This window comes from Peromyscus leucopus, chromosome 9, assembly GCF_004664715.2.
Source record: "Peromyscus leucopus breed LL Stock chromosome 9, UCI_PerLeu_2.1, whole genome shotgun sequence".
Classification (NCBI taxonomy): domain Eukaryota; kingdom Metazoa; phylum Chordata; class Mammalia; order Rodentia; family Cricetidae; genus Peromyscus; species Peromyscus leucopus.
In genome coordinates, this window is record NC_051070.1 from 61450753 (window position 1) to 61522841 (window position 72089).

Below are 72089 nucleotides of genomic sequence, written 5' to 3' on the forward strand. Positions count from 1 at the left end.
AAGACCTTAGTATAGAACTCTAAAACTATAAGAGAAAAAAAAGTAGGTGAATACCTCAACTGGTAGAAATTTCTGAACAGAGTTCCAGTTGCTCAGAGGAGAATGCCGGCAATCAATAAATAAGACCTCATGAATTCAAAAGCTTCTAGACAACAAATGAAACAGTTAAACAAGTGAAAGGCAATCTACAGAAAACCCTTGCCAACTACACATACAACAGAGAATTAGTATCAACAATATACAAAGAACTCAAAACTAAACATCAAGAAACAAACAACCCAGTCCAGAAAAGAAAAAAAAAAATGAGCCAATGAAATGAATAGACAGTTCTCAAAAGATGAAATACAAATACCAAAGATGAAAAAATGCAGGATAGGCGAGAATGTGTTCAAGGAGCAATATATATAAAAGATGGAGCAATGTGTATGAAAAAAATAAAAATAGCTGTAAGTTCATACAGATAAATAAATAAGTCTGACACATGTGTTCTTTTCCCTGAGAAAAGGCACAATTCTTTACAAACGTTCACTCACAAGCCCTCAGAGAAATGCGAGTCAGAGCTGTATGACTCCATGAGGGCACTAGGCAAAATAATTCCAAATTTTCAGCTTGTCCTGGAGTTCTATATTTTACACAGTTCTATAATTATAACTTACACTTTCGGAGCTACCCATTGTTTGTCAAGCTTTGAAGTCCACAATTGCTATCTATAAAAAATATTGACTTACACTACATCCAAATCAATTTAATAAAATCACTTTATAGCAGGGGACTGGGGAGAAAGCAATGATAACAAATGCTGGAGAGGGTGTAGACAAAAGGAAAATCTTATACATTGCTGATGGGGATGTAAATCAGAAGCCGTTATGGAAGTTTCTCAAGAAAGTAAAAAGACCATATGACCCAGCTCCAGCAGCATTTCTGGGTACCAAGGGCTCCAAGTGAGCACATCACAGAGATACTTTCACATCAGTGTTTATTGCTACACTACTCTTAATAGTTACGTTAGGGAACTAACTAAGGTGTACATCAACAAAAGAATGGATAAAGAAAATGTTCCACATGTACATATAGAATGAGAGAGAATTTTTCAACCATAAGGATGAAATTCTATCTTTTGCAAAAAAAAAATGTATACAATTGAATATTAAGCTAAATAAATCAGTCTCAAAAAGACAAGTACAGTATGGTTCTCTCATTTATCTTTTCTAGATTTTTATATTGATATATGTAATCGTGTGTGTGTGTGTGTGTGTGTGTGTGTGTGTGTGTGACTTAGAAACTGAAACTGTCTAGAATGACAAAGGAGACTGATGGAGGGGGTAAAAAGGGAAGATGGAAATATGTTCAACAAACAATGCACACTTGTATGAAATTTTTGAAGTTATAATTTAAAACTAATAAATACATAATTATGCTCCTTAGGTCCTTCCTCTGGTTGGGGATGGTGTAACTATCTCCCTAGTGCTCCATTCTACATGTCTCCTGGTGCTGGGTTTGTTTGTACTCATCACTGTTGGGCACAGGTGCTCCTCCTTGCTCAAGCTCCAACTTCCATTTTTCTTTTGAAAATAAGACTTACAGGGCATCACATTGACCGTGAGGTGTAGAGACCAAGATGAATCACAGAAGCAGGCAGATGGCATGAACACAATTGTGTCTTACACCCACAGGAATCTTCCCCCAGGGCCTTTCTTCCCAGCATCCCTTTCCTTGATTCTCGTTACCCAAAGGACAATGAGAATATTCAGGAGCTAGAGACAGCTAACTAAAAGGAAGAATATAGCACACAACAATTCTTCTAGATATACCATGTGCACATGCGCGCGCGCGCGCGCGCGCGCGCGCACACACACACACACAGAGGATTATGGACAGTAATATACTCAGCCTAAGTATGGTGGTGATTTAATTCATATCCCTTTCCCCCAGCTACCAGGAGTGTTGACTTCTTGATGACTCCACTGAGTTTCTTTCTAGGTTATGTGTGGAGGAAGCAGGAGACACTTTTCCAAGGTTCTCCCTCTTCCCAGGACAGATGATATCCAAAAGATTACCTGACCCATGTTAGGAGTTCCAAGTTTGATCTCTACCTAAACTCACAGAGAGTCTGAATGGCCAAAGTACAACCTGCTCTCCCCGTGGTGCTGGGGAAGACCTTTGTTTAGATTGCATCATGGCTAGACTTCTGTCCAGCCCCTCATATAGCTTACATCCAAAAGTGATCAAACTAAGAATGCACACACGTGCGCGTACAGACACACACACACAAAACAAAAAAAAGAAAGAAAGAAAAAAGAAAAACAATGGGTGAAAGTTATGACGTATGTGGACTCTACTCCATGTTCCTGTGAATCTAAAAACTATCCTAAAAGTGAAATGTATTACTAAAAATGAATAAATTATAAAATAACTATTTTAAAGGCATTCAAAATTTGAGTCTAGATTTCTTTATTATTGCAGTTGGCCAACCCTGCATTCTTCTAACAAACTGCTCACCCTCACTTCCTAGCCCTGCATCTCCTCCAACCTGGTAAGTGGCTCTGAGCGTGATGACCACATTTGAACAGCTCTGTGTTTGGCTCAGTTTCCTTTTTAACAAACAAGCATCAGAATACAAGGCTAGTTCTCCATCCCTTCACAAGGAATCTCTAGGATCATGTCATCATGTCTAGGTCAGCAAATGAATCTCCCAAGGAAGGGGAAACTATATAGTTATGGAAAGCCAGGGTGATGGGACTGGAATGGGAGGATTAATGGAGAGGGGGAGGAAAGGGATGAGGAAGGAAATAAAGGGAAGGACATCTAACACTAAGGATCATTTCAGAATTCGTATGTAAACCTACTACTGTAGAACCTTTTAAAATTACACACACACACACACACACACACACACACACACGGACACGGACACGGACACGGACACGGACATGAACACGGACAAAATCTAAATGGAATCACACACATACAAAACACACACACACACACAAAAAAAAAAAAAAAAAACAGAGAAGACAAAGTCCCGGCTAGCTGTCTCACACCAAGTGAAACCTCCAGTGCCAGAAATGGGTCACATCTAACTGAGTTGTTGGCCAAAGGGGCCCCCTGGAAACTCTCAAGCAAATCAGGCTATTGTCAAGGCTATCAGTGGTTCTATACAAACTGATGGTGAGGCCCTGTTGTTGAAGACAACACCTACATATGTCATTGAACATAGAGAAGTCAAGATGGTGCCTATCTAGAGTCTTCACCCCTACTGACTAGTGTTCATGGTACTGGAAGGTACTCTGCACACTACCAGAGGAGAAAGGTAAGTGCTAATACAGCTACAGACTCTTTAATAGACAATAGTGACATGCCTGTGTGATACACTTGTGCAACAGAGGCACAAACATTGTGAGAAGTAACCAACCACTCTCAAGACCTATTCCATGAGATAGAACCCATGCCTGACACTGATCAGGTGGCCAAGAACCTGAGACTAGATAAGCCAGGGGTCTAGAGTAAAATCAAATGTTATTGTTCCGCTATAGAAATATAGCAGTATAATGACTCCTAACAACATTCTGCTGTACCCATAGATTAGATCTTACTCAGCCATCTCAGAGAAGCTCCCCCATGCAGTAGATGGAAACAAATACCGAGACCCACAACTGTAAAATGTTCAGAGTGAGAAACTTTGGACCACTCAGTCGTAACTGGAACGCCTCCATCAAATCCTTCCCCTCAAGATTCAGGGAACTCCATGAAAAGGAGGCAGAAAGAGTGTAAGATTCTGAGGAAATGAATGACACCAAGAAAGACATAACGCAAATAGGGAAGTTGGTGAAATGATTAGAAGGCAAACCCCCCAGACTCATAAGTAAAAGAAAAGTAGTAGCTGAAACCAAACAGAGCCAACCTGCCTATCAGCTTGGTTTGTAAGATGTGAGTGCTTGACTTCAAAATAACCCAGAGATGCAGTTACACAGTTAAGAGGCCAGAAATGACTCAATTTCTTGTGGGTCTTGGAAATCCTAGAGCAGAAGGTCACCGCTGAAACCCCAGAAAACAGGAAGTACAGCAAAGGCCAAGAGGGAATGTGAAGCAACAATACCCACTACCATAAGTGAGACAGACATTATTAGGAGAGAACTGAAACTCAGGCCACTATTCAAGAGCTCTTCATATATTATATCACACTAACTTTGTTTATATTGTTTAAACTTTTCCAGGAACTCTGCAATCTCCTCCCATGAAGAGAATCAGTCAATATATTTGGCCCATATTTTTAAAATTCCCAGACGTGAGATGTGTTGGCAAAAGTTACATTCAGTAAGAGACTTGTCATGGTGTGCTTATTCTATAATAAATAGCCTCAAGTCCCAAATATCAGGAATTAACACCTCAAATATGCTTAATACATGTAGGCAAACAGGACTTTGATGTAGGCGATCATTCAGGAACCAGGATCCTCCCACAATCTCGCTCCTCCACCTTAAATGAAAGCTCACAGGCTCCTCCCATAATGTGGTTCCTCATGTAAACTCACAGATAGGGCAGGGAATAGAGCATGGAGGAAGCCCACCCACTCTTACCTGACTTCAGCCTAGAAATGGCCAGATGCTTTTGCTCACATTCTCTTGGAAAGAACCAGTCGCATGACTTTGCTACAGACAAGGAGCTGGGGAACAGCTTGTGTGCCCAGGAGGAGCATGCGCTAGGTTGGGTGATTATTAAGACTGTCAGAAGTAATTACCAGAGAAACACAAAAGCTGCCCAAACATGTTGGAGTTCTATGGTTTCATACTCAGAAAACAAGGCTGTCTAGACAACTTTCTCTTAACACTTGGGTCAGCGCCACACTGGATAGTGTTTATTCATAGGAAGCATAAACGGCCTTCATCCAAATTTGGATTCAGCTACTTGCCTCTTCTGAGACCAGCCTGAAATAAGTTAACTGTCCTCTTTGTAGCTCTGTTTTGGCATTTGTGAATTAAGGATATTGGCACTTGCTTCAAAAGGGCCATAAAGTTAAAGTGGTAACTTTTACCTGGAAAAGACCCCTCGGGGTAATGTTCAGCACAGGGGGCCCTAATGGCTTTACATTAACAAATAACAACTAACAATGTCTAGGATACACACCAAGCAGGAACCATTTCTCTCCATATTCTAGAAAGAAAAGTAGATCCTGGTGGTTAGCCACTCCAAAGCTGTACAGCTAGTCAGCACAAGGTAAGTACTGGTACCCCGAGAGTTCTAGCTTTGGAAATCAATCTCTATATTATCTACACCGCCATTTCCTGACTCTCAGTAGGTATTCCATGCTGTTATTGCTACTAAGCAATTTTACTAAGGTATAATTGACATATAATACAGCACATACTTTACAGCTCTCTCTCCGTGTGTGTGTGTGTGTGTGTGTGTGTGTGTGTGTGTGTGTGTCCGTCCATCACCATAATCTCTTCTGGTAGTGGCAGAGATGAAAGAGTTCTTCATATGTTCTAAAAGCAAGCCTATAATCAGAAAGTGCTTTGAAAATATTTCCTTCCAGAACATAGCTGAGCTATCTCACCAGGCCCCAGTTACATCCATTTTCCTGAAAACAATGTAACTTCACTTTCTTTATGTACATCTGATTTTCCTCACCCATGACAATGTTGTTGAACACCAAATTTGTTCCTTCATGTACTGAAGACAGTGCTGTAATCAATACCAACATGCAAGAATCTATTTAATGTACTGATTTCTTTGGAATGGTATAGTTTGACACATCAAGTTGAGCCAGAACCAACCTCCTTCCTCCCCCTGCATCAAGGCTGAGAGAGATATCCCAGTGTGGGGAATAGGTTCCTGGGAGTTTCCCTGGCACCAAATTTCTCCCTGGCCTCCAAAAGGCCCCCTAGAGATATCTCTTTCATTACATTCCCTCTCCATCCAGCCCCCAACACAACTAACCTGACCCCCCATCTTGTCCCCTCCACCACCACCACCCCACTCTCAGTTTACCCAAATCTCATCCATGTCCCTTTCCCAGGGAAATCCATGTGTCCCTCTTAGGGTCCTCCTTATTACCTAGCTTCTCTGAGGCTGTGGACTGTAGCCTGATTACCCTTTGCTTTATATCTAATACCATGTTCGTCTTTCTGGGTCTGACTTACCTCACTCAGGATGAATTTTTCTAGTTCCATCCATTTGCCTGCAAATTTCATGATGTCATTGTTTTTTTTACCACTGAGTAGTACTCCATTGTGTAAATGTACCAAATTTTATTCATTCTTCCATTGATGGGCATCTAAGTTATCTAGGTTGTTTCCAGGTTCTAGCTATTACAAATAATGCTGCTATGAACATAGTTGAGCAGGTGTCCTTGTGGTATGATTGAGCATCCTTTGGGTATATGCCCAAGAGTGGTATCAGTGGGTCTTGGAGGTAGATTGATTGCAAATTTTCTGAGAAACCTCCATACTGATTTCCAAAGTGGCTGTACACATTTTCACTCCCACCAGCAGTGGAAGGACTCTTCCCCTTACTCCACATCCTTTCCAGCATAGGCTGTCATTAGCATTTTTGATCTTAGCCATTCTGACAGGTGTAAGATGGTATCTCAGAGTCATTTTGATTTCCATTTCACTAATAGATAAGGATGTTGATTCTTTAAGTGTTTATCAGTCATTTGAGATTCTTCTGTTGAGAATTTTCTGTTTAAATTTGTACTTCATTTTTAATAAGATTATTTTGGCATTTTGATATCTAGTTTCTTGAGTTCCTGAGTTTTTGAGATCAGCCCTCTGTCAGATGTAGAGTTGATGAAGATCTTTTCCCATTCTGTAGGCTGAGTTTTTTGTCTTACTGACAGTGCCATTTGCCTTACAGAAGCTTCTCAGTTTCAGGAGGTCTCATTTATTAACTGTCAATCTCAGTGTCTATGCTACTGGTGTTACGTTCAGGAAGTAGGAAGTAGTCTCCTGTGCCAATGTGTTCAAGGCTGCTTCCTACTTTCTCTTCTATCAGGTTCAGCATAACTGGATTTATGTTAAGGTCTTTGATCCACTTGGATTTGAGTTTTGTGAGGGGTGATAGATATAGATCTATTTGTTCTTCTACATTCAAACATCCAGTTATATCAGCACCATTTGTTGAAATGTTTCTTTTTTCCATTGTATAATTTTCACTTCTTTGTCAAAAATCAGGTGTTTGTAGGTGTGTGGATTTACATCAGGGTCTTCAATTTGATCCCATTGATCTACCTGTCTGTTTTTAAGACAGTATCATGCTATATTTATTATTATAGCTCTATAGTGGAGCTTGAAGTCAGGGATGGTGATACCTCTGGAAGTTCTTTCATTGTACAGGATTTTTTTAGCTATAGTGGATTTTTTGTTTTTCCATATGAAGTTGGGTATTATTCTTTCCAGGTCTGTGAAGAACTGTGTTGGTATTTTGATGGGGATTGCACTGAATCTGTAGATTGTTTTGGCAAGATTGCCATTTTCACTATGTTAATCCTACTGATCCATGAGCATGGGAGATCTTTCCATTTTCTGATATCTTCTTCAGTTTCTTTCTTCAAAGACTTAAAGTTCTTTTTATACAGGTCTTTCACTTGTTTGGTTAGAATTACCCCAAGATATTTTATATTATTTGTGGCTATTGTAAAGGGTGTCCTTTCTCTGATTTCTTTCTCAGCCCATTTATCATTTGTATATAGAAGGGTTACTGATTTTTTTTTTTAGTTAGCCTTGTATTCTGCCATATTACTGAAGGTATTTATCAAGTGTAAGAGTTCCCTGGTAGAATTCTTGGGGTCATTTATGTATATTATCATATCTTTTGCAAATAGCAGAAGTTTGACTTCTTCCTTTCCAATTAGTGTCCCCTTGATCTCCTTTTGCTGCCTTCTTGGTCCAGCTAGAACTTTGAGTACTATATTGAATAGATATGCAAAGAGTGGACAGCCTTGTCTTATTCCTGATGTGAGTGGAATCACTTTGAGTTTCTCTCCATTTGATTTGATGCTGGCTGTCAGCTTGCTGTGCATTTAGGTATGGTCCTTGTGTCTCTGACTTCTCCAGAATCTTTATCATGAAGGGGTGTTAGATTTTGTCAAAGGCTTTTTCAGCATCTAATGAGATGATCATGTGGGTTTTTTTTTTCTTTCAGTTTGTTTATATGGTAGATTATGTTGACAGATTTTTCCATGTTAAACCATCCCTGCATCTCTGGGATGAAGCCTACTTGTTTATGATGGGTGTTTGTTTGTTTGTTTAATGGTTCTTGGATTCATTTGCCAGTATTTTATTGAGTATTTTTGTATCAGTTTCATGAGGGATATTGGTCTGTAATTCTTTCTTTGTCACATCTTTGTGTGATTTGGGTATCAGGGTAACTGTGGCCTCATAAAAAGAGTTTGGCAATGTTCCTTCTGTTTCTATTGTGTGGAACAATTTGAGGAGTACTGTATTAGCTCTTCCTTGAAATTCTGCACTAAAACCATCTGGTCCTGGGCTTTTTATTTTTATTTTTTGGTTTGGAGACTTTTAATGACTGTTTCTATTTTCTTAAGGGTTATAGGTCTATTTAAATTGTTTACTTGGTCTTGATTTAACTTTGGTATATGGTACCTATCCATAAAATTGTCCATTTCTTTTAGATTTTCCAATTTTGTGGAGTACATGTTTTTGAAGTATGACCTAATGATTCTCTAGATTTCCTTGTTGTCTGTTATTATGTTCCCCTTTTCATTTCTGATTTTGTTAATTTGGATTTCTCTCTCTGCCTTTTGGTTAGTTTGGATAAGGGTTTGTCTATCTTGATTTTATCAAAAAAACCAACTCTGTTTCATTGATTCCTTGTATTGTTCTCTTTTTTTCTGTTTTAGTGATTTCAGCCTGGAGTTTGACTATTTCTTGTCATCTACTCCTCCTAGGTAAGTCTGCTTCTTTTTGTTCTAGAGCTTTCAGGTATGCTGTTAAGTCACTAGTGTGAGATTTCTCCAAATTCTTTATGAAGGCACTTAATGCTATAAAATTTCCTCTCAGTACTACTTTCATAGTGTCTCATAGGTTTGCATACGTTGTACATTCATTTTCATTGAATTCTAGGAAGTCTTTAATTTCTTTCTATATTCTTCCTTGATCCAGTGGTGATCCAGTTGAGAGTTGTTCAGTTTCCATGAATTTGTAGGCTTTCTGTAGTTTGTTTTGTTGTTGAACTCTAACACATGGTGATCTGATAAGATATAGGGTATTATTACAATTTTTGTGTCTGTTGAGATTTGTTTTATGACTGAGTATGTAGTCAGCTTTAGAGAAGGTCCCATGAGGTGCTGAGAAGATGGTATATTCTTTTGTGTTTGAGTGAAATGTTCTGTAGATGTCTAGTAAGTTCATTTGAGTCCTAACATCTGCTAGTACCCTTGTTTCTCTGTTAAGTTTCTGTCTGGCAGACCTGTCTGTTGGTGAGAGTAGAATGTTGAAGTCTCCCACTATTAGTGTGTGGGGTTTGATGTGTAATTTAAGCTTTAGTAATGTTTCTTTTACAAATGTGGGTACTCTTGTATTTGAGGCATAGATGTTCAGAATTGAGACTTCATCTTGATTGATTTTTCCTTAGATTAACATGAAATGTTCTTCTCTATTGCTTTTGATTAATTTTAGTTTGAAGTCTATTTTGTCAGGTATTAGGATAGTTCACCAGCTTGCTTCTTAGGTCCATTTGGTGGGAAGATCTTTTCTCAACCCTTTACTCTGAGGTAATGTCTGTCTTTGAAGTTAAAGTGTGTTTCTTGTATGCAGTGGAAGGAAGGGTCCTGTTTTTGTATCCATTCTGTTAGCCTGTGTCTTTTTATCAGTGAATTAAGTCCATTAGTATTAAAAGATGTTAATGACTAGTGATTGTTAATTCCTATTTTTTGTTTGTTTGTTTGCTTCTTTGTTTGTTTTGGTGGTGGTGGTGATAGTGTGTGTGTTTCCTTCCTTGGATTTTGTTGGTGTGAGATTATCTGTTGCCTGTGTTTTCATGGATGTATCTAACTTCCTTGGGTTGAAGTCTTCCTTCTAGTACCTTCTGTAGGGCTGGATTTGTGGGTAGATATTGTTTAAATCTGGTTTTGTCATGAAATATCTTGTTTTCTCTGTCTATGGTGATTGAAAGTTTTGCTGGGCATAGTAGTCTAGTCTAGCATTCATGGTCCCTTAGTGTCTACAAAATGTCTGTTCAGGCTTTTAGAGTCTCAGTTGAGAAGCTGTTTGTAATTCTGATAGGTCTGCCTTTAAATGTTACTTGGCTTTTTTCCTATGCAGCTCCTAAATTCTTTCTTTATTCTGTATGTTTAGTGTTTTGATTATTATGCGGTGAGAGAACTTTTTGGTTAAGTCTATTTGGCATTCTGTAAACTTCTTGTATCTTCATAGACATGTCCTTCTTTAGGCTGGGAAAGTTTTCTTCTATGATTTTGTTGAATATATTTTCTGTGCCTTTGAGCTGGAATTCTTCTCTGTCTTCTATCCCTATTATTCTTAGGTTTGGTCTTTTCATGGTGTCTCAGATTTCCTGGATGTTTTGTGTTATGAATTTATTGGATTTACCATTGTCGTTGACTGATGAATGGGGAGTCATTCATTCAAGACCAAGTCTTCAATGCCTGAGATTCTCTCTTCCATCTCTTGGATTCTGCTGGAGCTGCTTGCATCTGTAGTTCCTGTTTGCTTCCCCAGATTTTCCATTTCCAAAATTCCCTCAGTTTGTGTTTTCTTTATTGTTTCTATTTCAATTTCAAGTCTTGAACCATTTCCTTCACCTGTCTGTGTAGACAACAGTCTTATTAAATAAGAAACACAGAAACAATGTAAAAAAGAAAGCCGAGAGGTCAGAGCTCAGAGCTAAAATCTCACCCTTCCTCCTGCTGTCCCAGCTTCCCGAAAGAGAGCTATTTCCTGTGTGTAAGTCGTTTTTCTAGTCATTCTGCCTTCTCATTGGTTGTAAACCCAAACACATGACTGCCTCGTCACTGTCTGAATGTACAGCCCCCTAGGTCTTAAAGGCATATGTCTCCAATGCTGGCTGTATCCCTGAACACACAGAGATCTATGGGATTAAAGGCGTGTGCCACCACTGCCACACTCTGTCTATGGCTCTAATAGCTCTGACCCCCAGGCAACTTTATTTATTAACATACAATCAAAATCACATTTCATTACAATTAGAATACCACCACATGTCTGATTCTTTTTTCTTGGCTTTCTTTAAGGGATTTCTTGATTTCTTCCAATTTTTTATTTCTCTTTTCCTCTATTTAAGGGAATTTTTTCATTTTCTCCTTAAGGGACTCTATCATCTTCACAAAGTTATTTCTAAGGTCATTTTCTTGTGTTTCAGCTGCATTGGAATGTTCAGGTCTTGCTGTTGTAGGATCACTGGGTTCTGGTGGTGCCATATTGCTCTTTTGGTTTTTTAATGTGTTCTTACACGGTGCTTACTCATCTGTTCTTCCAACTGGGGTGGGTTGTGTCTATGCCTGTTCGTAGTTTACTGGGGTTGGAGGGGAATGCTGGCCACGAGAAGGACATTTAGGTGTGTGGGTTTGGGCGGCAGAGCGGGTCTTGGAGGGAAAGTCCAGTGGGTAGGGGGTGGTGGTGGTACATCCTGGAGACAGGAGACAGGTCTCTCACCTCCTTGCCAGCTGGTGGGGACTGCTATAGCTGGATCTTAAGATAGATCTATTCCCAGTTTCCTAAGGAACCACCACACCAATTTCCATAGGCACTGTAAAACTTTGCACTCCCACCAGCAATGTATAAGTCTTCCCCCCTTAACCCACATCCTCACCACCGTGAACTGTCATTCGTTTTATTGATTTTGGCCATTCTGACTCAGCTAAGATGAAATCTCAAAGTAGTTTTGATTTGCATTTCCTTGATGCTAAGGATGTTGAACGTTTCTTTAAATGTTTCTCAGTCATTTGTATGTCATCTTTTGAGAACTTTCAGTTTGGATCTGTAACCCATTTTTTCAGTTGGGTTGTTTTCTTGATGTCCACGGTTTTTTTTTTTTTTTTTTTTTTAGTTCTTTATATATTTGGGCACTTGCCCTCTATGGGACGTATATTTGGTAAGGATTTTTTCCCATTTTGTAGGCTGCTGCTTTATCCAAATGATGGTGTCCTTGGCCCCACAAAAGCTTTCCAGTTTCATGAGGTCCCACTTATTCATTGTTATTAGTGCCTGTGTTATTGGTGTTCTGTTCAGGAAGTCTTTTCCTGTACCAACAAGTATATGACTATTATCCAGTTTGTCTTCTATCAGGTCGGCGTATGATCAAAGACTATTATGTTGAGGTCTTTGATCCATTTGGAGTTGAGTTTTGTGCAGAGTGATAAGTATGGATCTATTTGTATTCTTCTACAGGCAGCCATCCATTTTGACCAGTGCTACTGATTGAAGAGGCCATCTTTTTTCCAGTGTGTATCTCTGGCTTCCCTATCAGTTATTCATAGGTGTGTGAACTTGCGTCTGGATTTTCAGTTTGACTCCATTGATCAACATATCTGTTATTGTGCCAGTACCCTGCTACTTTTATTCCTATGGCTCTGTAGTAAAATTTGAGATTGGGGATGGTGATACCTCCAGCAGTCCTTTTATTATTCAGGACTGTTTTTGCTATTCTGAGTTTTTTGTGTTTCCATATAAAGCTGGAAACTGTCCTTTCCAATTCTGTTAAGTACTGTGTTGGAATTTTTATGGAAATTGCATTGAATTCTATAGATTGCTTTTGAATAGGATTGTCATTTTCACTATATTAACACTACTAGTCCATGACCACGGGAAATATTCCCATCCTCTGATATCTTATTTAATTTCTTTCTTTAATGTCTTAAAGTTTTTACTACACAAAACTTCCACTTGCTTGGTTATAATAAGCCCAAGATTCTTTTTTTAAGGCTATTGTGAAAAGTGTTGTTTCCTGCTTGTCTGTTTGTCAATCCATTAGTCATTCACATACAGGGAGGCTACCGATTTTCATGAGTTAGCTTTGTGCCCTGCTGCTTTCCCAAAAGTGTTTATCAATTGTAAATGTTTCCTTGTGGATGTTTTAGGATCGTTTATGTATACAATCACATCATCTGCAAATAAAGATATATTGACTTCTTCCTTTCCAGCTGATAACCCCTTGATCTCCTTCAGTTGTCTGATTGCTCTAGCTAAGACTTCAAGTCCTATATGGAATAGATATGGAGAGAGCGGATGAACCTTGTCTTGTTCCTGATTTTAGTGGAAATGATTTTAGTGGTACTGAGGGGTACACTCAGGACAGCCCCAGTTCCAGTGGGTAAGGATCAGATGCTAGCGCCTGGTGATGTCATTAAGCTCGGAGGTTGCCTGGTACTGGTGGAAATAGAAGCACTGGAGGTGGTCCACCAGATGAGGTTGGCCAGTACTCCACACCACAGAAGTAAAGGGGAGTGAGCAGGCTGCCCAGGACCCCTGCCACCTGGGCCACAGTCTGCTGGGCCTAGTTCTCTGCCAGAGTTCACAGGGATGAAAGTCTGAGGACTGGGGCAGGGCCAGTGGGTGGAGGGGAGAGGGCGGAGCCCAAGAGTAGCCACCTGCAAGATGGAAGAAGGGAATTATGGATGGAGACAGAATAGTGGGAGTCCAGAAGCTCCTACCCATGCCCAGGTTATTCCCAACTGACCTTAGGGGTCCTCCATCCTCCCCAGTCTGCAGGCCAGCCCACACTACTACCTGCTGGTCCCGCCTCCACTCCTCTCTGTCATTAGGTCTTGTCCTCACACTCTACAGGCCAACAGTCTGTGCCCCTGCCCAAGCCCTGCCCACACTTCTATCTGCTGGCCCCAGGCCCTTACCAGGCCACACCCAACTTCTGCCTGCTGGCCCTGTCCTTGCTCAGACCCCAACCCCACCTTTTATCTAAAGCCCAACCCTTATCACACTTGTCCCCACCCTCTATCTAGTGGCCCCGCCCTCTTTTCCCGCTAGCCCAATACCCAGAGTCTTGAGAAGCTGAGGGCAGAGTGAGGATGGGCTGTAGTCAGGTAAGACAGGCTCGCCATGTTTGTGTATCAGTGGACACGGAACCCCTATGGGGGGAGGCAGTGGAGGCTGCAGAGGCGATGGTCTTCCCAAAGCAGGGACCCCATGACCAGGCCCCCTCAACCATGGGACTATCCCACCTAGGGTGCATACGCACTGCTGGATCTCGCGAGCCTCATTGCTGCTGGCCTTTATGCGCAGCTTCTCCACACATTGACCAAACACAGGTAAGCCTGCAGGTGCCGCTGGGTCACCGCCAGCTGCAGTAGGCACAACTCCACCAGCACAGAGGTACAAGGAGTTGAAGGCCCCGTCGGATGGCCTGCAATAAGAGCCAAGCAGGAAGAAAGTGTGGGTGAGCCCTCTTTCCCAGTCTCAGATGCCCCAGGCCCCATGGTGCCCTCACACAGGCACAGAAAGAAAAGACACATTCCCCATGGGTACCTGGTACAGGAAGTCCCAGGTGACAGGTTTTGTCCAGAGCCACATGGAGGACAGAAAGCTAGTGTGCAGGAGCAGCCTGAGGACGATCACCACGGTAGGGCCAGGCTCCTAATCCCAAGCCTCCATAGCAGTCTCCATCCCATCCCAGGAGGCCAGGCTAACTGCAGCCGTGAGCCTGTCTGCAGACAGGGTCAGTGCATCCAGAGCTAGTTCATTTGGCCCAGGAAAAACAAGGAAGATGCCCAGGAAGGGGCCTAGCACAGCCATCCCAAGGTGGACGGCCAGCTTGACCACGGGGAGTGTGGGGAGAAGAGAAGTTTTCAGGGAACCCACGATTGGTCATAGTTCAGCTTGGGGACCTCTGGTTGCTCCCCTCTACCTGCATCATCCCCCTAAGATCCAGTCCCCAGGACTCATGCCCAGTCCCCACCCTGCTTCTTCAAAACAGGCTTTAGGTTCTGGGTCATGCTGGCCAGGCCTGGAGAAAGGAGAGGACCAAGTGTGTGGATTGCTAGGGCTTCCGGGGTTAGACTGGCTGGCTGTAGTGATTTGAAAGAAAATGGTCCCCAAAGGGAGGTCATTAGGAGGTATGGCTTTGTTGGAGTGGGTGTGGTGTTGTCAGAGGAAGTGCACATCACTGTGGAGGTGGGCTTTGTGCTCAAGCCATACCCAATGTCTCAGACTACTTCCTGTTGCCTGCACAAGATGTAGAAGTCTCAGCTTCTCTCCAGCACCATGTCTGCCAGCATGCCACCATGTCCCACCATGATGATAATGAACTAAATCTCTGAAACTGTAAGCCACCCAATTAAATGTTTCCCTTTGCTTCTATGAGCAAGGGGCATCAAGATCATGATGGGGAAACCTACAGATACAACCAAAGCAAACTAGTGAGAACTTAGAAAATTTAGACCCACATTTGTGGAGCCTCCACAGGACTGGACTAGGCCCTCTGCATAAGCAAGACAGCTATGTAGCTTGATCTGCTCAAGGGGCCCCCTGGCAGCAGGATCAGGATCCATCCCTGGTGCATGAACTGGCTTTTTGGAGCCCACTAGCTATAGTGGGACACTTTGCACAGCCTTGAGGTAGGGGTGGAAGTGGAGGTGGTTGGGGAAGGGGGAGAGGGTGGGAGAATGGAGAGGTTTTGGCTGCCTCTACCAAATGGGCCAGGCTCTGCTGACTCCCCATGGGAGGCCTTACCTTCTTGTAGGAGGGTATGGGTGGGGGGGGAGACTGGAAGGGTAGGAGAAGGGAAGAGGGGGAATCTGTGATTGGTATGTAAAATGAATAAAAAAATTTCTTAATTAAAAAAAAAGAGTTGCCATGGTCATGGTGCCTCTTCACAGCAACAGAAACCCTAACTAACACAGAAGTATACAGAGAGAAGGCCAGAGTGAGCAGGCACCATAACACTAAGCTATGTTGGTCTCCTGGGCTGGGCCCAACATAAAAGGCCTCTGTGAAGAGGTACACATCAACGGAGCACATGGAAAAGTTCACTGAGTGCAAGGCAAAGTCTACAAACCATTCATAGTCCACAAAGAATTGCAGGACCAAAAGGACAGGAGCTCAGCTGCAGACTCCAGGCTCACCTGACTCACAGCCTCCCCGGGCGGGATGACCACAGCAGCTGGGGAGGGCATCCACAGAAGTGAGGGGACAGGTCTCCAGCTGGAAAGGGGCATCTCAAGGCACCTTAGACAACGGCTTCTCATCATGAAGGCCATCTACCCAGCCTGGCACATGGGGACAGTGAGAGGTGAGTTAGAGCAATCTCCTCTGGGCTTCACAGAAAGCCCAGATGGTACTGACTTGGGAAAGAAGCGACATTAGGTGTGGGGGAAGCCTAGGCGCAGGGACAGCTCAGAGCAAATAACAACAAATAACCAGAAATACAAGGTACTAACTACAGCCAACAACACAGCATGGGCCGGCAGACCATGTCTCCCAGCCTGGAACCTGTGGACAGGAGGGCAGAGCCCTGCCTGGGCCCTGTGGGGTCAAAGTAGGAACCGATCACCATTCCTTCTTGCCTCTGGGCCTCGGTTTCCCTGCCAGAGCCACGATTCCTCCTGACAGGTGTTTGTATCAGAACAGACTGAGGGTGAAGAAAAGTCAGGAAAGGCTGTCCCCGGAGTGTGAGGCAAAGAACATGAATCTGGTTTTGAGAATAATCTTTTTCTGTGTTCTTGGATTCTATTTGCAAGTATTTTGTTGAGAATTTTTGCATGTTCACAAGGGAAATTGGTCAATAACTCTCTTTTGTTGTTGGATCTTTATGTGGTTTGGGTATCAGGGTAACTGAGGCCTCACAAAAAGAATTGGACATTGTTCCTTCTATTTCTGTTGTGTGGAATAATTTGAGCAGTATTGGAGTTAACTGTTCTTTGAAAGTCTTGTAGAATTCTGGGCTAAATCCACCTGTCTCTGGGCATTTTTTAGTTATGAGACTTAATTACTGCTTCTATTTCACTATGGGGTTATAGGTGTGTTTAAACTACTTATGTACTACTACTTACTTGATGTAACTTTAGTGGGTGGTCTATATTGAGAAAATTATCCATTTCTTTTAGACTTTCCAATTTAATGGAGTACAGGTTTTTAAAGCACATCCTTACGACTCTCTGGATTTTCTCCATGTCTGTTATTATGTCCCTCTTTTTGTCTTCAATTTTATTCACTTGAATCTTCTCTCTCCACCTTTTAGTTAATTTTCATATGGGTTTGTCAACCTTATTGAGTTTCTCAAAGAACCAACTCTTTGTTTCACTGATTCTTTATATTTTTTGTTTGTTGATTTTCATTTTATTGATTTTAGCACCGAGTTTGATTATTCCCATCTGCTTCTTCTGGGTGTGACTTCTTTTTGTTCTAGAACTTTCAGGTGTGCTGTTAAGTTGTTTTTGTTTTATTTGTTTTTATGTAGGCACTTGGTGCTATGAACTAGTCTTTTAGAACTGCTTTTATTATGCCCCATTATTTTGGGTATGACATGTTTTCATCTTCATTCAATTCTAGGAAGTCTTTAGTTTTCTAGTTTCTGTCTTGACCCATTTTTCATTCAGTAGTGAGTTGTTCAGTTGCCATGATTTTGTAGGTTTTCTGTTGTTTCTGTTGTTGTTGTTGTTGAAATCCAGCTTTAATCTGTGGAGGTCTGATAGTGCAGAAGAATTTCTAAAATGGTCTTATTAAATAAAAAACATGGAGCCAAATATAGGGGTGAAAGCCTTAGATTAGGGAAATAGGGAAAGCTGCCAGCCAACGTTACCTCACCAACTCTGTAGCTTCCAAATGCGAGTTACTTCCTATCTACCCAAGCCTTTATTGCCTTGCTGTTCTGCCCTTTCATTGGCTCTCTTAGCCCAGCTACCTCACTTCCTCTTCCTACACAGTTCTGTTACTTTCTGTCTGTTTGTACAGACCTCCAGGTCTCTATGGTTGATACTGGGATTAAAGGTGTGTGTTACCAAGCTTGGTTCTGTTCCTTAATCCTCCTAAGGGATTAAGGGCATGTGCTGCCTGACTTTTGTTTATTTAAAATGTCTGGCCTTTCCCCCCAACTCCCATCTCCAAGTAAGCTTTATTTATTAACACACAAATAAAATATCACCACATTTCCCCTTTTTTGTCTAATAAAATTTTTTTGAAGTTATAAAGTAATTTTAGATACTAGTATCTGATCTTGTGTTTGTTGGGTGGATGCCTGGTGTCCTCTGTATGAGCACACAACAGAGGTATATGCATGTCAGTGCCACGATACATGTCATAGCGGAGTTATCTAGCCTTGGAGTTAATTTCTGAGCAGTTCCTGCTGCCAGGACCACTGGTCCTTTCTTTGGATTCTGACTTAGTTCTTAAGCTTTTTTCTTTTAACTCATACTTTAATTCCTTTTTCTTATATGTCCTTTATTTTCCTCTTCATTCTTTTAGTAGAACAAACCACCACCAACAATTAAAACAACAGGGGATTCACCCTGGGATTAGTAGTTATGTGCAATATTAAGCATTTCACCTGCAGTTTTGTGCCCAGCTCTGTGAAATAACTGTTTTTATTCACTCTTTAAAGATAAATAAATGGAAGCATAGCAACACAGGAAGAAAGATGTAATTCTCTTAGGTAAATCTAGATTTGGAAATTATATGAATATGAAAGACATTATTAAAATAGAAACTTCTGTATGCTATATATCACTAAAGGCTGCTAAGAGCCATCAAAGGTTTGGAGCACCTGAATGATTGGATTGGAAAGAATTTATATTATTCTTATATTAATTCCTTATGAATATACATATATATAAATTCTAATTTATATCACAGCAGCCACTTTTTGTTTTGTTTTATTTTTGTAGCAATTGAAAATCTGATTTATACAGAAAAATTAAAAAGTTTTAAAGTATCCAAAACAACTTCTAAAAAAAACAAACCGAGAAAGATCATGCTATCTAATTCTGACTAATTAGAAAGTGATGGTGGTGTGAAGAGGGGCAAATATACTCAGAGATATGAAGGGAAAAGAAATCCATGTCTGTATGGTCAGGAGATTTTTGGCAAAATTTTAAAAGCAATTCACTAAAAATATAGTCATTTTAGTAAATATATTCAGAGATATGAAGGGAAAAGAAATCCATATGTGTATGGTAGGAGATTTTTGGCAAAAGTTTAAAAGCAATTCACTAAAAATATAGTCATTTTAGCAATTGGTGGTAGAACTACTGGATATCCATAGGTGAAAGAGATAAAAGAAAGAATAAAAAAAAAAACCTTGGTTTAAAGTCTAGTAACACATAGAAGCCTAAGTGGATCATAGACCTAGGTGCAAAAATCTAATAATAAAACTTTCTAGAAGGAAATCTAACAAGATTTTTGTGGCATTGTATGAGGCAAGCATTCATAAATATCACACCCAATGCATACTTCATAAAAGAGAAATTTCCAAGGCATGCAGCAAAAAAAGCTGCCATGGTGTAGCTGCTGTACTCGGGAACTCACTGGCCATGTGCTTATCTGCACAAGATCTTCCTAGGATTGGGCCCCTCAACATTCTATCATGGATGCTGGGGGAGGAGGGGCATGAGGCCATCCTTTTATGAAAAAGTATTGGGAGTTAATGATTGTTGGAGGTGGGTGTCATTTTATTTGGTGGTACAACTGCAGATAATCTGTCCTTGCTCCCACAAATAACCTCCCCACTTCTGCTTAGACAGAAAACCTCTAATTGAACTCAGTAGAGTGACCACACACAAAAAAAGGCATGGAAGTATGAGGGAGACATGTTGAGAAGAAAACTTACAACAGAAGAGGGGGATGGGGGAGAAGGAACTAGACTTGTCCTGACTGGTCCAGACCAGAACTGAAGAGTTTGTCCCAGACTTGACTGGTTTGGAGCAGGCCAAACTATGCTAGACTGGTTTGGACTGGTTTTGACCAGACTTGAATGGACTTGGCTGGTTTTTTTGTTTTTGTTTTGTTTTGTTTTTTGTTTTTGTTTATGTTTTTTGTTTTGTTTTGGTTTGGGGTGTGTGTGTGTGTGTGTGTGTGTGTGTGTGTGTGTGTGTGTGTGTGTGTGTGTGTGTGTGGTTTTGCTGGACAGGACTAGACTTGATCAGTTCAAACTAGGCTTGACTGGTTTGAACCAGACTTGATCTGTTTGGACTTAAGCATTTTGCCCACTGATGTATCTCCTCAGCCTAGCATGCTTTTCTCCCCCTCCCTCTCCCTCCAGGAAAGAAAAGCTAGTATGTTACCCACCTAAGAAAATCCGTATGTTCATCTTGACGTGTATTTTACAATTTATCTCAAATCCTCAGTGTTTATAACTGCTGTCAGAAACACAGTGGTTTACTCAGGCTAAGACCACCTGCCTGGAAGCCACATGAAATGCAGAATCCTCCTGGCTGTGAATCCCCACCATCCCCATCACCTCCCTTTCCCAAAAATGATAGGAGTCTATTCTTCTTCATGGTGGAATCATACTCTAACACTGAGCAGACACTTGTCAAAAGCACAAATGGCCAATGAATGTAGGGGGGGGGGGAACCTCAGCATCTTCAGCCAGCAAACAACAGAGATCAGAGCTACACAGATCCTGTCACACCCAAGCCACAGTAGCTATCACCAAGAATTCAAAACATAATAAGTCCTGGTAAGAAGGCAGGGGAAGGGGCCCTTCTGCAGCCTTGGTAGGGACGAGAGTTAGTGAAGCCACTACTGAAATCAGTAGACAGGCTCCTTGAAGACTGGGAGTAGAAACAACACATGATCCAGCTCTAGCACTAATTTCTTGTATTAATAGTTTTCACAAGAAGATTCAGAGAGGCCAGAGGATGTCAGGGAACTTGAGGTGAAGAGTGAGGTGAAAATGCAGAAGGGTGGAGTCTCCAAAGACAACTTCAGTTTGCACTGGACCAAGTTCGAGAAAGCCAAAGGGGCTCTGCTTAACATAGGACAGACAGAGCCGCGTGACTGTGCTAGGTAGCGGCTATTTGTCCCAAAGTCTTCACTTACCCTCTGCCCTAGAGATGAGCATTCCTCTCCAAGTGCACAGCTTCACTAGGCTTCCCTTTGGAGTCAACCAATGGGGTGCTCCTGCAGAAGACTGGGAGCTTCCCCCAAGACCTCTCCGGGATACGTTTATGGGAGTTTGTTGAATTCCTCCACCAAAGGCCTCTCCCAAAACTTTCCCTAGGCTCTGTCCAACATCCCCTCAACTCCCTCCTGTCCTCTGGCTTAGCACTGCTAAGGGCTCCCAGGTCATGTACCACACCGTCCCCAGTCGCCTTTCCTAAATTCTCAGCATGCTTTGTAAAGGTTATTTATTAAATTCTTTACAGCATAAGTGAACCATCTATTTACTTCCAAGATCCTAAAAGACCAAACACTAGAGGAAAGAACTGTAGCAGTTCCTTAGAAATAAAGGATGGCATAGAACCAGGCACCATCCAGAAAAGAACAATTGAAGAACCTCTGTGAAAACAACAGCTCACACACCCCGTCCACATGTCTGCCCAGAGCAGTGCTTACAACACCAACTGAGCATGTGTCGATGCCAACTCCACTGTGGAGGCAAGAACCCTGAGATTCTGAAGTCATGGAACACCACAGAGGTCTCTCCGTCTTTGAGCTATCAATCCTCTGACCTTCCCTCCCCAGCCTGACCTGACCCTCTCAGACCATACACGCTTGAGATACATTCTGGGGCATCCAGAGTGTTTTTAAGGTCCTTGAAGCTGGGAAGGGAGTGATAATGCCAGCTTCCCTCTTGGTTAGATTCCAGGGCTAGAGAAGTTGTCCCTGGCCAACTTAGCTGGTTTGGAGATCTTTGCTGTCCGGTGACTACTCCTGCATTTATCTTAAGGAAAGAATGTTGAAGAAACTACAATACAAACTAGGAGTGGTTGAATGTATAGATCAGTTAAATATCCCTTAAATGTCATCCCATGATGCCTCAGTGAGTTCCACATTTCAGCTTGTGAAACTCATGATACAGAATGAGGGCTGGAGGACTCGGGCCCTAGGGACCGAGCTGAGCTTCTGGAAGAAGGAGTTGTTCATAGTGGCCTTAGGCAAGCTGAGTTAAGTTTTCCTCCATTTACTCATTGGTACAGTAGGCTTACTAGAGGTGGATAAGCCATAAATAAGCCAGTACATTTTAGTGACTTGGCACAGAGCCTGAGTCACCATGATCACCCAATGAAATGTAGCTAATATTAATACCCAGACTTACATTCACAGCAAAGGTTCACCTTGATGTACATGGTATATAAATATTTAAAATCTTCAAAATCTCCTTTAGACAACCAATTACAATTTTACAAAGAAGTGGAAACAACTAATCCCTAAGTGTGTCCCACAAAGCTCCCATTTAGACACATGGACAAAATAGGAGAGACAATGAATGAGGACATCCAGGACTGGACTTGTAGCTCAGGGACAAAGTACTTGGCCTAGCATCCGTGAGGCCCCAGGTTCAATTCCCAATACAAAGAAAACAAAACAAACAAACAAACAAACAAAAAACATTCCAGAAGTTTCTGGCCATCCAAATAAACCACGACATTTCATAAACTAGACCCCACACCACTGAGTATAAATCATGACAGAAGCTCTGTGTTCAGCACATAGGACTGTACAGCTGTCCTCACACATGGCTCTGGCCTTGCTACCCTATGTGAGCTCCTTCTGCAGATGAAATTGCTCTCACACAAAATTTTGCATCCAGAATTCATGGAAGGCATTCTATAAATATTTGTGGATTGACTGATTTTTGCCAGAGATGGAAATAGCTCAGTAGTATTTGGTCGCCTTCTACACACACATCAGAGATTCTTCCTTTCAAAGGCTGTTTAATCTTTTAACTATTTTATCTAGAAATCCTATTAATTCTTTGGAGGACTTACCCTAGGGACATCAAAGTCAAGATCTCTGAGTTTCTCTGAAAAAAAAAATAAGAATTATGTCACCATGGTTGGGGTTTTATGCATATGGTCTCGCAAATGGACCTATGGCCCCAAACCTAAGATTCAGTACACTTGTGACAAATATTACCAGTCATAAAAAGTCATAATCTAAACCACAATGATTTCAGGCATCCCAGGGCTCACATCAAATAAGCTTTGATGGATCTGAGAAGAAAGCACTGGGTTTTCCTTTCAAGTGTTAAAGAGCCTGAGTGTGGTGTGGTACACAGGAGTAATCTGAGAACTTGTGAATCTGAGGCAGGAGAATGAGGAGAGTTCTCACAAAACAAAGTCAAAAGAACTTCAATGACCCTGAAGACAGATCTTTGATCTTTCCTTCATGGTACCAATCCTGGCGGTACCAGTATGTACATCCCTAACTACTTGACAAACTATCTTTACAAATACATTTTCAGTCCCCCAACAGCACATGACTGAGGCTGGATGGCCTTGGGTACTCCCACTGGTCTGAGGCATTGGTACAAAAAAGGCAGCATCTGTGTGGTGCTGCCTCAGACCCTGTGAACCTCTGGCCTGGGTGCCAGCAAGTCTAGCATCATGCAGACAATTGGAAAGCAGGCCATGATTGAAAAACCTGCCTACCACTGTCTAGGCTTCAGCAGCTAGAACTCACATGAAGAGTCAGTCTCCTGCTGTAGTGTCACTCAGCAGACACACCCCTGGCCCTCGTCTGTCCCGGCCACTGAGGAAGAGCAGGTGGGCTCCAGCTCTCGTTCAGTCAGTCACTGCTTCGTGAACTTGTACCCTGCCACTGGAGGTTGGAAATATCCAAACTTTGTAGCAACGGTAAGGAAGGCAGAAGCCGCAGATCCCCGGGGCTGAAGGAAAGGTCACAGGAAGACCTTTCTGTCACCAGTCTCCCTGTGCTTTCTTAGGCCCAGCAAATTTAAAGCCTGTCTCTCTCCGGCTGAAGTTCTCAGGAGAACAGTGGGTAGGCAGCTTCCCAGGAGACTAGAGAGCTTACTGCATAAGATGCATGGCAGTGAGTCCAAGGAAAGGACAGGAAACCCTCAGAAGAAGGTGTGTAATATTTTTGTTGATATCAAGCCATGATTTTGTAAGCGGGAAGAAAGACACACATAAAAGTCCATTTAATGCTTGGCAAGAGGAAAGAGGAGGAGAAAAAAAAAGAAAAAAACCACAATTTCTGTGTTCAGTGCAAACTCACTTCAAGGAGGCTATAGATCACATTACCAGCCCGTGACATGTGGAGATTGGCCTAGCATCAGGCTAAGGCAGTAACTAAGATTCCAATGCTGCTGGACCAAGATGGAGCCCAATAAACCACACAGAAAGTGATCCTGTTTGCTGAGTTTTTCGGTTGCAACAGCTGCTGATACAACTAGGAGAATTTTAATATGTATACACAGGCCTGCTGTGTAACCACTTCAGATACTGTGGGACGGGGGGTGGGGGGTCCCCCCTTCCTTAAATCCTTTTAGGAGAAACTGGGAGAATGGGTGTGGTGTGTGTACAAGGGAGTATCACACAAGCCCCAGAGCTGGAACCTTGGAGGAGGGCTCATAGGAGGAAGGAAATGTCTAATATATGATCAATTAATGATGCACTTTCATAATTTAAGAAGAATGGGCTTTTCAAAAGTATAGGTAACCATCTATTCCCGGCACTGCAAGATAAACAACCACCATAAAACATATGATCATGACAACTCTGGTTTTCAGATGAATTTGACATTATCCAATGTGTGTGCAGTTTCCAAAGAAGAGAATATAGGAGTGGGCTTATGATGTCCAGAAGACAAGACTTGTTGGCTTGTGCCCTTTGTAGTAAATAAGATCTAAGGTATGCTGGTACAAGGATTGTCACCACCCAGGAGTCCAGACAAGGACATATCTTTGGGCTGCAACAGGGTGTGAAAACATCTGAGTTGAGCCTGTGAATGGGAAATGCATCTTTCTGCTGTCACATGAACCACCACAGTCCATCAGCTTTACTCCATCTCACTTTACTCCCAATTCAAACAGTCCAGTCACTGGCTTGATCCTGTAAGGCCAGTTAGTTCCTGATACCTGATATCCAACTCTATCTCTTCCAGTTCTGATCGAGAAGTCAGAAGTAAGGATAATGGTGGGTGAGAGTGCAGGATATGATGAGGAAGACAAGGAGAACTAATGGCCTACCACAGTCAGTAAGCAGGATTCTAGTGGTCCTTTGGTTTATTGCTGTTACCATAACAAATCACCACAGACAAGGTGGCTTCAACCACAAAAACGTCCTTTCTCACAGTTGGGCAGTCTGGAATTCTGAGACCAAGGTGTCAGCAGAGTTAATGTCTCCCAAGTCCTCCCTCTCTGGCTTGCACATGGCCATCGTCCCCTTGTCCTCACATGACCTTTCCTCTGTGTGAATTTGTGTCTTAGTCTCATACTTTTGTAAGCATGACAGTCATATTCGATTAGGGCCTACCATATGAGCCAATGTACCTTTATCCCTCCCACAAAGGCCTTATCTCTAAATATAGTTACATTCTGAGGTGGTGGGGACATAGTTACATAGTTCAGTCCACACACACAAAAAGAGATATCTGATTAAAATATATATGTATAGTACTGGCCCACAAAACCTGTCTTCCTACAAAACTAGACACACACACATAGAAACTATCATATCATGATATCATGTGTGTGTGGGATTACATTTATGTTCACATTTATGTATTTAATATTGCCTCACTAAACTTTTTCCATATAAAAACTTCTTTAGTCAGGCTTCATGTATATATACTGACCATGTAGGATTTTTCTTCTTATTCTTTAAACAGTCTGGCAATTATTTCCATAGCATTTACACCTTATGAAGTATTAAAGTCTGCTCTGGATGGTGGCTGGCCAAGAGAGGAACAGCCACAGCATTTACAGTGTATGAAGTATTAAAGTCTGCTCTGGATGGTGGTTGACCAAAAGAAACAGAAGTCAGGTATTGACTATCAGATGGATGTTGGAAGCCATGTACATAATTTTTTTAAATAAACCCTGAGAAAATATAGAATGTGATTATAATAACTAAAACTATTACATTGAAAGCATAGAAAATATTGCCAGATCTCATGACACCAACCTATCATCCTTGCTAAATGGGAGGCTAACTCAGAAGGACCAGAGTCAAGGACAGCCTGGGTAAGTCAGGGAAACCCTGTCTCAAAAAAAAATATTTTTTTTTAATTTAGCAGGGTTGGGGTGGTTGCATACAGTTCAGTAGTTAGAGCCCTTGCCTGGAGGCCTGAGAAAGCCCTGATTTTAATCTCCAGCATAAAAATAACAACAAAAATCATGCAAGGAATGAGAGACAGCTCCATCTAGTTAAGTGGTTAGGAGCACTGGCTGCTCTTCCAGAGAACTTGTGTTCGGTTCCAGGACCCATATGGTGGCTCACAACCATTTGTAACTCCAATCCCAGAAGTTCTAACGTCCTCTTCTGGCTTCTTCAGGTACTACACATATGTAGTATACATATATACATGCAGGCAAAGCGCCCATACACATAAAATAAAGATTGAAAAAAACATACACACACGTAAAACACATACTAATATAAATAAGCACCATGGTTTGAAGAAAAGCCTAAAACATAACAATCAATTTGCTGCTGGTTTTGTCATCTGTATTTGGGTTTGTTTTTATTCCTTTTTATTTATTTATTTTTTTATGCTTGGTTTCTGACATCTACCATAAAAAAACTTTGAACTTAAAGGAAAGCTGAAGGACAGTGATGCCTAGGTGTTGCCCCTTTATATCCAGAATCTGTTGGCGGCATCTTCCTGAATCAACTACCCCCATGCCCTCACACTGGGCTTAGAGATGAATAACAGTCATGTTCTGGTCCTGCTTGAGAAGGTGGATAATTATCCCAACCATATTCACATTTTTCCAGTTGTCTGAAGGACACCTTTGATGTCTGTGTTTTGTTCCGTTTTAGAACCAGCCCCTAATCACGGCTGGAAAGTGGCTTGCAATGAATGACCTTCAGTCTCCTCTAACCCCAGTCAGCTATGCTCCATCTTCCCGTCCTGCCCCTGTGACACTGGCTCTTTCCTAGGCTTGGATGGATGTGTTTCCTGTGCTATTATTTAGTTTTTCTCTATTTCCTGCATGGATGTTTTAAATTAAACCTGAGGCAGTGTGAAAAAAAAGTCATCATTAAATGTTATCAAGCAAACAAAATGAAAAAGAGAAGAACTGAATGTTGTTTCACATGGTAACACATTGGCATCTCTGCACTCAATGGGCTAAGGAAAGTCAGAGGGTCTTAGTGAGTTTCAGGTGCAAGAAAAAAACATTAAGGTGGGAAATTTAGGATTTATGTGGAAGGGAGAGGCAGGAGGATTCAGGCCAGCCTAGGTTACAGAGCAAACACCTGTCTTCAAAGTATCAGGAATATAAAATAATGAGAGTAAACTCTCATAGAAAGAAGAGCTGAGTTGGAGCCATGCTCTCAGGAGCCATTGGCAGAGTGTGAGGGGGCTTTGCCTGTGAGCAGAAAAGCATCCCAGACGATGCAAGAGTACATGTCCCCAAGGCTGCTGCATGGGGGATGAGACCACAATGTCAAACCCTAGACCTCCTAAAGCTGGGCTCCAGGTCCAGCCCAGCTCCCCAGAGTGTCAGCCAGGCTCATCTGTAAGGCAGAGAGTCACACACAGTTTTGAAGATGCTTTCCCATTCCAGGAGTCAGGAAGTGGCCTTGTGTTTGGGTTTTATCGCTGGGTATTGCTTTTTTTCTCTTCTTTCCACTTAATTACCTAGTGTTCCTCACTGTCTCATTCAGTCAGGCTCAAATGTGAAATTGTGTGACTTCCTGCACCCTGCTTCATTCAGAGGATAGCTTCTCTGTTCCCCATCTACATGTATCTTAAAACCAACAAGGAGAAATGTCTCCACAGCCCCAGTTTTGAAAGAGAAGCCAAAGCAAAGTCCCTGACCAGCAAAAATGCCTCCATCAAACCTTCCAATATTGTCACTCAAGAGAGGGAGATGGGGCAGACATCCTGGAAAAGCCACCAGGCAGGTGCTGACAGGCAAGTGAGGGTCTAGGTTTTTTGCACCATTGCAGACACAACCCTGCTGGCAAGTGACAGCATCCGTCTTAACCAGAGTGCCTCGCCATGTGAACATTCTAGAAAAGATAGAGGCTGGGCCACAAACCCTGCCATTCTTGACCCAGGACAAACTGCAGCCCCTCAAAAAGAAGAAAAATACATGCTCACTGGAGTGACTATTCACCATCCTTCAGAAGAAACAGGATTTGCAAGTGTGAGACCTTTAGCTTTCTGAGCCGTTTCGAGGTGTGTCTACTACTAGCAAAAGAAAGTCTCCAAGCAGAGCCTTCAGAAATGCTTTCAAACAAAGACACGCCATTATCCCCTCTTCTCATACACGAGATCATCTGTCTCTAGCAACAGGCTCACCCCTCCCAAGCTGTCAACACTCCTATAGCTCTTACAGTCTTAGCTCTCTTCTTGCCCATTGCTAACCTGTTAGGAAAGAAAAATCACAGAATAAAACCTTTGGGGACCAATTCAAATACTTGCAAGCCCAGCCATTTGTTTAAAAAAGAAAAGGGAAAAAAAAATCAACCTGAAATGAATGTGTCCTGGGTTGACGTCTCCCTAGATGCTTTTTTCCAGACATGGCGGTTACCTGATCACAACACTTTCTGGAGAAGGAATGTGAACCAGCTGAAATGCTAGCAGCCCCGTGGTGGTTGCTGTCACCAATCAGAACAGACCTAGGAAGGCAAGAGAGCTTCGGGAAAGTCACGAGAAGCAGAGGTTTCCGAAGCACGCGCTGGCTCTGCAGCTGGAAAAGCTTGCAAGCCCTGTGGGCGGGGCTCCTGCACAGCATGTCATTTGAACATGTGGTTTGTGGTGCTTCCCTGAGTTTCCATGTCTCTACCTGGAAGAAAGGGCTCCAAGGGCCTGCTGAGCTGCCAAACACTGGAGTCCAGACAGAATCCTGGTTCTTCATTTACTAAACCACACGCTATGGTTTATTTTGCTGTCCATGCTAGCTCTCTTGGATTTAAAAGATCAAGCAGCCACCGTTGTAAGCAATGTAGAACTATAATTTTTTTTTTAAATTAAGAGCGCTCAAGTTGGAAAGCAATTTGTTCAAAGGCCATCTTTCACCTACCTGTTTTTGCTCAGCGCTTGTCATGTAGTAATTCGTAAGTAGCTGTAACTCTCCTGATGCTACAAGACAAGAGATGTTTGATTTGATGACCAAGAGGAGAGGGGTGAACTCTAGAAATGTATCAAGAGGGAAAGGGGCACTGTGAGGTCATAAGAGAAAAGGTCACCAGAATGGCTGACTGAGATCTCCCTGTGCCGCTCTCGCTGAGCTACACGTTTAGGTCAAGAAAACTCCACTTTCCACAAAACCAGTCACACCTAGATTTGAAGAATCGTGTTGTCCATGGGATTAGACTTTGCCAACTGCTTGCTTGCCTGTTGTACACCTTTCTTCTTACGTCTCATATGTTCCTTCAACATTTCCCATAATCCTGAAGTGCATTCTTAGGAAGTTTCTTTAGTGAGGAGCATAGGGAAGTAAAGCTGCCCAGCTTTTGTGCTCGGGATTGTCTTTAACTTTCATATTGTGAAGATAGGTTTCCTGGGTGCAGAGACCTCTGATTGACAGTTTTGTTCAGTGTTTGTCTCCTTACAGGAGTGGATATTTAGAGTATGTTGTTTTGTTTTGGAGAAAGCATCTTTTTCTGCATGTAAAGACCTTTTAGGTTAAAAAAAAAAAGTGGGGGTGGAGTCAGGCTTCATATGCTCAGACTGATGTTACTAGGGCAAATCCAAAAGAGGTGAGTCTCCCTCATAGGAAAATGGGGGAATTCCACATTTCCAAGAGTTAACTAGATAAGAAATACTATACATTGACAAATGAGATTAAAGGGGTTAAGATGAACAGAGAACTTCTGAAAACGTGATAGAATATGAAATGGAGGATCCTGTCAAAATTGGCCTATATGATTCTTGAAATATTTAATTATTTCATTGCATAGAAAACAGTTAACTTTAGCCAAAAGAGCAGCCTGACCTTTGGCCTCTGCTGTGAGTTAGTAATGTCTCAGATCCCGACATGTCCACCTGAGAGGGACTTGTTGGTCTAGATTTATAGAGCCCCTTGCCTTGAGTCACTCCATTTTGGAAACAAATACTGAGGGAGAATGATTCCACATTTTGACTCTTCATGTGAACAGCCAGCATCTGCTCAGCGGGATAAGTGACCTCTGACCTCTTTATGCTTAATAAAAAATAAATAAAACATCACCTGAGAGCTGACAGACATTCTAGAACAACAAATGATACAGTCCCTCACCCAGGACACATAAAAGGAGAGACATCTAGACGGTAGGACAGCACAGGCACACTTGGTCACAGGGCCATGATATGGTATGTGTCACGGCCTCTGCCCTGGAGATCACCAAGTAAGTGACTCTCAGGGGCTCAGCTCATAGTGTGACTCTCTCTGTCTCAGGTGCTGCCTACTCTGAAGCCCCCTTCTGGACCCCTTGCCTCCAACGTCACCACCGTTCTTTACCTCGGTGTCGGACTGCGTGCTCTGACTCTGCATTTGTATTGACTCTTTGCAGTGCATTCTTAAATCCCATGACCCCTTTGTCCTCTTTCAGCATCTCTGTAGCCTGTGTTTGATCATGTGAAGTGCAATATGAATGTTAACCAATATTTGGAATTAAGATGGAGCTGGAATAAAAATCTTGAGATTGCTGCGGTCGCAACCCCAGGGGGAAGCCGTTGGACTTCAGAGAGAGAACGTGGGTGAAGCTGACACAGTGGAAACCCGCTGCTGCTGCTCAGAAAACCTGGACGCTGCAGCCACAGATGTGCCAGTCAGTGCTAATGGTGGTCTCACTCACCAACGTCTGCCCAGGGGGGTTGGCCTCCAGAGTCCAGTAGCGTGGTTACAATGCTATACCAGTTCCCACTGCAGAGAAACTGGAGATGAAAGGTCTTGGCCCAAACCTCAGGGAAATGCTCAAAAAAATCAGCCACACATAGTACATCATCCAGCCCTAATAAAACTCTAGACACCAATGTCTCAGTAAACTCGTTTGGTTAATAACATCCTGCCTGCTGTCAAACAATTTGGTCAGGAGAGGATAATGCCATTCCTGGATCCATGGGACAAGAGTAGCTGGTAGTGTAATGGCTGGGGCTAGATCCCCAGGCCCTCTCCCTGGACGGCTTTTTCTTTGCTGTTATCAAACTGTATCCAAATCTGTGCCCAAATGTTAGTGTGCCTTTTGGGCATTTAATGACGTTCCCAGCAAATTACCAATCTGAAGGAAGTATAGGAGACCACTTTTCTGAAGTGAGGACCACCCGTGTAGATTACTCCCTCAGTCCCTGGAGTTGGACAAACTCTACTATGATTTCTTCACATGGGCCAAAATCCCTCCAAAAATGAGTTTCACATCTTCATTCCTAGTACTCTGAGGAGATGAAGGGAAAGAGGCGACACCCAGCACAAGAGAAAGTATCCCACAAAATAAACTTCTTTGAAATCCTAGTGCACTGATCTCTTGGTCACACATGTGAATGCAACTCACGTCTTCTTACTTGAAGAGAAATGCCTCAGTTCTCCTGCTCTACTCTATATAACTCAAGAAGACTCAGAGGCTGTCTGGAGAGAGATACCAGTGAGGCAATCAGCTGCTAAACTACAGAAGGTTCTGTAGGAGACAGAGGAAAGCCTTGGAAAGAAGCCATGCAAAGAAGGTTTGTCCTTTTGTCTATAAGGAACAGTTAGAGCAGTGTATTAATTAGGTCTAACATTGTGAAGGAAATTTCCCGTAAGTAACAAAGTGAATGGTGAATACCCTAACTGTCATCATAGAGTCTTCATCCAGTAACTGGTGGAAGCAGATGAGAGGTCCACAATCATGCACCAGGCCGAGCTCCAGGAGTCCAGTTGAAGAGAGGGAAGAGGGATTACATGAGCAAGGGATTACAAGATCATGATGGGGAAATCTACAGAGACAACTGAACCAAATTCATAGGAACTCACAAACTTTAGACCGACAGCTGTGAAACCTGCATGGGACCGGACTAGACCCTCTGCATATGGGAGACAGTTGTGTAGCTGGGTCTGTTTGAGGGGCCCTGGCAGTGGGATCAGGATCTATCCCTGATGCATGAGCTGGCTTTTTAGAGCCAATTACCCATGGTCGGATGCCTTGCTCACCCTTGATGCAGCGAGGAGGGGCTCGGTCCTGCCTCGACTGAATGTACCAGATTTAGCTGTCAGCCCTCCCATGGGAGAACTTAGCCTGTAAGGAGGGGATGGGGGAAGGTAGGTCGGGGGAGGGGAGCAGGAGGAGGGATGAGAAGGGGATCTATGGTTGGTATGTAAAATGAATAAAAAAAATTAAAATAAAAAAACCCTGCATACACTTTTATCCAGTAATTTCCTCCTTTAGGGCTTAATCCTGAGAGATTATTACAGGTTTGTGGAAAAATTTACCTCCAACTTATTATATGCTGATAGCAAAATAAATAAATAAATAAATAAATAACCAAAATGTCCAGTACTGGAAATGGATTAGACACATAATAACATGATGTAATTACTAAATATGCTGTGATAACAAGGAAAAGACATTTACAATAGTTAAAAGAAAAAAATACAAGACAGCTTATATTTCATGCTCCATACTCACATCCACAATTATACAGATAGACAAGCATATCCACACAAATACATGGAAAAATTTACATGGTTTTCTAGATATTTTTATTGTTTGATTTGTACTCAACTAGACTTTTGAAATTTTTCTATGTATTAATTTTTCACTAAGGAGAAAAAGTTATTTTTTTAAAAGAAAAAAATTGAGACTTAACCAGAAGCATTCATTAGACTTTACAGATCTGTGATACCAAGTTACCAGGTTATTTCAGATGATAATGGAATCTTTTGGAAGGATACATTGGGTCATAAGAGAATTTTAATGAAAAGTCTCCATAGCAAGATGAGGAATGTCTCAGAATGTGCTCAGCTGGGCATGGCAAAGGTCAACTGGAAGATTCCAGGCAGTGTTAATCTAGGAGAGTTTGCCAGTAACCATGATGGAGCACTTGACCTCCCCCATGGTGACCCGTGTCCTCCGTCTCTGTCCGCAGTATAACACATGCCTTGTCAGCCTCCTTGCTCTTCCTTCTGTTCACCCTGCCTCATATACTCCCAGGCCTACACTTGACTGATACGCTCTAGGGCCCTCTGGCTTCAAGAGGTCTCTGAGGCTTTCTAACTACCTGGCCAGTCCATGTTTCTCAGTTCTAGCCAGTCCATGACTTTGGTCATCCTGGGATCAGGTGCCCACTTCTCCTCTTAATAGCCAACAAGGAGGAAGGGAGAAAGTACAAATAAGTTTGTCCATGAGCACATTAATTTCATAGTTTTCCTGAAAGAAAACCATGTCAAGACAACTGGCCTTCTAAGAGAGCAGCAGTGGTTCACATGTTGATGTCCCATGAGATAATACATTTATTGACAAGAGGAAGATTTTCCGTGTTCCAATAGTCTTGGGAGTTCCCTTAAACTCATATCCTTGTTGGAGATTCATAATGCAAATTAGCATAGTACGAGGTAGGAAGGACTCTCTACTAATGAAATGTTCTTGATTTTGCTCAAAGCCAAGTTTCACAAGCTAGTTTAAGCAGGAAATGATTTTGCATTTTCCCAAACACCTATGAGCCATGGTACTTGCTTTAAAGATGTCTGCTGCAGAGCAAACTGCCTTCATAGAAGAGCAATCAGCAGTGAAATTCGTCTACTTTCTCTCCTTTCTTTCATTGTTAAAATGGGTCTCACTAGGTAGCCTAGGCTGGCCTTGAACCAAGAGCAATCCTCCTGCCTCAGCCTTTCAAATGCTGCTATATTGCATGTGATGAATGTAACCAGTCTTTTTTCCTTCCTTTCTTCCTTCCTTTCTTCCTTCTTTCCTTCCTTCTTTTACTTTACTTTCCTTCTTCCTCTGAATGTCAGACAGAACTTGCTAATCAAAGAAACAGATGTTTAAATTTGTAAATGGATGTAAACAGGCTATGAAAAGATGAAATTTGTTGGCATCCTCCTGTAGAAATGTTTTTCCTCCAGTGGGTGGCTTATAACACTAAGAAGCCGGTATCTGAACAGTTGAAATTTTGAAGAAAAAAAAAAAAAAAAATATATATATATATAGATAGATAGATAGATAGATAGATAGATAGATAGATAGATAGATAGACAAGGGGGGGAAGGCAAAGATTTGGAGTGCCCTCAGAGTGTCTGAGGAGTCAAGGAGGGACAAGGAACAGCACAGGAAGTCTGCTGACGTATGAGCCACTGGCTGCTTTGAGGTTTTTGTGTTTTTCTTTATGTTGTGCTGTGTCTGGGTTTTCTCTGTACCACTTTACCATGACTTTGGCCTGGACCCCATGCTGGGACAACTGAAGCCTGTGACTCAGTCCAGGCTGTAGGCTCCTGGATTCCCAGTCATGAGAGTCACTGTGGTTTAGAACACAGGGCTGCTGAGAAGAGACGCCTGCACACTGTACGGTGCGGAAGAGGCCGGCTTCTCTGCTCACCATTTTTGTGTCAGCTTTGGATTTTTAAATTTTCTTTTTAAAGAAAAAATCCTTCGACACAAAAGAAGAAAAAGAGCCCATCCAGTAACTAACCCAGGTTCAAGCTGAGCACTCGTGTGACTTTTTAATGTGCTGGGACTGTTTATGGTCAAATTTCTCCATGAGGAAGAGAGGGAAGGAAAATTCAAATAAAAGATGTGGGAAAGGGAGCTAGTTCCGGTGAATCTGGGTTCTTATCGTAACGTTATGGTTATCATCATAGCTTACTATTTTCAGTAACGAAAGTCTGTGGCTAGAGAGGTACTAAGCAGGTAAGAATGCTTGCCGTACATGTGTGAGTTTGATTCCAGTGCATTCATGAACAGCTGGGCAAGATCAGGCACGTGTCTGCAAGGCCAGTGCTGGGTAGATGGAGACAGGCCATCACTGAGGCTTACTGGCTGCCAACTTAGATCCCAGTTCAGTAAGACATCCTGTCCCAAGGGGAAAAGGCATCAATGGGTAGTGTATGACATTGGACATCTTCGGCTGGCCTTCCTGCATATGAATAGTTGTAAGTGCCTGCCACACCCCACCCACCCACACACACAAAGTAAAAGAAAAACCCATAATAATAATTGCCACTGTTATTGCTAATATACAATATGTCAGTACCGAGCACAACCTTATTGGTTATACAGCATGTTATTCTTCCTCTGCTGCTCTGAGGTTCCGATGAGTGTGTAATCCCTCATCTGGGCCTCCAGCCCAGATGCAGGTTTCACAGTGTAACAAGTATTCACTCTACCACGTGTCTAAAATATTGAGAATCCTAAATTCTGAAACTCATGTTGCTTCCTGGAGTTTTGGAGATGGGTGTTTCTTCTATTGTATGGACAGCTATGGAAACTGAGGCTGGCTTTATTGTTGCTATAACCCTAATCATTCCATCTGTGTCTTTGAGGCATCCCTCTGGGGATGGCTGAATTTTTCTTTCTACATATAATTTAGTTCACTTCTTCACTGATGAGATTTTAGCAAGTTCTCTTCGGGAAAGGTTTTGAAAAGGCATCGTTTTCCCACAGATGGAAAGTGCTGGCTTCTCACAGCTCTTCCTTGACCTTGGGTGAACTCCTCTGTGTCCACGCACCCTCCCTTCACTCTCGAATTACTCAGTGTGTTTAATGCCATCCTTCCTCAATTGCACCCAGAGCTTACACTGCCATATTAAACAGCGGGTAAGGGCCTGGCTAGAAGTCGGCAGAGGCCTGAGACATTGCTAAATGCTTTGACATCTGTGGTGAGAGTCAGTCTCCAACATTCCCATCACAGACTCAGAGTGAGTGGTGGTCAGTGTGGTGGACACACTGACAGACACAGCAATTCAGCGGGCACTGCATTTTATAAGCAATGATTTGATACATTGAGGAAACCATAAATATTATTTATCTTACTGTAGGCCTTGGAAGGTCCAAGCACCACAGCTAATTATGGCTCAATGATTAGATGCATTAAGCCGAAGCCTGTTTTTCTGGTTTATCATAACAAGTACAGCAGTGGCCGTTACTTTCCAATTTGCAAACATTTGGTCTGAAGGCTGAGCAGAGTGGAAAGTATGCAGGATGGCTTGTCCTATAGGAGTCCTCGCCACCTTCTGAAGTCAGCACTAAGCTACATCTGTTGCCATTTAGGGTTCTTTTTCCATTTGTAGAAGCACATGATTTGCTATAACCAAAACATATATTCCTATACAGATGAGGCTTTTGCTAAGAGATAGCTAGTGTTTTCCAACTAGCAGAATGACAGACTTGGTCAAAGGAAGCTGATGAGAGCTTTCTTGTTTGATGAGCATTTCCCTGGCAGCTGGCTTCTGTGATTACAGCTCACGTGCTACCCGTCGAAATGTGATGCTGTGAAGCAAAGTGCGCTCAGGCGTGCCGCCATTCCAGAAAGGACAGGTCGAAGCTCTTTAACCAGGACCTTCTAAACCAGTAGGAGTAGATAATTATTTGCTGTCCTGTAGCGTGTGAGCAGCGTCCCTGGTACACTAGCATCCTGGTGACTACTTATAGCACTAAAATGCATTCAGACACCACCAGTGTTCCCCAGGAAGGCTTGGAGGTGAGTTTCTAACATTTGTAATCCTGTTTGTAAGCAGACTCCTTTGTGTGGAATTTTACCTATTTATCAAATGTAATATTTATCTAAAACACTGCTGGGATGAGCTTGTCTTCCGCGTTTCCATGATCTCAAAGCTTCTTCCCTTCACTTCATAAATATCTAACTATTGTAATGGTGGCCTGAAACCTTCTGGAGTGGATTGCCATAATTATTCGTGAAAGCCCTCTACTAAAGAACATGTAGTTTGTTTCCAAGTTGTTGATATTTCATCTATGATCTTGTATACAAATCATGAAAGCATCCTCCCAAATATACAAATTACTGATAAACGCAATATTCCAAATGGATCTGCAGAGAATCGGGTAGAGTGAAATGGTGAATTCCAAAAGGTTTCACATTATATGGTGTCATATTTGTAAAGATTCTTGTCATGACAAGTCACAGAACGGAGAAGGGGTTAGTGTTCCGAAGAAGCCAGAGATGGGAGAACTGGGTGGAAGGAAGGCAGGTGTGATCATAAAAGGTAACTTGAAAGCCTTGTGGGGACAGAGGTGGTCTGCATCCTGGCTGTGATGGCGCATGGATGAATCCACACTTGCACTGCGCTGCACTGAAGAATATACATACCAGCAGTGAAACTGGGAGATTTGAACAAGATCAGTGGGTTGTGTCAATGTCATGGTTATAACATTATCTAAAGCCTTACAATGGTAACTTGCAATGCTTGTATAGTTCTCACTCTATTATTTCCTACAACTGCATCTGATTATATGTCTCAAAATTACAAGTTCAATTTTTAATTTAAACACAAAGATGTATTATGATAGAATATTTAGCAGTGTGACCTAGGTATGTTCTCTCCACCCTTAGTCACACCCTCTTTCTCTCATCTTAGTCTTTCCCTCCAATATCAAGCCCTCCATCTTCCTCACCTTAGAGCTCAGCTCCTAGAGAGCCTTCCTCACTGATTTTCTTCTTCCATTCCTCCCTCAGTCCCATCCCACACATGACTGACTCCAGGAATCCCACTAATGACTGCAGTGTTTGAATGTAATTGGCCCCCATAAGCTCATAGGGAGTGGCACTATTAGAACGTGTGGCTTTGTTGAAGAGAGTCACTGTGGCGTTGGGCTTTGAAGTCTCCTGTGCTTAAGATATGCCCAGTGTCTCAGTTCACTTCCTGTTGCCTTCTGATCAAGATGTAGCCAGCACTATGTCTGCCTGCAAGCCAACATGTCCCACCATGATGATAACAGACTAAACCTCTGAAAATGTAAGCCCCTCAATTAAACTTTCTTAAAAATTAAAGTTTAAATTAAACTTTATAAAAATTGCCGTGGTCATGATGTCTCTTCACAGCAATAGAAACTCTAAGACAATGACTAATGACTTCTGCTTCTCTTCCCTCACATCATCAGGTTCAGTCCAAACACCATCTCTTCTCTGAACTGACCTAGAATGGCCCCAGTCCTCATTGAATCTTGCTTCTCAGCACTGAGGTAGCCAGGGCTGACATTCTTAGCCATGGGGTGCCGAGTTTTCACTCTCTGGATCTTTTTTTTTACAGGGTTGGCATTGACTGTAATCTAGTCTGACACCTTTGCAGTGTAAGTTATTAGATATTTGAATGCCATTATTGTCTGTAACATCTATTGTCTCTGTCATTATATTAATCAGCATTTTGTCACTGTGACAAAATTTCTGAGATTAACCACTTAAAAGGAAGAAAGGGTTTTGGGGGGGTTATTATTGGTGTGTGTGTGTGTGTGTGTGTGTGTGCGCGTGTGTGTGTGTGTGTGTGTGTGTGTGTGTGTGTGTGTGTGTGTGCGCGCGCGCACATGTGTGTTTTCTGTCTCATAGTTTTTAAGTTTCATGCTCATTTGGCCGGTCGCCCTGGTCCTGTAGTGGCATAGTGCATCATGATGAGCATGTGCAGTAGAAGAGTCCTGCACAACTTGTGGCATCCAGGAAACAAATGGCGAGACAGGGAGGGGCAAGGGTCCCAACCTCCTTCAGTAGCACATCCCCAGTGACCCAACTTACTTCATCAGGCCACACCTCCTAAATGTTCCATGCTTTCTCAATAGCACCACAGGCTGGGAACCAAGCCTTCAGCACATGGGTTCAGAATCTAAAGCATAGCAACCACTTATCTAGATATACATGACTTGGGTTTGGTTTTTAACTTCCCAGATGAAAGGTTTTGTTTCCCACAAGTCTAAATTTCCTTCCTTATTAAGCACAGAATTTTCACCTTCCCTTAATAAAATCACTTTTTTAGAGTAGCAATGTCCCAGGTGGAATTTTGTCCTCTCCAAAAGACATGCTGAGGTCCAGCCCCAGTGTGCCTACGAATATGACTTTATTTCAGATTAGGGTCATGGCAAATGTCATGTCGTTGAGATGAGGTCATGCTGAAGTAGGGTGGGCCTCAAACAAATATGACTGAAGTTTGTGGAAAGAGGAGGTTTGAACAAAAATATGTATAAATGGAGAATGGCATGAGAATATGAAGGCAGATAGTAGTGTGGTGCATCCTTCCTCTAAAGAACACCAGAGAGTGCCCACAAATCACCATAACCTAGGAGAGAGGGGCCTGGAAGAGACTCTGTCACACTGTGCCAGAGCTGTGATGCAAAATACTAGACTTAAAAATGGAAGCGGAGAATTACTTTGCCTACTCACTGAGGTTGAGAACACCAAGATCAAGACACCAGAAGATTTGGTTTACAGTGATAGCTCATTTTCTGATTTGGCACAGTAACTTCTCCCTGGCTCCTCACCTTGTGGGAGAGGTGAGCTGGTCCCATGGAGTTACTTCTATAAGGATACTGAATTCTTGAAACTTCCTCCCTTGTGACCTGATTGCCTTTCAAATGTCCCACCTCTTAACCCATTATCACTTTGTAGATTAGGATTTCACATATGTGGATTGGAGGGCAGGGGGCATAAACACTGAGGCCATGGCTTAGAGTCTGAGCCAATATGATTGTTTTCTTATAAGAAGCTGTGTATGTGAAGACAAAGACACATAGAGTGAGGAACAGTGAGAGCGAAGATTGACATTAATGATGTTACGAGCCAGAAGGGGCCAACAAACCACCAGCTAAGAGAATGGCAGGGATAAGTATTCACCCACAGGCTTACAGGGAACTTGGCCATGCTGACACCTTAATTTTGTTCTAGCTTCCAAAACTAAGGGGGAGGGGAGTCACTTTGTGGTTTGGGGATGTGGCTCAGCACTTTGTCCTGTGTTTCCAGCACTGCCCAAGGAGAAACACACATAAGAAAGAATAAGAATAAAAGGAGGAGTTTTTAGTTCCTGTGTCAGGGTTGTGCTGTTGCACTAGATACAAGCACCAAAAGCAACCTTGGGAGGAGAAGGTTGACTTCATCTTATAGCGTATGTCCCTCATCCAGGGAAGTCAGGGCAGGAACTCAAGACAGGAACCTGGGGGCAGGAATTGAAGCAGAGCCCATGGAGGAGTGCTGAGGGATGGTCTGTATGTTAAATTGCTCTGATTGGTCAATAAATAAAACACTGATTGGCCAGTGGCTAGGCAGGAAGTATAGGTAGGACTAACAGAGAGGAGAAAAGAAAGAACAGGAAGGCGGAAGGAGTCACTGCCAGCCACTGCCATGACAAGCAGCATGTGAAGATGCTGGTAAGCCACGAGCCACATGGCAAGGTATAGATTTATGGAAACAGATTAATTTAAGCTATAAGAACAGTTAGCAAGAAGCCTGCCACGGCCATACAGTTTGTATGTAATATAAGTCTCTGTGTTTACTTGGTTGGATCTGAGTGGCTGTGGGACTGGCGGGTAACAAAGATTTGTCCTGACTGTGGCCAAGGCAGGAAAACTCTAGCTACAGAGGAGTGCTTCTCACTGGCCTGTTCCTCATAGCTTCCTCAGCCTGCTTTCTTATAGCACCCAGTACTAGGCACTGCCCACAGTGAGCAGAACCCTCCCACATCAATTATCAATCAAGAAATGCACCACAGGCTTGGCCATGGTGTAGTTGGTGCATTTTCTCCACCGAGGATCCTCTTTCACAATGACTCTAGCCAGGATCAAGTTACTATAAAACTAGTCAGCAAAGGAAGATGGGGTGGAGGTGGGGGGGGGGATATGGGTTTTAAACACTCAATTTGTAGTACTGATAGAGAAGCCCTAAGACACTGACATGGTAGGGAATTGTCCTTTGTCCTTAAGAAACATGGAACCAGCAATGGAAATGTCATAGGCCTAGAATGTAGTGAGGGTAAACTGTAGAATTACAGGGAAGACCAGTAGAGACATCATCCTTAGAGCAAGTGGAATTTAAGCTGGTTCCAAAGGGTCATGATGAGAGTCCATCAACACATTTGAAGTTTTTTGTTCTCAGTGAGGTGTGTATCTAAGAGAGAAAGATCTATAATCTAGCTGAATAAGCAAAACTTTCTCCTTCTGCATAAAATATACTCAATCAAATAATACCATGAATTTGCCTCAGCTTAATAGATGCCCTTTTTATGACGAGTGGGTCAACAAAAATACAGGCTAGGATAGTTACATAGATGAAAAGGAATTTGAAACGTGGACTGTCAAAGCTGTTTATCTACACCCAATATAACTACCCTAACCCAAGATGCTATTCTAAACCCCAAATGACTAGGACCACATGAAGCGTTCTTTTGAAGTGCTAGAACAGATGTGAACTTGCTGATTTATTGCAAATTTGAATTCAGCGCCCAGCTGCCAGCCTGGCTGTCTACTGTAGCCTGCACAGCAGGAAGCAGGACACTGTGGTCTGGCCCAGGCTGGGGCCATCCAGGGAACTCTGGTGTGCTCAGCTGGCTTCAGTCATCTCAGAGCCCTGCTGGTCCCCAGGCATGAGCACCTCCTTGTGTATGCCTTCTGGAGTACCTCAGTTATGCTATCTTCTGGCCTCCCTGCTGGCCATGGTTCTCTTCTCATCCTCATTGACTCCTTGAGCTGAATCCTGGCTAGTGTGGCCCTGTGTAGTCCGTGTGATTACCCTCGAGCCTCACCAGCCTGGAGGTGCTTAAATAGTGGTGTTAGTGGGAATAATGCAGCTTTCACTCCCTCTTGCTCCTACCTGCTAACAGGGAATGACCAAGATGGAAACTGGAAGGATGTGGAGGGCCTGGAGGAGTCTCACTTCCCATGGAATGTCGCCTTGAAGTTCAGATCTCTAGTTCGTGGAGACTTTTGAAGAGGTTAGGAGCTACCAGAGGAAGCTCCATCTTCAAGAATTACAAAGAATAATGCATAGAATTCGTACAGGACAGGAAAAATGACTGTTCTCAACAGCCAGATTCACAATTTCATAATTCACATGAAATCAAGAGTACTTGGCAAGTGGTGATTTCACTCATGGGAAAAACAGTCCTATACTAATCCATGGTCTGGTCTTGCCTACCAAATAGTAAGAGTAAAACTTAAAAGAATCAAATGGTTTCTAAATCCCATCTGAAAAGATAACCCATAGAACAGCAAAAATAAAATAAAATAAAAACATATCTTAACAATCAGAATACATAGAACATTCTTAAAACTCAGCATCAATATCAAATCAGTTTTCAAATGAGCAAAAGAGGAGGCTAGAGAGATCATTCAGTATGTGCTTGCATAAAGACTTAATTTTGACCCTCCCAGCACCCACATAGAAACAAAAGGCAGGAATAGCAGCACGTTTTTAATCCCAGCATGAGGGAGGTTGTCAGCCAGTCAACCTCATCCAGTTGTCCAACCTTGTGTCCCAGTGAGAGACACTGTTGAGAGAGACAGAGACAGAGAGAGAGACAGAGACAGAGAGACAGAGAAAGAGAGATTTTCTTTTCTGTTTTCCTTTTTTTTTTTAAGACAGGGTCTCATATACTCTAGGCTGGCCTTGAACTCCCTATACAAAAGTTCATTCAAGAATGACCTTGAATTTCTGGTGTTCCCATCTCCACTTCTTGATGCTGGAGCTACAGGCCTGCTCTACCATCCCCAGGTTATGTAGGGCTGAGGATCAAACTCAGAGCTTTATGCGTGCTTGGCAAACACTCTGCCAGCGGAGCTAGATCCCCAACCCTGTGTTTTTATACTTTCTTACAGTGTGAACTTCATACACATTCATTAGTCACACACACCTTTCATGCGCTGCTGAGTGGCAAGAGCAAGCCACAGTCACAAAGACAAATAGCCAAGGCACTAACTACATTGTACTTTGCACCCAAGTTAGGCCAGGCCTGTGACATATAGCAAGTCTGGTGTTTAGCAAGTTAGGCAGATCCAGTGAGTTTTCAACTCAGCTTACAGTTCACTAGGGCATAACCCATTGTGAGTTTATGACTAGCTATATAGACCAAGACAAGTCCTTGAAAGAACTGCATCCTTTGTAATCCACAAATCAAGAAACTTAACCTATCACTAGATTCCACTTTCTGTTCAGGCGCTGTTTTGTACCACCTGCTTTTAGTTGACTTTAACAATTCATATGGATTCCTCCCAGAATGCTGGCCATGTCAGGTCCCATTCTGAGCACTGAGACCCAAGGATGATGGTGTGCTATTGGCTGGCCACTGGGACTAACATGAGCTCTTCCTGTGGTGAACATCTTTGGATGTTTCTGGTTTCAGTCTAGATTGGACATTCAAAAGAAGTTGGGAGGATGGTGAGATCCAGACAGATCTGCGACATATAGCAAGGGTGCCTCTGTTGGCCTCTCAGAAAGCACAAACTGCTCCAGGAATGTTTAGCTTTATTTAACTAAAGCAACACTTACCAAACCCTGAGCATATCTTTCTCATCCCAGTGGCTATAGGGGTATCTGGTAAAACTGTTTCCCTTCAGAGCTAGGTCTTGGGATGGATGACAAACACGTTTCATGAATTTAGTCTTTGCCCGGTGTCACAGGGCAGCAAGTGGCAGAGCTGGGTTGAAAGGTTCCTTTGCTGGTATATGTGCACACATCAGTTTTTGGGGGGGAGCAGCCTCCTTTCTCTGTACCTGAAGCCACCAGCAGGCTGCACAGAGTGAGATGGTCCTGCTGGTTCTGAGCCTGGCACAGGACTGGTCTACACAGATGGCAACCGGGAGGTAGAGAGTAGGCCACCATTCTCGTTGGGTATTCTCAAGATTGTGCTGCATTGGGTGCTGGGGGGTAGGTGGGGAGGGTTGATGAGATACTAGACATCCTAAAGTCAACCTCTGATCACAAGGTAGAAGAAAAAGACACACACCTCTTTGGTAGTTTAACATCCCACCCTGATTTAAAAAAAAAAAAAAACAAAACAAAAAACACCCAGTAAATGGAGGGCAAGCTGTGTTTACCAACAACCCAGGGATCTACAGAAAACAGAATCAACCCAAAGAAACTTCTACCATCATCAACATAATGATAGCATATCCAAGTGCATTAACTTGAGCAGGTCATTATGGTGTGTGCCTATGGTCTCAGCCACTATAGAAACTGAGGTAGGAGGACTGAGAAGATTGAGATCAACCTAGACACCACAGCAAGATCCCATCTCAAAAAGGAAGAAAACAAAAACAAAACCTCACTTACTGCAGATACTCTTACCTCCATCTGCAAAACCAAACAACTTCCAAATAGAAGAGAAGTAGTCCTCTCCGGGCTCCAGAAACACCCCAGCAGGGCCTGTGAGGGAAAGACGGGGCTCATCCAGGGCTCTGTTCTCCCTGTGGCAGATGTACATGAGCCCACATGAGTCATGTCACTCAGAAGAGCGTAGATTTCCTCCTGTCTTTCCAGCCCAGTAAGGTGCTCTCCACCTGTGTTTATCAAGGAGCTTACAGGAATGGGGAGTGGTGAGCTTTAGTGTGTCTTTGTTGAGGGAAATGGAATGTCCGTGTGCCTATAGAACAGATGTGCTACCGAAAGAGAGAAGTTCAAGACGTGGGTCAAAGGAAAGAATTTTTGAGGACTGGAAAGATGCCTCAGTGCTTGCTGAGGGAGTATGAGGACCTGGATTTCATCCCTGGTGCGCGCGCGCAAACACACACACACACACACACACACACACACACACACACACACACACACACAGAATTATTTTATTTCAAATGGGAGTTTCAAAGAATTTTTCCTGTGTTCTTTCTCATGTTATTTTTACTTCCTCTTCCTCTACAAAGAGCATCGCAGTGAGGCAGTATTGATGAAGAGCCTTCTGTAACACGTCTACCTCTTTGGCATGCAGCAGGAAGACAGTGGGAGCTGGTTGCCTTCACACTGTAACTTGGAAAGACGCTGGTATCGGTATCATGGCATATCCCGAGCAAACGGAACGGTAACAGTGTCAGCATCCTGGAGTGGGATCCTACCAGTTTCCTCTGATGTGGCCACCCCAGACCCACCCCTCACCCCCATCTAAAAGAGACTTGAAACTCAGAAAACCAAGCCTCCTTCTGTTTAAAAACTAAGTCTGTCTATCACCCAGGAAATTTCTTTCCTCAAGAAAATGGAAGCTTTACACTTCTTTTGCGGAAGGCCAAGGAATAACATCTTTTCAGAGTCCTTTCGTCTGTGGACTGACCCCAGACTGAGGCTAGGTGTCCACAGCCACTGACTGCTCCATTTGTGAAGGTATACATCTCTACTCCTTCCTCCCTTTCCTTCAGCTTGGAGTGGAGAAGCATTGGGTACTGCGTCACTGGCCTGTTTAAGCATCGGTATCTGCTCTTAACAATGTCAGTGTGAAATTTTCCCGACATGATTGACAATCTTTGCTTGTATCCAGAGTTGACTGCCCAGACCCATTTATCAGAAGAAAGGAGTGCTTGGGATCCGTGACATATTACAGGGACTCTGCTCCCCACAGACAGGCTTCCTTCTGCCTCATTTGGTCTATATTACAGCAGAGGACATAGTACCCTCTCCCCAAGGGCGCAGGAAGGTCACTTAGTATTGGGGAGACATGATGACAATCCCTATCTGGTGACGTCATAACTGGGTGTCAGGATAATCAAAGGAGGTCAGGGAGGGCACAGAGTGGACTTGCATGGCCCTCACACCAGAGCAATTTCAGAGACACCTGCGAGGCCATCCTACACACTCCGGAGACCCTGAGTGCCAGTCAGTGCTAAGCAAGGGCAGCCCTTTGTCAGAGCACACACCACCAGCAAGGACAGCTGCCTTTGTGTGATGTCTGCCCTGTCCTGGCATCTAAAACAGGTCCTGGTGTTGGGGGAAAAGCGGTTACCTTAGTTCGCCGACTCGATGCTTTAGAATGAGGCTAAACAAAAGTATTTCAAAGTCTTTAATTTCATTTGTGCCATCAGCGACTGGACATTTTCAATAGTTTGAGGTTACAACAGACTGAAAATCATGCCAACGTTGCTACCTGCAGGCCCTGGCAAGGGAGAGGAGACGGTACCCAGAAACATAACAAATGAAGACAGACTTCAGCAATCCAGTCACCCCTTTATTTTGTACCTGGGGTGCAGGTGAGGAGACTGCAGAACAGCTCTGTGGTTTTGCTTGCAGCAAGAACATTTCATCTTTGAACTGAGCCGTGCCAGTTGGTGACTTAATATCCACGTGGTAACACGATCCGGTCAGCGCAAAGGCTGCGCGCAGGCCAGACTGTGGCCTCATAAAGACAAGCTCTGCCCATACATCAACGGGAATGGCTTGGAACTCGGAGCTGAGCATTCTGAAGCAATCGAACATGAATTCACCTTCAGGAGATTAGAAGCTGATGTCACCAGGAAAGTGAAGTCATCAGAAATGACCTAAACTGATGGGAACCTGCCAGAAAAAAAGCCACACTAGGCAGACATGGCTTAACTCCTTCTGACTCCTTCTGGTTTTCAGATTTCTTGGAGGCTCCTATGCTTCTCTTTCACTCTTCCCACCCCCCATCTCTCTCTCTCTCTGTCTCTCTGCATGTGTGTGTGTGTGTGTGTGTGTGTGTGTGTATGTGAGTGTGTGTGTGAGTATATGTGGGAAAAGGAAGCATCTTCAACAAATGATCCTGGTCAAACTGGATAGCTTACCCTGGTAAAAAAAGAATAAAATATAATCCTTATCATTCACCCTGCACAAATGTTGACTACAAATAGACCAAGGAACTCAATATAAAGCTTGATCCCTTGAATCTGATAGAGGAGAAACTGAGGAATATAATTGAACTCCAGCACAGGAAAGGACTTTCTGAAGAAGACTTGCGGTGATTTGAAAGAAAACGGCCCCCAAAGGAGTGGCACTATTAGGAGGTGTGGCCTTGTTGGAGGAAATGTGTCACTGTGGGGGCGGGCTTTGAGGTCTCTTTTGTTCAAGCTTCCTTCAGTGTGACTTTCAGTCGACTTCCTGTTGCCTGCAAGATGTAGGACTCTCAGCTATTCCTCCAGCACCACATCTGCCTGCACGCTGCCATGCTCTCCGCCATAATGGACTGAAACACTGAAACTGTAAGCCAGCCACCCCAACTAAATATTTTCTTTATAAGAGTTGCCATAGTCATGGTGTCTCTTCACAGCACTAGAAACTCTAACTAAGACAGGACTCCAATAGCTTATGCTTTATGACCAACAATTAGTAAATGGAAACTCATTAAAATGAAAATGTTTCTGTACAGCAAAGAACATCATCATTCAACTGAGGAAGAAATCTACAGAATGGGGAAATGTTTACGATCTATATATCAGACAGAAGGTTCATGCCTATAATACAAAATGAGCTGGAAAAACTAAATATCAGGCAAACAACCCAATTTTTTAAAATGGAGCATGGAAATAAACAGAGAGTTCTCAAAAGATGAAAAAACAAATGGCTGAGAAATATTTCTTCAGTGTTCAACCTCCTTAACCATCAGAGAAAGGCAAACTAAAACTGCTTTGAGATTTCGCCTTACCTCAGTCAGAATGGCTAAGGTCAAAAAACAAAGGTTGGACTGTGTGTGTTGCATTTGGAGTACCCACAGAGTCCAGGAATTTAGTAAGGGGAATGTTTTGGGGTGTCTCAGAGAGAATATAATGCAGTGGTATAAAGGTTTAAAAGGAAGTGATGGGACAGGAACCATTTGGTGGGAGGAGACAAGAAATCAGGGTAGAGGAGGGAATACATGGAGGGATGCATGGCACTAGAGACCTTTAGAAAAAGTCATAAGGAGATCTACCTACTACTGTAGAAGCTGGGAGAGACAGAGACAGAGACAGACAGGCAAAGAGAGACAGAGAGACAGACACACACACACATACACACACACACACACACACACACACACACACACAAACCAGAGAGAGTTAAAATGGAGTTACCATATAACAGGGAGATAATGTTCCTACTAGAAACCATAGGCTAACAAATAAATAGTCCCATGGGGTCCCATAACCCCTGCCCCCAAATACTACAGTCCAATGACATCGCTCTTGCTTCTCCTCCAGGACTTGATGGTAAGACTCTACTGTTGATGGCACCTCATATCCGAGTCTTGGAACATGGAGACACGAAGTCGTTACAACATGGAAGCTTCATCCCTACCTGCTAGCTTTCATGGTGCCAAAAGGTGCTGCTCCTGCTATTGAAGAAGAAAGGTAATCATGTGCATTACCTATCTGTGGACTCTGCAAGCAACAATAATGACTGGCCTAAGACATGTCTACTAGTGCCATAGTGGCACAAATGTCATGGGAGTGACCAGCCATCTTCTGATTTAAGATCCACTCCACAAGGTGAAACCTATACCTGGATCCATCGTCTAGTCAAGAACCCGTGACTAGACAAGACAAAAGTTCTAGGGGAGAACCCACTACTTTTACTTTGCTAACTGACCGTGGTATTAAACTGACTCTTGATGACTTACTGCTGTAGCCATAAATCACTGCATCTCTCAATCCTTATCAGTGAAGCTTGTTTCTGTGGTAGATGAAAGAGAAAGAAAAGAAAAGCAGTCTTTTTATCATCAGCCTGCTCAAGCCTGTATTTCTTGGTGAAAAGGTGTGAGAGCTAGCTAGCAATGCCAGCCTTCTTCTACTAAGCTGCTCTACAGCAAGGCGCCACCTTCTTCCCCTTGGTGCCATAATTCCTGAGGACACTGATACTTGCAAATCTTACCTCCTCTAATATTAAGTCCAGGCTTCTGGAGATGTTAGAAGACTACCATACCACACATAGGCCAAAGAACAGCCACCAGGTTCAAAAATTAATAATGCACAGGAAATAACTTCAGATAAATGTATCCCTTGTAGGCAGTGGTCACATTAACACTGAACTAAAACAGGCCAGGCACATTCAAGTGCTAGAGGAGTCAGGCTCCTCTTCTAGGATGCACTCAGCACCTCTTATCAAACCATAATCAAGTAGGATAGCAGGAATCAAAGCACCTTGTGAACTAGAAAGTGTTTCTCATTGTGTACAATATTGATTTTGGGATGTCCCTCTACATAACAATGGAAACGGAGCAACACTTAATGGTGTGGCCTTGATGACTGGGCACAGTGGAAGGCTGACTGAGGGCACGGCATCCAGGAGCTTTACACAGGCCATATTCTGCCCCTTTCTGAGACTTTCTTAAAAGCACCTGAATTCCACCTCAAACAACTTTCCTGTTTATCTCAAATGCTTCTCATCAAGGTCCATGAGAAGAATCCATTTCATTGCAGTCCATGCTCTCTTGTATGCATTCAACAGAAACAAGAGCATTTCCCAAATCAGTTTTCCCTCCTGATCAGGACTTGATGTGGCGGTTTTTCATTCTGTTCCATGGGGTCTCTTTCTTTATGCTTATTTGACACAGTGATTAAATTTAGAAACCACTAGTGGGTCAAAGCTCAAAATTTGTAAGCCACTGAGAATTAAGGCCATTTAGGAACAGAGGCAAATAAAATATGAACTAGAGTTTTCACTGTGGGGACTAGCCTGGGGTTAGGCAGGGATTTATAATGCTTTAGGGCCAGGAAGTGGGAGAGAAAGGCCGACTGCTACCTTGTCATGAATTACTTCCAGTTGCCACTGGAGACTTCATCAGAGCTGTTCTATTCACAGCTCCCAAACTCACTCCCAATAATAGACAGAAAACAGCATGCTGGGTCCCATAGTGCATGGTCCCATGCACTATGCTGGAACCACAGGACCAGGGATCAAAAAGATGGTGACCAAGGAGCCAAGTGCTTAGCGTGACATGGGCCAGTTATAGGAGGCAAGTCTAGTCACAGTGATATGGGGTACACTTACTACACGTACTCACATCCTTTATGGAGAGGCAAGCTTTAGTGTATAACAAATGTAAGTATCTATGGCAGGTCACCAAGCTATTGTCTTTGAGTATTGTTATAATACCAAGAAACTTAGGCCAGCTCTACTGGATAAACTAGTGTGACCAAATCCAGCAGACTTTGGGCTGATCTTTTTTTTTTTTTTTTTTGATTTTCGAAACAGAGTTTCTCTGCGTAGCTTTGCGCCTTTCCTGGAGCTCACTTGGTAGCCCAGGCTGGCCTCGAACTCACAGAGATCCGCCTGCCTCTGCCTCCCAAGTGCTGGGATTAAAGGCGTGCGCCACCACCGCCCGGCTGGGCTGATCTTTAAAACAGAGAAAATATCTACTGAGCCTTTTCTAGGCTGTGCACTATGGTAAATTTGCCCAGCCTCTAACTTCATTGAATAGTGCAGGTGTTTGATTAAACTAACTGGACTCTAACTCGAAAGGTAGATTTTAAATACTATTCAACGTGTGTTGTGCTGTAACCAAATGCCATTGATGACCCTTTAGGTGTACTCTGCTGAAATATCAGTAACTTTCAAACACTGAGGTTGACATTGGAATAAATACATTCCCTGCCGAAGGACAGAGTTTACATCCCTGGTGGGGGGGGGTGTCAATGGATCAGTTTCATGTTTTGTTTCCATTGAAAATAATTCCCTATGTACCAGTCTTTAGGGTCTGCAATGAATGAGAAGCTTATCTGTATGTCTTCTATTAAGACCCATGTCAATTGCCTTTGGAAAGCATTGCACCGGTCAGCAGGAGCAGTGGTTCACTGCTATCGGGGTTCATTGCTTCTGTCCCTTCTCACTCCACTGTGAGCCACCCTGAGCACTACTGATGGCATGCACATGGGTCCTGCAGCAGCAGATGAAGAAAGCAGGCTCTGTTTCCACTCCAATCACACGATGCTCAGATAGAGGGTGTGCACATCTGAGTAGGCACAGGATGGGGGGCGGGGATGTAACTGCTACTCTTCCCAGAGCACAGTCTGTATGTGGGTCAGCAGGAGATCTGTGCAGTACAGTCAGAGGTGGGCCAGTGTAGGAATGAGATAACGGAATGAGGTGTAACGAGGCAAGCTGTCTGGAGTTATGATGGTGTTAGTCCATTCAAAGTAATGTGTTTGGTGTGCTATTGGCACTGTAACACCTACAGCAAGTTAATGAAACCCATTGTTGCATCAATAAGACAAAAATGAATGTTTGTCCAGCTCTAATGGAGGACCCAAGTTTTAGCATTTTTATTCTCAGAAAATGTTAGAATTTGAAAATGAAATAACACACACGCACACACACTCGTGTTTTGAGCATTTAGTCCTCACTTGGTGTTGGAATAGTTTAGAAACTTATAGCACTTTTGGGTGCTTAGCTAGTAAACACAGCCCCTGGGAGCATCGGAGTTTGGGGTTCCAGCTGAGGTCTGCTTCTGGTTCTATGCTCTGTGTCCTGATCCACCAAGACATGAGAAGTTGCCAGCTCCCATCCCTGCCGCTGTGGATAGAGCCACATGCCTTCCCCTACCGTGATGCACTGAATCCCTGAGGCTGCAAGCCAAACAATCTCTCCTTCCACGAGTGGCTTCCCTTGGGGATTCTGTCCCAGGACCAGAAAAATAACTAGTGCAGAAAACACAACAAAAATTTAAATGAATAAATAAAACCAGATGCCTTTGCTTTTCCTCAAGTTGCTGTTTCATTTTCAGAAAGTAAATATTTCTCATTCATCCATGTTTTTTTGTTTTGTTTTGTTTGTTTTTTTTAACATGACAGCTTGGAACCATTTTAATGTGGGTCTACTAGTCTATAGGCTAAATGGACCTGCTCTTCTCTTCTGCTGTCCGTGGAATCCAGCCCACTTGCAGGGAGCTGAGCAATACACACTGCCTGGGCTTCAGCAGATCTCTTTTGACAGATCTGTGTGTGAGAGACGAGGGGAGAGGGAGAATGGGGGCTTATTTCAGTCGTGTCTCTTGACATCAGCCTGGTGTGTTATAGTAACTTGCCTGTTACCGAGTGTCAGAACTGTAGGAGAAAAAGAGTCCTCCAGCACCCGTGAGTCTGCGGAAGGGTGCAGACACAGCATCTCCATTCACAGGGGACCACTGTGAAGAGGAGAGCAGTTAGGATCAGCTGAAGGCCTGCAGCCAGCTGCCCTTGCTAGCATCCTTGCAGGGAGGGCAATGACCACAGAAAGCTGAAATCCCCCTGCCACACACCGTTGACCCCTCTCGTGAAATGTCCTGGAACTTCTCATGCATACGACAGGTGTTCCTAAGGCTTTGCCGTACACCAAAAGCCCTGCACAGTTTCCACACGGTGCAGGGTGTGGTGATGTCCACCCTGTAGGACTCATGGCTGAACTTTGTTCCAGGAACATATACACATAGGTCTGGAAAAGTTCCTTTGGGAACATGTAACTGTGATGTATCATGGTTCATCGTGTGATGTATCATTGGTTCACAGCCTATGAGAGCCCTTACTTACTAAGCAAACAGCAGAAGACACCCAGAGCATTGACAAAATAATGGCAAATTCTCTCAGAGAACTGACTTGCTCACACATCAGGAAAAGAAAGAGGATCCTGAGCGAGGTGACTGGATGTGGGTGATGAGAAATAACTCAGGGATGTCTGAAGACAGGAGCCCAAGGGAGAAGGGCTTTGCAGGGCTGCTGGATGATTGATGGTTCTCCAAAACCCTCACAGACACTGGTTCTTTCCTTGTCCTCCTCCTCCCCCAGCTCCTCTCCTTTAAAGACCACCTCCCTAAGGAAAATGACAGGAAATACACCCATCAAAAGACTGATCACAGAGAAGGAACAAGAACACAGACCTCCCATGTCCTCTTGCAAGCCTTTGCAAGCCTTTCAGACAGAAAAGAATTAGTGACTTCAATGGAGAGCTGTCATGACCTCTCTTGAACATGGTGAAGACCAGTTTCTGGCTGTTTCTCCTGCTCCTTAGCCAATGGCCCTGTTTCTAATGGAGGCACTCAATATGTGGGGTGAGATCCAGCCCATTTTCATTGAGCTGCTCTATTTCAGTTTTAAATCCATTAGGTTACCTTATCAGCATAAACGTGATTTGGGGAGATGACAAATAAAAAAATCAGGTTTGTAGGTCTGCTGCTGTGGATGTCACATGCCCATCTGGGTCACATGTTCTGCCCTAGGTCAAATGCAGAACTAAGTTTTGGTGCTTTCTTGTGTTGACCCATCTATGAGCTAACAGTGTGAAATAAAAACACAAAATGAGTAACAGAAGACTGAGTCTCCAAAGGACGACACCTTTATTGACATGCCTAGGTTGCCTGGGCTCATTGGGTTGAATGGGGAGCAAGAGCTGCAAGTGCTTGTTTCATAGACGGAGCCTCAATGTGTAGCTCATGACTCTCCTGCCTCTGCCTCACACCATCATGCCCTGCCTATGTTACTCGATGTGTGTGTGTACATGTGTGTGCACATGCATGTGTGCAGGTACAGGTGCAGACCAGATGTCAACGGCAGCTGTTTTCTTCAGTCAGTCTCCACTTTATCTTCTGAGACAGAGTCTCTCACTCAGCCTGGAGCTCACTGATTAGCTAAACTGGAGGACCAGCCAGCCCCAGAGACCCTCCTCTGCACTAAGATTACAGACACAGAGTCCACTTCCGTGATTCAAACCCAGTCTTCATGCTTACTCAGCGATCACTTTACAACAGAGCCATCTCCCACGCCCGATTGCTTACTTTTCAGGAACACAAACAGGCTCACCTGTGACTCTGTGGCCACAGTTCGTGATTCGTCACCTGCATTTGCTCTGCTGTGCCACTGCACATAGTTGTTTAGCATGAAAATCAACCTCATTTGGAATTTTGCTTAAACTTTTAAGAAAACTCCTCATGAAACCCAAGAAAAAAGTGCCAGCTTAAAAAGACAGTAACTCACCAGGCGGTGGTGGTGCGCGCCTTTAATCCCAGCACTCCAAGTACTCAGAAGGCAGAGGCAGGTGAATCCCTGTGAGTTTGAGGCCAGCCTGGTCTACACAGTGAGTTCCAGGATAGCCAACGCTACACAGAGAAACCCTGTCTCAGGTTAAAAAAAAAAAAAAAGGCAGTAGCTCACTGGGTGATGGTGGCACACACCTTTAATCCCAGCACTCAGCAGGCAGAGGCAGGCAGATAAAGTTTGAGGCCAGCCTGGTCTACAGAGCAAGTTCTAGGACAGCCAGGGCTACACAGAGAATTTCTGTCTTGAAGAACAGAAAAAGAAAGAAACCAAAACAAAGACTTTGTGCAAACCCAATGCAATCCACCCCTGATCTTATGGTTTGCAATACCACTTTCCCTTTCCAGACTCAGTAATGTCAACACATGTCAACCAAGTTGATATTTTCTGTTTCATTCCAGTACTCTCAAAAGTTTCCAGCAAAAGCTAACTAAGACTTGGAGGTTGCTACAAGGCTACACCTTGAAAACTCTCCAGCTGCAGGAGTATGGCTGATCAAGGCCTCCTGTGTGGCAGTCTGGCAGCCTCCACCACGTTTGTGCCAGGTCCACACTAGCCACAGACTGCTTCAAGCAGTGAGGTGGTATGATTGACAGCCTGTTTCTAGGAACCTCCCCTCCTGTATACTTTGGCTCTAAGATTTCCCAGCAACCTTGCGGAACCTTCCTTCAGATGTACAATGGTCTGAGACTTTACAATTAGCCTAGTTCCCTATTCTGCTTCAACTTGATGACGATCTAACAGCTCTTACCCATTGTCTGTCATTTGAGCATTGTTTTCTAACAAAATCTTGAATGTTTAACCCAATTCTAATATCTGATTGTCAGAAACCCAGATTAGCTCAGCTCACGTTTATTCTTGGTCCTTTTCAGTTAAGAAGAGAAAGCCAGTGCTTTAGTCATAGGCTCCTGTGGTGGTTTAAATAAGAATGGCTGCCATAGGCTCATAGATTTGAATGCTTGGGTGTCAGGAATAGCACTACCTGAGAAGGATTAGGAGGTGTGGCCTTGTTGGAGTGGGTGTGGTTTTGTTGCAGGAATTGTGTCACTGGCGGTGGGCTTTGGGGTTTCAAATGCTCAAGCCAGCCCCAGTGTCTCTCTCTCTGCCTGCTGCCTGTCAACCCAAATGCTGAACTCTCAGCCCCTTCTCCAGCACCGTGTCTGCTTGCATGCCATCATGCTGACAATGGACTAAACCTCTGAAACTGTAAACAAGTTCCCAATTAAAAGCTTTCTTTTACAAGAGTTGCTGTGGTCACAGTGACTTTTCACAGCAATAGAACATTAACTAAGACAGCTCCTTACCTTCTGCTGTATTGGGCCACAGTTTAGAGCAATAGATTAAAGCCTTGTAGAAGCAAATAGGTCATGTCACATCTTCTTTTTCTCAAGGCGCAGGTGAGTCTGTATATCTGAATCATACAACATACCTGTTCCCAAGTTCACTACTTAAAACAGTGTATGGAGAAGGTGAAGTTGGAGGAGGAGGAAGGTTAGCAAAGGATTATTAAAAATCATCCAGCTAAAAATATAAACAAGAGAGTCAGAAGCTTTGAGAACTTTCATGGTGCATGAAACATGGGACAGCATGGACCAAGGCTCATTTTTTAAAAAATATTTTTACCATTTTCCTCCTCCCCCGCGACCCCCCAAAAAAAAACCACTCTTGCTATGAATACATTGAGCTGGAGTGTCATGGGATGCTTACCTGAGACACCGGGGTTCACAAAACTGTTAGGTTGTGGAAGGAACTCTCCTCCATGTTGACCTTCAGTAGGCGCTGGGATGTACTGGGCCACAGGCTAAGTGGAAAAGTTCCTGAGGCCTTCATTCCTACCAGCCTCTCCCTATTGTGCCAGACAGAAACAGAGGCCAACAGCTCCTCTGAGTTGCACCAGGGTTCCAATTGTCATGGCAACACCGCTGGACCCCTCCTCATTCGATAAAATAAGAGATTATCACTTTCTCTGGCCATCATCCTTATTAGTTTTGGAAGAATTCTCCAAACTCAGACTCAGTGTTAATTCTCTCCTTTTAATTATTAAGAAAAAAAATCTTGATTTTGTTTGAGGTAGCAATGTGTCCAACTAAAAATTCTGTATTTCCCAGTTACTCTGGCAACTAGAGATGGTCTTGCGGTAAATAAAGAGAGTAATAAAAAGCCATTAGTCGACAGGAAAACTCTTTACAGATAAAGCCTGTTTCAAATGTAAATGATGATTAACTGATTCTAAAATGCAAAAGGACATGCAGTGCCAAACAATCTAAACAGAAACAGAAATCTGGACATGGACAGCACTGGCTATGGGACGTCCTTTACAAACAGGTCCCCTAAAAGTCCTAACCGTAAGGGAAACACTGACAAAGTAAACAGTGCCATGGTTAAGAATTTCTGTTCCCCAAAAGCCACCATAGAAAAGACTGAAAGGGAAAAGGCAAAGAGAGGAAATAACACTATACATGCTCAAGGAAGATTTGTCTCAGCATCCCACAACACTACAGCTTGACACATCCACTCAGAAGAGTGACTTTTTAAAATTAGTTTTGGGAAAAAAAAATAGTTCAAGAAATGAACCTTGAAACCACCTAAAATAGTAGAGATATTGGACTGTTTCATCTCTGCTTTAACTGTGGTTTTCAGCATCCTGCATCAAACCTCTCCTCCACATGCTGTTGGAAATTGGTCATCCAACAAAGACTGGTTGTGTTCCCATAAAATTCACATGTGTGTGGCAGTAAGTCCCCTAAAGAGCTAACTGGGTTGAAATGGGATGATTAGGTTGTGCCGTTGTGACTGGTGTCCTACTAACAAGGTGAGAACAGGTTGTACAGAGAGATAGCAGGGGTGAGTGTGCACAGGGGGATGAGCATGGAAAGACCCATCTTTTAAATGTTTAAAACTCTATTCATTTACTTTTGTATGTGTACAATGTGCATGCCTGGGCATATATGTTTTTACCTGCATGGAGGGGCACGTGCAGCAGCAGGCACATATGTGCAGGCGTGTGCCTGTGGAGGATCCAGGTTAATGCTGGGGTTCTTCCTCAGTCAGTTGTAGAGAAAGGCAGCGTCTCTCAGTGACCCTGCAGCTTCCTGTTCCCTTTCGCCTGCTTTTCAGCCAGCTCCAAGAACTCTATGTACCTCCTGTCCACAGTGGGATTACAAGGGGGCCATGCAGCCAACCAGCTTTTAGATGGATTCTGGGAATCCAAACTGTTGTTCCCATGCTTAAACAGCAAAGCTGTTACCCTCTGAGACATCTCCCCAACCACAAGACCACGAGCTTTAGCCCAAGAACAGTGACCTCAGGAGAAATTACTCCTCCTAACACCTTGCTGTGGGGCTTCCAGTAGGCAGAACTGTGGGAAAACAAACCCAGCAAGGCCTAGGATGGACCCATGAAAAGAACAAAAGCCACATGCTAATACTGCTCTGCAAAAAGACAGAGCAAGCCTGTTGGGGGTGGGGGGGATGTTGAGTGCCTTGTAAAGCTCTGACCTGCTCACCTCCAGCCTTCTGACTCCACATACACAGAGGGAAAACTTCAGCTTCTTTAAGACACTCTCTGCACAGTTTTCTAGTTTTCACAGCTAATGCAAGGCCGGCCATGATGGTTGATAAAGCAATCCCCAGGTAGCTTCCAAAACTAAAAAATAAATGTAGAGTATTGGTCTTGTTGTACTGTGACAGCATGCTCACCTATCATGTACAAGTCCCTGAGTTCAGGCAGCACCGGAAACTGAAAAAGCAGACCAAGAAGAAAGTGTGTGCTGTGTGTGACAGAGATGGTAAGCAGATGATCTGGACCATGCTGGGACCTGGCCCATCCTTTGCAGTTGATACTTTTGAAACTAACTATACTTTTGAAACTCTAAGCCAAGCTCCATGAAAGGGATGTAAATCACAAGAACACGCTACCCAGAAGCCTTTAACAAGAGACTGTAACTGGCAAAGAATTCAGACATCAACACAGTACTGCCAAAGTACATGAATCCCGCAAAAGAAACAGGTAATTTGGTGGATTTAATGTTGTTCTTATTATTAAAACTCATCATACTAGCAAAAAAGAAAAAAGTGTAAATGACATCACCAGATCCTGGCAAGAACACGAGGTGGCAGGGATTTTCACATTGCTGTTGAGTTTGCAGCTTGAGATACATACGGTAAGATCGCTTCTCGGCCTTTTGGCTAAGATCAAGTGTGAGATACATACAGTAAGAAAGAAAATGTTGTCCAAAGAAGTCGGACATGCATACATCTTGTGCCCTGGCAATCTCACCTCTATGTGCGTAACTCTAGAGAGAATCCAGTAAGAATGTTCAAGGAAATATGTTCAAGAAAGTTCTTAACAGAATTTAATTTATATAACATTCAAAAGATACACCAAGATGACATAATCAGGTTTCACCTTGTCTGATGAACTCCCTGACAACACGGTCTCTAAGGCAGAAGTAACATCTGAGATCTTGACAGAAGGGCCTCTTAGACGTGAGTCAGTCAGCTAAAGGTACACTTGAATTGTGTCCAAGAAAAAGAAAGAAAAGAAAACTCAAAGGAGTAACTTACACAGAACTTAGGACAGTCAGAGTTAGAGAAGACAGGAAACTCTCTGGCTTCCAGAGTTCTGGGTGATGGTCAAGTTCCTAGTCTGATGATTTTTACAGTGCCTTTTTTTAAAGTTTAAATAACTTTTTCAGTGCATACTGGTAAGTAATAGAACCTTGATTAGAACCCATGTCTGTCTACTATAAAGTAGATGGTGTTTTAAGTATCTCACTGACACACTGGCTCCCACAAATGCTGTAGTCACATAAAAGTTTCAATCCTTAACTCACATGTCCATCCATCAGTCAATGGATAAACAAAATATGCTGCATGCTACATGGAAATAGGATTAAGCCTGGAAAGGGAAGGAAATGCTGACATGCGCTACAGTGTGGATGAGCCTTGAGGACATGATATATTAAGTGAAATAAGTAAGTCATAAAAAAGTAATACTATATGATAAGCAGTTAAAATCATATGGACAGAGAATAGAAAGGTGGCTGTCAAGGCCAAGAGAGTGACACACAGCAAGTTACTATTTAATGGGCACAGAGTTTTCCCTTTGTGCGACAAAGAGTTCTTCTGTAAATAGATGTTCGAGACGGTCCAGCATGGGAATGAACTTCACACAGCAGCTGGCAGACTGTGCTCTTCAACATGATTCAAATCAAGCTGGGGAGACGGCTTGGTGGTTAAAACACTTGCACACCAAGCAAGCGGATGAGAGTTGTATCCCCAGAACCCATGTGAATAAGGTGTGGCAGCTCTCCTGTAATTCCAGCCTCAGAAGGCAGAGACCAGGATGCCAGGGGGAGCTGGCTAAGGAAACTGGCCATACCAGCAAGCTCTGGCTTGGGCTGAGATATCCTGCCTCAAAGAATAAGATGGAAGAGCAAGTTGAGAGGATTCCTGATGTCAGCCTTGGGCTTTGCCGGTACATGCCTGCATGTGTATGGGCATACATACACACATGGGAACCCATACACACAGGACCCCACATACACATGGGAACCCACACACGGGAACCCCCACACACATGGAAACACACACACACACTTGGGAACACACACACACATATACAAAAAAATTTAAATTTTTATTTTTTTTATTTGTGCATGAGGTGGTTGCCCATGGACACCCGAGGAAGACAGCAGGTCCCCTAGAATGTGAGTTGCACGTGGTTGTGAGCCACCTAATATGGATGGGTGCTGGGAACCAAACCCTGGTCCTCTGCAAGAGCAGCAAATGCTCTTAAGCCCTGAGCCATCTTTCCAATCCCCAATCATTTCCACATGACCTAAATGGAAATTTTCCTTATGTCTATTTTATCATCATTATTTATGACAACTTTCCAGAGTTTTATTGACACTTGACACTGATAAATCTGATTCACCACCGTTTTTCAATCCTCATCTGGATGGTGGCAGTGGGGGTGAGTGGCATCTGGAGTCAGAGCACCAGAGAAAGCCGCTTCCTAGCTTCCCTCCAACTTTGTCACCTGAGTCTCCAGAAGTTGGTCTGTCAACCAAGGCAACTCACTGCCTCTCCTACTTTGTCCATGTCTGCAGCCCCTTAGCAATGGAATGACATGCAAAGTGGCTGCCAGGGGGCAGATGAGGAAAAGGGTAAGATCTGAGGCTGAAAGTAGCAAGAAATAAAGGAATAATGGGTGCTCCTGGAGCTGGGGCTGGGGCCAGGGCGGGGCTGGGGCTGGGGCTGGGGGTGGGGCCAGGGTCTAATCAATTCAGTCCCTCTGACTCCAGCCACTCCAGGCCCAAGAGCAGAAATCGATGTGTGTCAGAAGGAAATGGGAGAAACAGAAATCAGCACCTGGAATGCTAGAGCCACAGAGCCAGAATTTCCCAGAGCTGACCTGGAAGGTTGAACACATCTTCAAGCAGAAGGACTCAGGCAATGCACTACTCAAAACTGACTATACAAACACACCCTAAAACACAATGCTGGAAAAGATGTAACTTAATCACACGTTCAAGAAGACGGCATTTAACTGACCCACTCAGTTCTTCCTGCCTGACTTTGTGGCATCAGTGTGCCCCAAATATCCAAGCTCAGGCAGACACACTTTGCACTATATTCAACCTACTACACCATTGTTTTAAAAAAAAGAAACATTGCAACAATGAAGAATATAAATTATTTTAAAGTGTAACACCACAGAAGAAGTAGTGTGTGTGTGTGTGTGTGTGTGTGTGTGTGTGTGTGCGCGCGTGCGTGCGTGTGTGCGCGTGCACTCCTGGAGCCTCTTATACATAGAGATGCTAAGGACTCCATCCAGTGAATCTTCAAGCAGCCCTCAGGAGGAGCTGCCTGTTGAGCGCTCATGTGGCCCTGAGAAAGGTGGAGGGATCCGTCAGTCTTTTCCCAAAGACTCACTGCAGTCATGGCTCATACTACATGGCCAGGGGTCTGTGGCCAATTGATTTTGTGAAGACGCCACTCATGGCATCAGAGAGGAGCTGGATTTCAGTGTCTCACTCTCCCCAAACAGGCAGCCCCATTTCAGGTGGGGCTTTGATGTGTTGGACCCAGTTCACACCCAATCAGAAAGTCTCCAGAATGACCAGATCCTCTAAACCTAATTTTCTCCAAAGGGGACATTTATCATTCACATGCTCTGAATTTTGCCTGATTCTACTTGAGCACAGAACAAAACAAAAGATTTTCACTCAGGAAAAAACAAAACAAAAACAAAAACCTCACCAAAGTCTCAGGGTACACTTTCAAGTCTGTCTCCAATCCTTCTTCACTCCCACCCTCAACACCCAGCCTAGACCTCCAGCTCCAGAGTCAGTCCAGGATAGCAGACAAGTTCACCCCCGTATCCTGAAGTGGTAGATCCAGGGCTGTGCTTTAAAGGAACTGGTCTATGAGTCTGTGCACATATGTGTATGTGTATATATAAATGGTTACCTGTGTGTAGGTGTATGCCAGTGTGTAAGGTTGTGTGTGTATGTATGCCAGTCTATGGAGACAAATACAAGGAGGGGTGTGGGATGGGTGGGTGGAGGGTGGGGTGGAAGCTGTAGGCATTTGGAGGTGAACATGTGTGGGTAGATGGAGAAATAGGAGAATTGGGATTAGTTATTAAGCATATTACTTTTCTCTTCAGCACACTGAGGTGGTTCTCATGTTTGTGAGTATTTGAAAAGGAGCCAAAGTCCTCTTTCTTGAAGTCAGTCACATCAAGAGAAAATTTCCCACCTGGTTAGTCTCTTCGATGCTTGTAATAAAATGCATCTCAAAGAAAGCCCTGGTGGTGGACATCGCAGTTGATGCTAAGCCTCTCTCAAAAGCCTGTCCTGCAGAACCCTCTTCTTGCCCAGCTAAGAAGCCCTTCAAACCCATCTCAAGGAGCAATAGGGATTCTCAACACTCTGATTGCTATCCTAGGAACCCTAGAAGGGTCTTGAAAATGTGAAAACCTGTGCTAAGAACAAAATGGAAAGAAAAGAGTGGTGCCCTCACAGCCCTCGGGTCTCTCCCCCCTCAGCTCCCCTGTGCACTTAGGATGTGAGTTGTCTCTACACTGTGGCTTCCACCATGCTCCTCAGGCTGCAACTACCTCTAGTCAATCGTCTACCAGGATGACCAACTTCCACCAGTGTAACCAACATGCCCCAGAGCTAGTATTATCCAGGGGGAAACTGAGGTACATCTTGCTATCATCTCCACCAAGAAGTGACCAGAACTGAAGTTTCACAGCCATGCCATCCCCCAGCTAGGATGCCAGCCACCTCCATAGTAATAGCAACTGCCACTGGGTTCACAGTTTTCCCAACCAGGGCTCACAAATTTCCAACATACTAGTATGTATTGATGCATGTTTTTCTTAAATGTCAGTTCACCAATGAAATTTCTAGCTAGTTGATTCTAGAAAAAAAAAAGATACAGGTGTTCTTCATCTTAGAATGGGGTTACCTTCCAATACACCCATCACAATTTGAAAATACCATAAGTTGAAAAAAGCATATAGTTGACCCAACCTCCTGAACATCTTAGCTTAGCAGCAGTTGTCTCCTAGGACCATGGGGATGAGTGAAAACCGCCTAGTATCCCAAGAGTGTCACTCACATGTGGCTATTCCAGATGAAAGTCTCAATTCAACCTCAAGATGCGCGTTTCCACTGGTGCGTATCACCTTTTCACCCTTTCCAAGGTGAATTCTGGATAGGAACAGAGGGAGATGTCTGTACTTCCCTTTTTCCCTGCCGTTGTTGCTTTCATTTAACCGGTTCCGCTTCCCCTCTCCATCCTCTTCCTCTTCTCTAATGGTCTGATCTGAGATACATCAGTTATTAAATGTCTTTGAATGTGGGGGTGAGTTGGGAGAAGGATTGCTAAGGGGGGTGGGGTTGTCCTCAATCCCAGCCCTCCCTGCTGTCCATTCGTGATGTCTCTCCAGGCTGCACCTCTGAGGTGTTTGAGTAGTTACCTCGTCTTGCTTCTGAGACCTGTGCCACATTGGAGCTGCAAGAGTCCTGGGGAGACGCCAAAGGCCTCTTCAGGTCGACTAGGTGTCCTGCTGCTGGCGCTCTGCAGTCTCTTCCCTCAGCCAGCTTCCACCCCTGTTCAGGAGACACGGAAAACGTCAGCTCTTCGCAGAACAGCGGAAAACCAAATGGCCCCCTTTGACCTCTTTATCCCATCTCCAATAAATCCAGGGTTGCTATCAGAGTTCTCTCTTCTCCCCCTGCAGATGCTGTGGGATGCAGCCTCCTTTGAGGGCTCCAGAGAAATAAATACACACACCTGTTCCCCCTTGAGCTCAGAGTTTTCTTCCCATTCTGTCCTAACCCTCCTCTGCAGCCAACAGCGCTGGGTGATCGGGAAAAGCCAGGTGCACAGGCCCTCTTCCCACACCCCAACTCTTTCCTCCCCAACTCTCTACGCCATCTTCCTTCACCCCAAAGGCTTTGTCACCTGCTGCAGTTTAGCTGTTGAGTGTCCTTAAAATGTTCTTGTGTTAAATTCTTGATCCCAAGGTTTTCATGAGCAGGTGGAGCCCAGTGAGAGGTCCTTAAGTCATGAGGGGCGGAACCTCAATATTCATGGTAAAGACCAAATTTTGTGTTTTGGCTCAGTGTTCTCTGGTTCCTTCTTATCTAGCAGCCCAAATAAAGGCAGGCCACTAAAAAATAATATGAAAGAAAAAATGCTATTTAAGTCAAAAATGATATAACAAGTTGTTTATACATCTAGAGGTTGTTTTATTTTATTTTCATTTGTAGGTTAAAACATCTAGATTAAGAAGGGTTCAATGTGATCTTGGGTAATTTATATAATTCCTATATATCTCAATTTACTCACTTGTAAATTACTGTATACCCTCTATACAGGACTGTTACAAGATTTAAGACTTGCCACACAAGAAATAACAGGCAGGGTTCCAGAAGAAGAATGTGGTGAGTAAGAACCCATCAAACGGGCTGGAGAGGAGGCAAAGCGGCTTCAGACAGTCTGGCAACCGGAGCAGCACTAACATGTCCTGTCACCTCTTCAGGCTCCCACTTGTCATTATAGAGTAATATTGTTGGACTCGATGAATATTAACCACCCTTCTGTTCTTCAGATTCATCATCTATGAGTTCATCCCACCATCAGGGCCCAACCCTGCCAGATGGCATGGATCCAGGAAGAGCTAGAGAAGAGACAGGAAAAAGATGGAGGAGACAATTCCTGGATTCCCAAATGAGATCTGGATCTGATGTGTGAAACTGTGAAGCATGATGTAGGACACACCCAGCGCCCTCGGGATTGTTTTCACGTAATTATACCACATGATTAGAACAGCATGTGGCAAACAGCAAAGCCTGTCGTGAAGGGATACAGGGACTCCAGAGCAGGGAGTGAGCTTTGATATGACAGCTTGTAAAGGAAGCAAAACCCAAAGGTCATCATAATGAGCGTTGTTTCAATATTGTTTGTATGCTGCAAGCATACCTTCTCTCACCATGTTGATAGGGTTAAACACAAGCATGGGCTCACGGTAAGAGCTGTAAAGAACAGGTACAATGACATTGCCAACACTGTGGATCTTCCAAAGGGGAGCAATCAATGGAAGGTGAGTCTGGAAGGGTCGGGGTAGGATTAGAAGCTGAGTGGGTAAGGAAGAACACAGCCTGAGCCAAGAGTGTACCTCAAAAATCACTGAAGGCTGCCCTCTGCTCACCAACTCCTGGGGCAGATTTTTCTAAAATGGGGTAGGCACTCTCTTTGTCCTCAGGGCTTCCCACAGCATGGATTGTTTATCTGCATGGCACCATTTCCAGTGCCAGCTGACTCTGTCCCCACTCCCAGACTCCAAGAGCCTGGAGTGCCATGGCCCCCAACAGGTCCTCTTTCATGTTTATAAATTCTAGTGTTGAATGAAGTTCCTCCAATATTTTAACCTATGATCAAGAATTGGTTTTTAATAGATTTTTTTTTTTCAGATTAAAAACACACACACTCAGAACAGTAGAGCTTGGGAGATAGCTCAGTGGCTGGCTAAAGTGCTTGCTTCGCAAACACAGAGGACCTGAGTTGGAGCTGCAGCACACATGTAAAAAGCCACACATGTTGGCTTGTAATTCCAGGGACTGGGGAGTGGGAGACAGGCAAGTCTCAGAGGCGCACGGGCTATAGTGGTTTGAATAGGCATGGCCCCCACGTGCTTATATATTTGAATGTTTGGTCATTAGAGAGTGAGAACTCTTGACCGGGATGAGGGGGTGTGGCCTTGCTGTAGTAGGTGTGGCCTTGTTACAGGAAGTGTGCCACTGGACCAGGGCTTTGGGTTTCAAATGCTCAATCCAGGCCCAGTTTCTCTCTCTTCACAGAAATAGAACACCTAAGGTTGACCTCTGACCTCCACACACACACACCAAGTGTAAGCACACTACATGTGCACATGTACACATACATGCACACATATATCTGCACATGTGTACACACACATAGCAAAATAGGTAAGAAAAGTATTGAAAAGAGAAAAATCAAGGAGAGAGAAGACACCCATGAGGACAGGCAGGTAGTCCATGTGGGGACGGGGCATGAGGCTGACTGTTAAGACAGATGGAATTTAGTAACAGAGACAGGGGTCACAGGATGGGAGAAGGCTGGGATGTTCATAGGAGCTGGAGGAGACACCCCAAAGGGAGGTGGCAGTGTGGCTGTGGACAGAGTGAGAAACGTGGACAGCCCACAGGGACACATAGCAAGAAAAGATGGGACTCTGAAGACAGTTCTGCGTCAGAAGCTGGGAAGAAAGCGTGGGACTGGGGCTACAAGGAATTGCTGGGAAGACAACAAATTTCCAGATGACGGAAAGTGCAGGTAACTGAGCCTGCTTTGATCACAGGCGGCATTCAGACAGAAGGCTTTATCCCAGGCCATGGGGCCCACCAAGGCCTGATGATTTTCATGAAGACTGTGCAAATCTGCTTTGGTAATTATGGTGATCTAAATAAGAATGGCCCCAATAAGCTCATTTATGTGAATGTTTAGTCCCCAGGGAGTGGAACTATTTGAAGAGATTATAAGGATTAGAAGGTATGGCTTTGTTGGCATAGCTGTGGCCTAGCTGGAGGAAGTGTGTCACTGGGGGTGGGATTTGGGGTATCAAATGCCCAAGCCAGGCCCAGTCTCTCTCTCTCTCTCTCTCTCTCTCTCTCTCTCTCTCTCTCTCTCTCTCTCTCTCTCTCTCTCTCCCTCTCCCCCTCCCCCTCTCCCTCTTCCCCTCCCCTCCCCCTCTCCCTCTCCCCCTCCCCTCCCCCTCCCCCTCTCCCCCTCCCCTCCCCTCCCTGCAGACCAGCACGTAGCTCTCAGCTACTTCTCTAGCACTATATCTGACTGCATGCTCCTCACCATGGCGACAATGGACCAACTAACCACTGAAACCTTAAGCCAGCCCTGATGAAATGTTTTCTTTTGTAAGGGTTGCTGTGGTCATGTATCTCTTCACAGCAATACAGTGACTAAGACAGTAATGACGAACAGGTTCATGTTCAGGCCTTATTGCAGAAGACTAGGTTCTCAGAACTGACTGCTTTGGAAAAAGAGACGCTGAGGTCTTTGTCAGTGTGTCATAAAGGAAGCACATATGCATGCTCCCTGAGTGATGGTCAGGTAATGTCATGTCTGTGACGCAAATGGTCACCTTCCTTCGGTGAGGGGCTGAGGCTCTCGGCAGAGACGGGAAGAGATAACATGACTGAAAGTGACGGACAGGCGGTGGACACAGGCTAGGGTATACTTCAGCGTGCTGCTGTGAGGCACAAGCTCTGACTCCGTCTGTGTGAAGCCGTGAGAATCACAGGGTCATTTTGTTATTGTTGTTAGTGTTACCTTTGTTTCGTTTTGTTTTACTATTCAATGCATTTTAAATTTCATATATGTGTGCTGTATTTACATCAACCACTCTTTCCCAATTCTCCCTCTCAAATTCCTGGCCTCTTTTTCTTTAATTATTATTGTGACAGAAGGCTCATGGGTGCAGGAAACTCTTACGGCTGGGGTCCTGACAGTGAGTCCTTTTTAGCAGGATGCTGTTGGTGCCTGTGCCATGCGGACTCCCCACAGTGGGAACTACCTCTTCTTCCCATACCACTATACTTGCTTCCCAACTTCGCACCTGCACACGCCCTTTTGGCCCTTTATTCCAGCCCTAGTAACATCCTCTGCGTCTCACCAAGGTGAATCTATGCACTGGTCAATCTGTTTCCCATCGAGCCTTCCAAATCAGGCCTTCACAGACCCTTTGTCACATGGGGAGTGAGGGGAAACTGGTTCGGATGTGCTATGTCCCCTAGAGACCCGTGAGCCAGAACACTGACTCCTCAGCTGGTGGTCCTGTCTGAGAAAACTGTAAAACCTGTGAGAATGGAGCTCTGCAGGAGAAACAGCCCACTCGGGGCAAGCCTTGAGGCTCTGTAGCCTGGCTGCATTTCTGGTCTGGTCTCTGCTTCCTGACTCCAGATCGACATAACAGCCATCTCACCTTCCCATGGCCCGGCCTTCCTCACCACGATGAGCTGCGCTGTGTCCCCTTCTTGAACTAAAGGCCAGGATAACTCCTTCCCCCTTAAGTTCTGCTGGTAGGATATCTGGTCACAGCAACAGGAAAAGTAGCTAAAACAGAAATAAACTAGATGTGTAAGGCTATGCCAAAGTACAGAGATAAGAAAGATGGGGGTTGGGGGGCGGCTGTGAGAGGCCCGCGACCTGCTAAAACACCAACATTTCTAGCAGTGTAGAAGCAGGATTACACCATGCACTTTGCCATTGCTGATAAAATATGAGGATAGGATCTCTATGAATAAAAGGCATGGTGAAAACAAAACTACTTAGCAGAGAGAGAGAGAGAGAGAGAGAGAGAGAGAGAGAGAGAGAGAGAGAGAGAGAGGCGGCATAGTTTGTGTGTGAAAGGTAAAACCTAAGTTAAGAACTGCTTTTGAGGCAAAGGATGGCAGATCAGCAATAGAAAAACTTACTGAGATAGAGCTAAGCATCCAAACACAAAAGGAGGAAAGCTGGATAGCAGGAGGTGGATAAAAGAGGTGGGATTTAGCCAACATTGATGAAGGAAAGAAACAGAAAGTCTAGATCAGGTGACCAAAAGAAAAATTAACTTTAAAGTCATGGGAATAACAAAGTGAATCAAAAGCCTGATGACTTTTTAAAGGAAAGCATTTACACTGCATAAATAACAAAGAGGTACTCTAAGAGATTTGGCATACTGTGTTTGAGGGTCAGCAAAGATCTATCAGGAAACCGCAACAGAGACGTCAAGATAAATTACATTAAACTTACACAAGAAGCCAGTGTTTAAAAAAAAAAAAAAAAAAAAAAAAAAAAAAAAAAAAAAAAAAACAACCTGATAAACAGTGTCATCTTCAATTACGATTTTACACTAAAAACATTTTACACAGCTCAGAACACAGCACCAGTGTAGAAAGCTAACCCGAACCTTACGGACACCAGCTTCTGATGCAAAGTGCCTCAGAGTAGCTGCAGGTCCTTGCTGTCACTGACAGTCTTGTTGGAGAAAAGAAGAGGCTTATCTGGGTGCATACAAATAATAAGTGGAAGAGTCCAGAATCTCTCACCAAGTTCCTATTCACTGTCCTCCCAAATTATCATCCACCAACACTGTCTTTCTTTCTTCCCCATCAGGTATGATCAAAACATGTGGGGTGGCTTGTCGATGCCTAGCTGAGCTTCCTTCCTGCCCTCACCTGGAGAGCCTTGATGAGCCTCTCCATGAGCATCCTCACACTTTCCCACTGCCTTGGCTGACACTGTTCTAGGTAATGAGCATGACGATATCACAAAGCAAGGGGCCCTGTCTGTGGCCCATCGCTTCTCAGTGGAGAAGTGATATAAAACAAGCCAATATTTGAGTTTTAAATCACTAAATGGGAGAGGGGTCACCACACGACCTAAATTCATCCTGAATGAGTCATTATTAATACATTTTTTTTCTAAGACAGAGCCAAGCACAAATGCCTGGCAGTACTCCACAGGAAGCAATTTCACAGGCCAAACGCCATCAATCAGTCACTTTGGGCTTCAACCATTTGACCGGTTACTAATCCCTCTAATTGCACTAGCTCACAGTCTGCTAGGCTATCAAGACTATCAAAGACATCATATCTATTGCATTACCTTTCTTTATCAGAGAGCTCATGAAGGAGAGAGAGAGAGAGAGAGAGAGAGAGAGAGAGAGAGAGAGAGAGAGAGAGAGAGAGAGAGAGAAAGAGAGAGAGAAAGAGAGAGAGAGAGAGATGAGTCAGCACATATTGGCTTTTTCAACAATCCACAAGGGCTTCTGGTACATAGCTTCCTTTCCTAAATGCTCACCACCCTTTTTCTTTAGAAATCAGCTCTGGGAGGTAGAGGAGGGTAATATTTGAGCTGGATCTTTAAAAGACAAATACAATTTTCCCAGGCACAAGTTGAAGAAAAAGGATAGTTCAGGCTGACTAGCAAGGCACAGAATCAAGGCAGGTGAATGCGCACTGGCTGGTGTGTGTGTGGGGGGGGTGCTCAGTAGTTAAGGGCACAGACTGTTCGTTCATAGGACCTAAGTTCAATTCCCAGCACCCATATTGGGCAGTCCACAACCACCTGTAACTCGAGCTCTGAGCGTCTCAACCTCCTCTTCTGGTCCTTGCCCACTAGCATTGAGGACAAACCACACCTTACCTCACTCGTGCTGTCCTTCCCCAGGGTCAAAAAGTCTTCTGTGTAGCACACAAAACTGGACATTTCCAAATAGTCTAAGAAAACACACATGCACCTGCACCTGTGCACGGCCACACACAGAACAGTCTTTTTAAAGTGCACAGCTTTAAGTCGCCTAAGCTTTTGTCTGGCTTAAAGCTCAATTCAAAAGTGCAGAGAGTGGCTTTGGTACAAACACTGCCAATGTGATCAGAGTGCTAGACACAGGGGTGTAGGACTGCCAGAGCCTCATTCTAAAGCTTAGGGGTCTTGTGAAAACTCGCCTACATTTATCACTAAATGTACCTGGAAGTTGAAGTATATAAAGAAGTATACATTAAGCCTTCCCTCGTATTCTTTCCTAAAGAAACAATAAATGTTCAAAGACAAAATTGAACTAGCAGCTCATTCATGAGCTTGCTGGCAGATACATAAAAGAGTTAAGAGTTTTCACTTGAGGAATACATTCTCTTTGTTAAGACTTTCTTCTCGCCCTGACCTTGTTTCCCGTGCCCTTTGCTCACATTCGGAGATTTCAGGATATCGATAGCTATCTAAAGCCTCGGCAGAGGGATTACTGCCCACTAGCCGTGAGGACCATACCCCTCTTCACGCTGTCATCCCCAAGGTCAAAAGTCCTTTATGTTGTACACAAAGCTGGAAGTTTCCAAATAGTCTAAGAAAACACAAACCATTGCAGACAGTTTTCTCCATTATTTATGATGCCACCCACGATAAGATGGAGATGTCCCGAGCCTGATGTGCTCTGTGTAAGCAACACAGAGTTAATGGCTTGCTTGAGGAATGGGATTCTGGTCTCGCCTGAAGGGGCATTTCAACGCTCTCTTCCCTTGACAGGGCTAAGCTGCTCATAGATTCCTTGGATACAGTTGCCAAGGGACAGTACAACGCAGACCCAACACTTATGCCCAAGGCAAGAACGAGCTTCGGGTGCAGGAGATCTCTCCCTTCTCCCTCCTTCAGTTTTTCTGCCTCCACCGAAGACTAAAATGGAAGAAAGCTGAATGATTTCAGTACATTGAAGCTATGCAGCTGAGCAAGCAGCACCAATCTCCCTAAATTACCCAGGAATTTGAGCACAGGCCTCAGGTATTGAGTCATGGTGCATTTGGCCACCAATTTTTAGCATGCCTGCACTTGGGTTCTTGGTGTCTCCTTGGGCCCAGGAGACAGTGGTGGATGATGATGAGGACTGAGGCAAGACATAAATAGGCTCCGTGCCCTGCTGCCAAGAAGCCTTGAGCAAACAGCCTCACCTGGGGCTTCAGGAGCCTCCTCTGAAACCTTCGCAGGGCAGCTTACAGGAGGTAACCATGCCAGTCTTCTAGCTACCATCAGCTCAATTATAAAAACAGGAAGTACAGGTCCTAGAAAAGAGCGAGTTCCTGTTTTCACAACATTTCTCAGGATGTTTCACAATTTCAAAGCACTAAGCTGTGGCTTAAAACTAGAACACAGAGCTGTGGAAGCTGTAAGAGACGTGAAAGATCGTCAATTCTAGAAGGTCTTTTGATGGATAAGGAAGTGGAGGCCCTCACAGGGGAAGTCACTGTAGAGACCTGAGGGGAAGAGATTGGGTTCCTGATTTCCCTCTAAGTAAGGCTTATGCTGACTCCTCTGTCTATATTCTAAGTCAACACTAGGTCAAAGGAACAAATTCCCCATCTAACTATCTTCCACATCTGTTCCTCTCAAGCTCACATGTGGATACCTCCATGCTTCTTAAATACTGCCAATAAGATCATTACTTTCCTAATGTATTGCCCAAACTAAGATCTCATCTTCAATACTTTTCTTTGTGTGTGTGTGTGTGTGTGTGTGTGTGTGTGTGTGTGTTTAACAAACTTGAGTATTTGAGATGGAATAAGGGCATCACCTTACAAGAAGGGAATGGACTGTTAGAGACAAGAAGGAACAGTAGGTTTGGACATGATTTCATTTCTCCCCAGGGTTCATGTTGAAGCTTAGTCCAGCACCACAGTGTTAAGGAGTAATGGGACCTCTAGAAGATGAGACCTCAAAGGAGGTCGTCAGGTCATTGGGAGTATACTTTCACAGAAGGCAGCTGTTCCTGAGGGACCCTGACAAGTTCTTATCAAAGGTTGTAAGATAATGAGCTTTACTTGCCCCCGACTCTGGCTTCCTGATTTGTCAAGTAGCTGTGGCTTGTCATCTGTGTTCCCACTATGACATTCTCCACAGTGAAGAGGTGAGGTCAGGAGGTACCATCAGAGCTAGCATCACTTTGTCTTCTCAGACTCCAAAATCATAAGATAAATATGCTTGCTCGCTCGCTCACTTGCTCGCTTGCTCGCTTCCTTCCTTCCTTCCTTCCTTCCTTCCTTCCTTCCTTCCTTCCATCCTTCCTTCCTTCTTTCTTTCCTTCCTTCCTTCCGTGAGACTCACTGTGTATCTCAAGCTGGCCTAGA

At 43.7% G+C, this 72089-nt stretch overlaps 1 pseudogene; it reads right to left on the reverse strand.

The window, feature by feature from the left end:
- Window positions 1-13271: 13271 nt before the first annotated feature.
- Window positions 13272-52326, reverse strand: LOC114693874 (annotated as a pseudogene).
- Window positions 52327-72089: the final 19763 nt, after the last annotated feature.